Source organism: Vanessa cardui, chromosome 10 (assembly GCF_905220365.1).
Source record: "Vanessa cardui chromosome 10, ilVanCard2.1, whole genome shotgun sequence".
NCBI classification, from domain to species: Eukaryota; Metazoa; Arthropoda; class Insecta; order Lepidoptera; family Nymphalidae; genus Vanessa; species Vanessa cardui.
The window spans coordinates 4,429,787-4,501,875 of record NC_061132.1 but is presented as its reverse complement, the minus strand read 5'-3'; the positions used below and the strand labels follow the sequence as shown (position 1 = coordinate 4,501,875).

Below are 72,089 nucleotides of genomic sequence, written 5' to 3'. Positions count from 1 at the left end.
TGTCTGATGCTTGCAAGTAAGTGAAAAAATTTTCTCCGTCACTCATCAATGACACGAGAAGCGAAAAAATCAAACTCACTATTTTGAGGATGGCTATGATAATCGCTCCATATTCATTCGCGAAAATAAGTTCATAACTACAGAAGTACAACAAAACTATTGAGTATACTACACAATAAACCTTAGCAACAACAGCGAATGCTAAGCTGTTGTGAAGTTTTGAGTAACATCCTAAAATTAGACGAGTTGTCATAATGAACTTTATTATATTATAATCGATCTTATGAATTTTATTGCATTTCTGACTGGGCATGCTGGAAATTAAAAAATACTCTCGTACGAGTTCTGTTCTGATAAAAAAACATGACTGGCTCAAAAAAAAATCATCTGAGTGCTTCATAGAAATCGTTAAAATCATTAATAATTCAGACAGTTTTAATCAAACTGATTACAAAACAGTAAAAAGAGTTAGTTTGTTTAGTAAATAAAATTGTTTTAATAGCATTTTTTTTTCTTGCTGGAAAAACGCATTACGCGTTTCGTATACGTTAAGTGGGGGTGTATGTGGGACTCACCGGTGCCCAGAAAGCCAGGTGCGCTTCGGCACACCCAAATACTCGCCACGGTATCCCGTGTAGGTACTTACCGAAACATGCATGCGCGGTAAGTACCTGGGTCAGCCTAAACATGAGCCAATCCTGGATGGTTGCCGCCGTTCCTCGCTCCCGCTCAGAGGTGTACCTCTACGAGCTCTCCGCTTAGAGTTCCTAAGCTGGGTTATAACTTTCACCGCTATAACCCTTTGCGGCTTCTGCAAATGGGCCCTATATACCCAGCTCATATAACATTAATCGTAAACACATGAATGTTTCATTACTTAGAGGCCGGTAACGCATACTACGTCACGCTAGTGCACGGGCGGAGATACTCGCTCTCCATCGGGTGAGTGTCCAACGCTTTTCCACCCGTTCATTCACACGTCATTAGCCGTTACCTTATGTTATTGCTACACTTATTGACATTAGTGACATATCCTGGCACATCAAACACGTGAATGGCGTCTAAACTGCATATCAAGCAGGTCGCTGCTTAAACCTACCTGGACTTCCTCGTCTGATTCTGTACAGAACCTTTTTGTGAAAATAGAAGGTAAAGTATATGTTTTATATTAATTGTAACGAAACATTAACTGTGATACAATCGATTCGATTCTTATCACCTTTAGGAAGCGTGTCAGCTTATAATGACAAAATAACAGACATCAGTCAGCAACGGAACACACGAGTCATACGCTGAACGAGAACCTGCGTCCAAAATCTACCAAAGTCAACGCAAAGGTGACTCTTACTGAGAGCTCTATAACCGAACCATGTAACAGATTTTGTTAACATTTGGTTTGGGAGATGTTTGAATCTCGGGGACGACATAGTTTTTTTTTCCACGACCACGAAAAAGTAAAATGTGCGGTAACGATTTGAGTGATATAGGTAAAAATTTTATTAATTAGGCGCGAATAAAACTGCAGGGTCAGCTAGATTAAAATTATATGTAATAATATTAATCGAGTAATCTTATTTATTTATTTACTTATGACAACCAACAGTAGATACAATAACACATTGAATACATACAATATAACAACTTAATATATATATTTCCTTAAGCATATTAGAAATAACAATTCTTGCTTTGAAATGACATCATTTGGAGAAACGAATATTGTACAATACAATAATTTCGCGTCTACGTTTAAAGTGTATCATATGATTGGTTCACTTCTTCCAGTATCTAAATAAAATCTCCAGTTTCTGGACATTTATTCCATGGACAACGTAGAAAAAGATTGATCTTCGATTAGTTGTGGTACTGAAATCATCGTTAAATTTAGGATTAGGTATGGTTTATGAAAATAAATGTTTAGTTAAAGATTTTAAAACCGCTCTAGAAGGTGAAACAACAAATGATTCAATGTCATAATTAATGCAGATAGAACGCTATTGAATGCAGAGCATGAAAGAGAAATTACAAAACGAGGTATTGTTATCATTAAGCGACACAAAAACAATCAAGGTGTCGCTGAAACACATCGATCGTATGAAAATTATTACGATTATCCGATTGTGTTTATGCGAGCAGAAGATGGATATCATCTCGGACTGAATCAAAATATTCTCACAACAGGCTCTGTGACATCGAAGAGTTAGTTGCATGGATTTTTTTGCGTATCGTATAATGATTAGAGATAATCAATCTGACCATATTCTGAAGTGTCGTAAACTGTTTTAACATCTCATTGCTGACATGTACGCTATGGTCGAGAACGAACGATTAAACTACATTCGATACAATCAATCAAAACTGTGAGCCAAAGAGTACATTTATTTACGAGATACAATATCGAATGATAAAGTAGCTGCTGATATTGGACGAAGATCTTCGTACGGTGGAAGTCCAAGACATATACACGAATATGGTCAGGATGCTTTGACGTACGTTCGCAAGTATTGACAAGGTTGTAAATGTAATAACATCGATATTCGATAGAACCGGATAAAAGAGGATGTGTTGGATTGATGCAAACTTTTACAGACTATAGAAATTTAATTAAAAAAATCATCGTACCTATATAACATCATATAAGTTTATAGGTGTTATGACCAATCTGCAGCCTATCGTAAACATCATTGAAGCAGATGAAATAGATGACGAATATTTTTTTTTTTTTAAGAATTTGATTAGATCTCGCATGTTTTTTTCTCTTTATTTGCTTCTTTATTATTTGTACATTGTTGATGATCAGTAATTAACTACAAAATGATTTTTTTTTTCTGCGACTAATGCCCAGCGAAGAGGGCGGGTATAGCTAGTTTGCAATAAAACTGCTCAAGTGTCACACTTTGAAACGTAGGAAGCGTTGTCTGGGACTTGCACTCAGGGACTCCCTCTTTTTAGTCTTTAGTCATCAACACGAAACATTATAGTTATCGTGTGACCTTTCTTCTTCAGAGAAAATAAAATCTTGTTTTTTTTTTTTAACTTTGTTACTTTATATATCTGCATTGTAATTTGATTTCAGACAAGATTTCAGTTGGAATACAGAAGAATAAAGAACTTGTCGTCGATTGCCAAACGCCGTCCCGGCTCGGCGACGGGTGTGCAGATGCAGGACGAGGCCTGTGAAGCTCAGGGCTCGTTGGCGGTCGTGTTGCGCCTGTCGCGAGCCCTGGGGCTTGCCCCGCTACGCTTCGCTCGCAGTCGTGAAGGCTACATAGCGACAGTTTCCCGACAAGCAGCTGTATACAGTTACATCCTTGCGTTTTGCACTCGTAAGCTTTGTTATCAAACTGGACCTATCTAAGATATTATAAAGAAATAAGTGTTTCTGTGATTATACAGTGATATTGAACTTATGAGACTTATTCCACATATTAGATGCAGATAAATGTCGATCATATACGCCTTATACTTGTAGAACAATATATTATTAACTTAAGAAAAAAATAATGTGTATTTTTATTTCTTATTTTAGATATTTCGGAAGTAATATGGACGTACAAAAACATTGTACAGTTTTACGCGGTGTTTTCATCGTTTCCTGTTGGAGGCTTTTTCAAGATGTTAGCAATGGTGTTTGTAACCGGAGTGGGATCTTATGGGAGCGTCTACCGCATGAAAAATATAGCGAAACATTTAAATTTGCTCAATAAAGTATACAATGTTTTATTTTTCCGAAACGACAACAGAATATATATATATATATATATATATAACTGTGAAGTTATTTAGTTTATTACATGTTACATTACATGTTAGAAATCTCCGAAAAAGTAACGTGGCGTCAACTATACTAAAAAATATATATATTAAATTTCAAAATAAAAGCAAAGTTGTTTTGTAACAAGAAAATTTGATTTTTTGGTTTGAGATTATTTTTCGTTGCAAGTTTTATGTATTAATATAACAATAACTTAGATATATTTTTGTACTAATTGTTATATGTTTCAGATAAATTACGATTTAAATGGTAACACGGGTGTAACACGAAACAAAAGTCTATTTTTTGTAATTAATACTCCACTTACAATTTTATTGATTGCATTACCTGCGACTTATAAATACGTCACTTTTAATAAAGCAAGATGTAAGTTCGTCAATCGGTACATATGCAATTTCCCGAGAGTCGTCGCCCAGTGTCACACCTGTATTTAAACTAAAGTTCTTCTTCCTAATCCAGTCAGACAAAAGTGTGCGAGGTACGGTTAGAAGGGTAACTGCAGGCGTCTCTAACCCGGCAAGCTTAGCTTAGCGTAGCGTCATATTTGCCAAGTTCAACAACGTTTTAAGTGATGGTTGATATTTCTTACAATGTCAACGTCTTGGTTTTGCCTATTTACAATCAGGTGGCCCATTTATCAATATGACAAAGCTACTTGATAAATGCTACATGCTTTATGTCGGATATTTCGGATAAATTTGGCAATCATCATCATTCCGTATTAGTACTGGTATTCGATAACACGTCTTTGCCCCGCGATGACTGTTAGTATTGACTTTGTTGTCAGGCTTACCAACTCACGAGAGACTATTTTTAGGGGCAATGGATGTTTTCGAAATCGTAATTGTTATTGAGAATTATAAAATATGTCTACTGCATATGGAGAATGCGTTTATAAATTTCGATGTATGTTATATACTGCACACAATGCGTCTGAAGCTCAGAGAATGGGTAAATAAGACTAATTCAAGTGAGTATCAATGATGATGTCCTTCCCACCGATTTTGAACAGGTCAGCCACTCTCTGTGGATCCTTATGGTACGCATATTGTTGGTGTTGGAAACTACGGAGATCGGAAGGGGGTTCCAGACCCTAACTGAAGAGTGTGACTCTGAAGAGTGAAACTCCTATGAGGAAGCAAATCATTTCGTATGTGTTTTGAGTACGTCAACTAGGTACAGGTGCTTACCGATGCCTACCTGTTCTGTGATAAGATTGTAAAGACGGGACCAAATTCAATAGTTCTTGAGCTCACTTACCGACAGACAGGTAACCCTACGATGGTGTGACAAGCTCTGGAGTTTTGTATTGACCAATGACTAGTTGCCAATGACCCTTCTAGTACACAGAATCCAAAGCATAAAGCTGGCAAAATAAATGACTGCAGTACTCAATAGACGATCTAATTTGGGCTTGATATTAGATCAGAAGCTATTCCGTTGTGACGTACAGTTTTACCTTATTGGTTACAGGAGTATTAGCTTTTGATTCAGTGCAGTGTCCAAAGTTGAATTTGGATGTTAAAGTAACTCTTAGAAGCGCAATACTGTTGGGTCCAGATATATTTCGGAAAGTCATTCTCTTGGCGCTGAACTCGCTTGAGTCTTGGACGGATTAAATTTGACTTGGTTCCAAAAATGGATTACTAACTTTGTAATTTTGTTTCAGACAATATTCCTGGGACGGCGTGCCATTTATCGTTGAAGCGTTTCCGTGACCTAACGAGGGCTTATGTATCCATTTGCGTTGCGGTGAAGGGATTGAACGCCACCCGCGGTGGCATCATGTTTATTTTATTTTCAGCGAACTCTCTGTCATTTACGATGGCTTTGTTCAACTTCATTGACTTTTTACCTTTGACTTGTATGTACAATTACTGAAAATGGTTTTATTGAACTTAATTATTAAATGATATTAATTCTTCTTCTCTCCTTTCTAAAGCACGACGAAGTTATCACACCGCAGTCATATGTGTTCAGGTCTTATGGTGTGTTTATCATTTTTGTATGGCTGTTTTATTCGTCGAACCATGGCATCAAATAAGTTCGGAGGTGAATGGTTTTTTTAAAGTTTTATTTTCCAAGATTCCCCAGGGCTTAGTCAACAAGTGTCATGTTAAAATCATTAAAACATCTGCACATTTTCAAAATTATGATTCTGATTTTTCCGATACATTCGAGGAAAGAATGAGAAAGTAATAAATAAGTAACTAGTTATTTCAACAAAGCATCATTTATTCGCGAATTGAAGAGAACAATGAAAGTTTCTTTGTCTATTCCAACAAAATAGTTTTCTGTCAAAATGAACGGGGTCTCAGGCCTAATATACCCAGGGCCTCGTATAGGTTAACTGTCGCCCTGGTCGTGGCTTCGCTTAATGTAATATGTTGAACGATGATTCAAAAGTGCTGGTTATTTGATCAAGATGAAATCATCATATTCCAATATAATAAATAATAAACGTACATAATACACGTACGTACGTACATAAGTAATAAACGTACCTAAATGATATAATTTTTGATAAATATTTTTTTAGGTCAATGAGATACGAGTACTTTTGACTAAGTTGAATTTTAATGTGACGCCAGTTGGAAAGACGATCCCTTTAGAACTGGACCTGATGTTCAAACAGCTTCTTCTCAACCAGCCGACGATGTCTCCGCTGGACCTGGTCACCATTCAGAGATCACTTCTAGCTGCGGTTGTTATCATAGTATACCTTGTTTATTTAACTCCGTAATAACCGCAGCCTGTAATAACATTATAAATGTCAAAATAGGTTTGCTTATTTGTCTGAACCAAGTGAACTCACTTTTAGTGACGGACTATGATATTTAATTGTTTTCTATTTTAATAAATTTTTGTTACAGACGATAAGCTTTATAACTACATACTTTGTTATAATGCTACAGTATGTGCAAAACAGATGGGAGAAGTGATCAATTACTATTGAAAATAGAGCGCTCTCGTGAACTAGCAGGAAAATAATTTTGTCCATTGAAAAATCGACATGCAAATTTTGCTAACTTAACAGACCTTACGAAAGTTCCATATCCTGGAAACACTGAACGATATCAAAGGAGAGAATTTTGTTTGATCATTGAAATACACATTATCAGCTAAAACCCAGCAAGTTGCTTGAAGTACGAGACTACAGTTTGATTCTTAGACCTTTTTTAATGTAAGAGTGAGAGAACTAAGGGATACCTATTTAAGGAGCCTTTTATAATCAGCTTAGCATGGATTGCACATCAGACTTTTCATCAGAAATAGCTACTAATGATTCGTTATGCAGATAATATCGGCGTGACCCAAAGAGAAAGCCGGAAATTAATGTTTGTGAAACTACCCTCATCTTACATTTTACATTCATAAGCATAGCCATTAATGTTGTAATAATTAAATGAAATCAATATAACGAGAATATAATCTTGCTTAGATTATGAATATGAGTTATAAACATTAACACTTTTCAATTTCAAGTTTGAAATATGTGTAAATAAAACTGCAAATTTAAAAGTAAAAATATGTGTTTTGAAAAATCGCTTAAATTATCTTCATCTGCACTTCGACTGATGCGTTTTTGGACTGATAAATTAGTGAAGTCCCGTGGACTAAAACTACATCATTTAATATTGAAATAACATTGAACTATAGGGGCCCACTTTAATCAGTTCAGACTGTGGCGGGAATATGTTATAGCTAATAAAGCAAACACCCGTATATTATTTCAAATCTTTTTTTACAGATACATACGCCTCGTATATTGTTGTACACGTTTATACTCTTAAGAAAAACGGCGATTTTTACGAGTTTACCACAATTACCACCAAAGATGGACTGCCGAAGTTGATGCCATGATAATAATCATTTAACTTACACGCCATGAGAAATTGGCGGAAACAGGAAGTTTGTCTTTGGTATTACCATTTACAAAAAAAAAGAAAATTCATTTCTTGCAGTTTATTTATCACGTAATATCATAATATCCTAAATATTTAATAGATTATTTTACAATTGTTTACAATAATGGGACAATGGAACGAAGAAAAGGGGCATTTTGTCAAGTCTTCTAGAAATCATGTAATACGTCTAAATGTAATCTGAGGTTTTTTATCATGTTATAGGTGGCTAATGAGCCGGAGGCTCACCCGACGGAAAGTGACTACCAGCACTAGGGTATCCCCAGACATAAGAACATATTTTATTAACATATTTTTTTGCAAACTTAAGAACGCAAACCATCTATTTTTTCAAATTGACCTCATTGAATTCAATAATAATAAACATTATTGCGATTGGACAACGATAACCCGTACCGACACGTTGACATGAAAATTTGTACTGATTTACTGTAGGAGGAATTACGAACTTAATTTTTATTACTTAATTAAAATTCCAATACACCCAAATAGAATAATATTTATTTGTTTATATTAACGTTTTTTTTGTGGAGTCATTATAAATTTTTAAGTTGTCTACGCATATAATCAAAATTGGTTTTTTTCCCCCTCAACGGTGATTAACCCGTTAGATTCTTGCATAACTTAATTGATCTTTTGGCTACATCACGTTGTTTAAGCTTTTTTCTATACTTTGGTAGTACACCAGCTCTTCTTCATTCACTTTCAGTTTTTCCCCAGAAAACTGGAATATTAGGTCTTGTAGTCACTTGACTGATTTCTCTTTCAAGTATCCCTTTTAAGTCCATCTCATATACGTGATTTCTGCTGTTCAAATTTCGTTCATGAAAACACACGCACCACCGCAACAAAGAATTTTCACTTATTCATCTATATCCCAGTCTACAATTGGGTTCCAAACTGCCTGTGCTTGTCAAATTGGATGCGAAAAGAGAGCCCAAAAGGTCAGCTTTCTCGTTCGCGGTATGGACCAATAACTCGTTGTTCCCGAGAAGAGATGGAAGATAATGTTGACAAAAATTTCCTAAGACAGCCTTAGTGAGAGACCAGAACGTATGTGTTCACAACGAAAGGCCCAGTCTCTCGCTAATTCTGCCAATGTACTCCGTCTTCACCTTAGCAATCACCTTTTTGAAGGACCTAAAGAAACAGATCAATACTCTGCAGTACCACATCGGTGACATAGTTTTCGACAGCACTCGGATCATTCGGCGAGAAACAAATCTTCCATCCTGGGTAAGGTGCAGGAAAGGACCGCATCATATCATATCATCATCAAATAAATTAATGAATCAAATATATCACCCACACTACCTGTATAATATTCAAATTTTAAATTTAAATCCTTATAAGTCTTTTCTATTTTTGTCCGGTGACGTTTCGTTTACGTTTTACATTACATTTTTTTTTTAATACAATTTGGTTCTTCTTTAATTTTCCCATTACCTTGACAAAATTATTTATAACTAGCTATACCCACCCGCTTCGCTGGGCATTAGTAGCAGAAACTTCGTTAATACTTGCGAACGCACGTCAAAGCACCCTGAGCATATTCGTGCATATGTCTTGGACTTCCACTGTACGAAGATCTTTGTCCAATATCAGCAGTTACTTTATCATTTGATATTGTATCTCGTAAATAAATGTACTCTTTGGCTCAGAGTTTTGATTGGTTGTATCGAATGTAGTTTAATCGTTCGTTCTCGACCATAGCGTACGTGTCAGCAATGAAATGTTAAAACAGTTGACGATACTTCAGAATATGGTCAGATTGATTATCTCTAATCATTATACGATACGCAAAAAAATCCATGCAACTAACTATTCGATGTCACAGAGCCTGTCGTGAGAATATTTTGATACAGTCCGAGATGATATCCATCTTCTGCTCGCATAAACACAATCGGATAATCGTAATAATTGTCATACGATCGATGTGTTTCAGCGACACCTTGATTGTTTTTCAACCGACTTCCAAAAGGAGAAGGTTATCAATTCGTCTGTATTTTTTTTTTTTTTTTATGTTTGTTACCTCATAACTTTTCACTTGGTGGACCGATTTTGATAATTTTTTTTTTGTTTGAAAGGTAGTGCTTCCCGTGGGGTCCCATTTTTTTTTAATTTTTTTCCGATGATGGTATCCATAATATGAAAACGACATAAATCTTAAATTTGCATTATGTATATGCGCGACAAATCGGTGAATAACTGAAAATCACGTTAACCAATTTTGATAATTCTTTTTTTATTATAAAATATATACTTTAACGGTAATTTGGTGAAAGTTTGGTAAGGTTCTGAGCACAGGATCCATGACAATGTAACGGAACGGAAGGGAACGGAACAATTCTGAGGAGCACGTTAGCGATACTCAGTCGAATCTTTTATTTATAGGTTATTTGGATATTTGAGTCACCTTCCGTAATGTGGTTATGTTTATGTAATTATCATAGTCGAATATTATAATCAACTAGCTACCCACACCGGCTTCGCACGGGTGCAATACTGATACTAAATATACTACAGAATTTGTGTATTTACGACATCACATCGCAAACTTCTAAAATTATCAGTGTTTCTTTACTATATTGTTCATGTATTATATACACAAACCTTCCCCTTGAATCACACTATCTTTTAAAAACCACATCAAAATCCGTTGCGTAGATTTAAAGATATAGGGACAGAGAAAGCGACTTTGTTTTATACTATGTAGTGATGGAACTCCTATACGGCTCGCAGTTAGGGTGCGATATGGGGCAGAATTTCTTACTATCTTTAATCAAATTTCGTGTATGTGATGTGATGTCATATGATGTACGAAATATAGTTGGTCTTTTTCAAAGTTTTTTTGCTGAGTTCGATTACAGCTCTTTCGAGGGATCCTTGTAGTTTACGCCGCGTGACGTATTAAATCCGCATTCTCGAAAGTCTATTTTTGCTTTATTCGCAAGTTTCCTTTGAAATTGTCCTCGAAGTAGTTTCTGACTCATATAAACGGAACGCTTAATCTATCTATACTAAAAAAAATTAGTTAGTCAACATCAGCTTCACTTAAAATCAAAAAATAAATAAAAAATTTAACAAAAAGAAAAACCGACTTCAAACAAAACACTATTTTAAAACAAATGAATATGCACGAAAAAGTAATAAAAATAATTGCGTATTCAACATATTTTTTAGAATCTTCCTAAGTTAAATGAAATGAAAAATATTAGACTGCTTAAAAGTCGATTAACGATTATATCATGTAGTTATAATTATTGTTATATTTGGAGTCGGTGTCAGCCAATAAAACCCTACAGTATATCTATCAAAAAACAATACGAGAATACTTTAACAAATATGTTTTTTACAAATTACCTTCTACACAATAATATACTGGATCAATCAAGGGGCTCGTATCGCTTCTTTCTTTTGATTGTTGGGACAAGGGCACCGTGGCTGACACCGGCTCCAAATATACCAATAACTATAACTACATGATATAATCGTTAATCGACTTTTAAGTAGTCTAATATTTTTCATTTCATTTAACTTAGGAAGACTCTAAAAAATATGTTGAATACGCAATTATTTTTATTACTTTTTCGTGCATATTCATTTGTTTTAAAATAGTGTTTTGTTTGAAGTCGGTTTTTCTTTTTGTTAAAATTTTTATTTATGTGTTAACAATACCTTAGTGATAACAATACCTCGTTTTGTAATTTCTGTACCGACAACTACAGCTGTGAATTCAGAAGCTATGGGTGCATTAAAACGCCTGTCGTGCTCTGCATTCAATGGCGATCTATCTGCATTGATAATGACTTTTGTTCATTTGTTGTTTCACTGGTGGCGTGTTACATCAATGGAGATAGCATAATCTCTTTATTCATTTAATCTTAATGATCGACCAAACAGTTTCTGAGTTTATCGATGACATACATACAAACACATCCACATTTGTATATAGATAGCCTATCATTTGCGCAAGCACATGTTCTTCCTGTATACCAATTTTCATAAAGATCAGTGCATCTGTTCTCGAGTTGTAGCAGAACAAACAGACAGACAAAAAAGTCAAAAATGGTAAAAATTATGTCAATCAATCATAAAAAGAATACTTATGACGAAATACGACAAAAATAAGTGTACAGACAGACTCTATACATTTATATATAATAGTATAGATTTAGTATTCACGTGCGATAGCTTTATTATTAGCGTATTTCATGTATAACTTGGGTGTTTCTATACCGATTTCTATGCTTCTTTTTTATGGAATAATTAATACTGTTAACTTTTTTAATTTGGGATGAATGAGAGTGTTATAAACGCAGGAATAGACAAATATAATCAGAAAGCTTCGAAATACTAAGCTATTGGGAGTGACACGTGTTATTGTGAGTCAACCATAAAAGATAGATAAAGGCTGACTTATGTTACGGTGTTCGGAGAAAGACTTTTTAAAAAAGTATTTATTTATTTAAAATTAACAAAATTATATATTTTATTAATTAATTACATTTGACTTATCTATCTAATGCTATTACAAGACTGATTTTAAATTCTAATATTAATTATTTACGAAAACAATATGGAATGTGCGTGTAAGCAGTTTTATTGTGTTCTATATTCCATCGTCAGCGGTATGTGCGGGGTTACTGCACTATAACTCCTCCCCTTTTTAGATGGAAGCCTGGCATCTCAAGGCTTTCACTGTTCTCCGGCTGGGTATCTTCTGGATGAGCATGTTTTTTACTTCTGCATTTATATATCTTCCATAACTGAATCGCGCTTCCGATTATGTATAACAGGATTGTAGTCCAACTAGGAATCGCCATATCGAGAGACCAATCATATGACGTGTTATCTTCGGCAATATTCTCTATCTTATTAAGAAGTTGATGAATATTATCTAGAGATACATCTTGAAGTTCTACTTCATACTTAATGTTTTCAGTATGGATGTTCTTTTCCTTTGGTAATGGGATGATTTCATTCAGCAAAACTATTTGACTGTTAGTTTGCAAAGTCCTGTTCAGGAACTGTAGTTTTACACATTGAGCGGACAACTTCTTCTTTGTTTGTGATAAGTAACCAAGTGTTATCATTAACTCTCTGGATCTTGCTTTCCTTCATATTTGTTCTGGCTAGCGTGCAGTTTGCCTTCTCGTGGCGAATTAAAGAGATGATACAGTCGTCAGACGATGCTATCGGCTTAGTATCCAACTGCCTACAGAGATGTTGGTCTTCTGTAATTGTTCTACAGTCTTCTTCTATGTAGGAGTAGTCTTCACTTCCAAGTGCTAGGAGATTGGACTTAGGAATAAAAGTGAAGTTGTGGATATCAGGAATGGAATATAGATGGATCAAATCATATATATTGGGTTCAACAGAGGGAATTTCTAGAATAAAATTCATAGTATGCTCTGTGCTGTAAGCTTTAACTTCGATAGATCTTTCAATTTCGTGTATGTAACTTAAACTTATCGGTGCTACGGCATTAAAAGGAATATGATTTTTTATTTCTATAATTTCTAATATTAAATGTTGAGGGCTTAAAATAGTGGGGTGCATAATTCCCAATTGAGCAAATGTAATAGCATCTTCTAAAAACATTAATCTATCTAATAATATTTGTATACTATAGTCTATTTCTATATAAATTTCTAAAAAGTTTAATTGATTTTTAACTAAATTAGAGTTACTGGTAACATTGAGTAGAAATTTAGAAATTTTTAATTGATTATTGTTAATTTTTCTTACTTGATTACTGAACGCATTGTTACATCGGTATTATTTTGTTTATTAGTTTGTGGAATATTTGGGAAATTGCCTGAATTCCTATTAGGGTTAAAAGCAGGTTTATTTCGCCAGGGTAAAACTGAATTAACTAATTGTTGTCGTTGCACAGGGGAAAGATTGTTGCGTTGGGGAACATAAGTGTTAGGGTTAAACATCGGCATCTGTGGGTGATTAGGCAAAGCATGAGATTTAGGTGGATCAACCTTCGACTTGTTAGGAGCTGTTGATGGCATATTATTATTATGAGTACGACTACTATACTGAGCCCTAGCTTCTTCTTGTCTAACAGCTGCTATGGCTAACTCTAACGTAGAGGGGTTGGCTATTCTAACGCCAATAGAAATTTGACATTCTAATTGACTAATAAACTGATCTATAGCCATTTTCTCGTAATAAAGCTTATCCGGGTTATTGCCCACGGAATAAAGTATATTTAATATTTCTCTTAAGCGCTTGCCATAACATTCAGAATCCTCCAGATTTATTACGCCTCGTACGCATGAGCTCTTGGACTAATTGAACTTCTGTTCTAGGATCTCCTAACCTACGAATTAATGCACCTTTAATTTTATCCCAACTATCTAAAGATTCCTCGTACATTATCGCGTCGATTGCTGCACCACTTAACCTATTTTTAATCATGCATACTATAATTTGATTCGCATCACCTTTAATTTCAATTAATTGCAAAATGTTATCAACTTCTTTAATAAAAAAATTAAGATTTTTAGGGTTGCCGTCGTAACGTGGCACTAAATCAGAGATAACCTTATACATGTGGCTATCTTCCATTTTAAAAAAATAAACAAAATTAAATTAAATTAATGTAACTAAAGTATATAATATAATCGATATTAGATTACAAAGGAGTCTATTGGCGATAATAGCCTAAAGACGAACGTACAACTAAAGTATATAGTATAATCGATATTAGATTATATAAGAGTCTATCGGCGATAATAGCCTAAAGACGAACATACAATGATTTTATTATTTTTATATATAAATAACGACAGGAAATATAGAAGGAGCTTGGAAGGCTTACCACGCTGCTTGCATCTCCCGCCGGGTCTTGTAAAGCGCAGGTCTCCTTTATTCCGGATTCCCGCCAGGTCCGGTCGCCGTAAGGTTCTTCTTGGATAGCAGTAACTAACGATTGGAATCGTTCGCTTAAGTCTTATCGAGAAGATTTTATTCTCCAAAAAGACTATAGTGCCGCTATCCTACCGACTGCGCCACTTATGTTACGGTGTTCGGAGAAAGACTTTTTAAAAAAGTATTTATTTATTTAAAATTAACAAAATTATATATTTTATTAATTAATTACATTTGACTTATCTATCTAATGCTATTACAAGACCGATTTTAAATTCTAATATTAATTATTTACGAAAACAATATGGAATGTGCGTGTAAGCAGTTTGATTGTGTTCTATATTCCATCGTCAGCGGTATGTGCGGGGTTACTGCACTATAACTGCTGTCATGGGATATTTTTATATAATTTTAAGGAGAACATTTCCGTAATACAAAATTTCTATGTAGCTTTAACCATTAAGGTTGTACACGCGACGGAAGCTTAATATACGGAGTAACTTCTCCCGTTTTCCCGACATTTCCCTTCACTGCTCTGCTCCTATTGACTGTAGCGTGATGAAAAGTATACTATAACCAGCTCAGGAGTATAAAAAATAATTGTACCAAGTTTCGTTAGAATCCCTCGGGTAGTTTTTGTTTCTATAACGGTTATACGGACAGACAGACAGACAAAAATTTTACTGATTGCATTTTTGCCATCAGTATCGACCCCTTTTCAACCTCTGATACTTATTTTGGAAAAGTATTCCATGTACAGAATTGACATCCCTACAGATTTATTTTAAGTATAGATAAAGGAAATAAACCCATTTTAATGAATACTAAAGCACAATACATATGAAAGCGAAATACCACTCACAGATTAATCGCAAAATCTAAAAGACTATACCACCTACAAACTTGAAATTTGGCCGGTCGGGCACATCTAGTACCTATATCTATATCAGAACGGGGTAAATAAAATACAAAACTCATGTTCATTATTTTTTGTTTTGCTGAGTTATTTTTACTGTCTTATGAAATACGTAGGTTCAAATGAATTGAACACTCTTAAATATCTCGTCTAATACACACAACAAGGCTGTCACAAATGACAAGTCTGACATTTGCTTAAGCTGAGAACGCGTGCTCTGCTCCTCGTTTAAGTTTTTAAATTACGAAATTGCAACAACACAATCGTGTACGTGGTGTACACGCCGATGAGAGACAGCACCAGCGACAAGTTGACGGCGAAGATGCGCCAGACGGTGAAGTTCATCGGACAGATTTCGAGGAATTTGATTCCGTCCAAAATTTTATTGCGCAGCGCGTCATCTGGAAAAAGTTTGAGTAAAAGTATGAAAATGGAACATTTAGCATGTTTTAATCACACAAGCTAGGCTAGACTGCGCTTGAAGATCGATGGATTTACAAATGCAAATCAAATTCAGGATGCGTGTGTAGCTTAATATAAAAGCCTTGATCTTACTTCGACAAACTCTGTATCGTCGGATCATATTAGATTTAATGTTATCCGCTTCAGCGCTTCCCAATTCCCCAAAAACAGCCGGAACACATGGCAGAACGATATTGAGAATTACTTCAATGGTATACATAGCATTGAACTGTAAAGAAAAGTAACATTTTACACATATGTCAATTTTAATTACGATATTGATATTTAAATCTCCTAAATCATTCGCAAAATGTTCAGCTATAAAATAGTCAATTAAACCGTTCAATTAAATTGTTACATATATTATTGCATTTTAATACCAAAATGAAATTATCTTATAAATTCTTGTCCTTGAATTATAAAATAAATCATTAGCACTTACGTCAGTTTTCACAGCCCGACTTACAATGTCAACAGTACTAAGCAAAGAAATGAAACAAGTCGGTAAGGCCATCACCATCTGGAATAGCGTTAGTGACACGTCATTAGTCATTGTGAAAATGTCTGTAAACGTAATTTTACTAATATTTTACTTTAAAAAAAGAATACTAGCTCGGTTCGTGAATTGACGTACAAAAACATGAAGACGTTAAATATCGTCTACTTAGCGCTGTTTTCATATGCTTACCATCAACTTTGGCGCGTTGCCAATATTCTTGATACTTTGTAATAATCTTTTATAAATTAGTAAATATTCAATCATTTTCATGCTTAACAATTTGACTTGTGTTTCGCTTTCAGGATTTGAAGTGTTTGCAAAGTTACTCATTGCTATTCTAAGATACTTCAAGCGAACCCACAATATTTCGAACATCAGCATTCTGGTCATGTGGTTTAAATGTAATGACAACAACAGCAAGGTGTTTGTAAAAAGAATTATCTTACCAAACCAGTTGAAAGTGTGTGGCCATGTTAATATAAATCGAAATGAATTTAATAAAAAAACACCGATGAATATAGAAAAACCGAATCGCACTTTATGTTCTCCTATTTCAATGAGTCGCAAAGGATCAACCTTGTCTGATGCTTCCAAGTAAATGAAAAAATTTTCTCCGTCACTCATCACTGACACGACTAGAGAAAAAATTAAACTCACTATTTTGAGGATAGTTATGATAATCGCTCCATATTGTTTCGTTAAAATAAATTCATAACTACTGAAGTACAACATAACTATTGCGTATACTACACAATAAACCTTAGCAACAACAGCGAATGCTAAGCTGTTATGAAGTTTTGAGTAACATCCTAAAATTAGACGAGTCGTCATAATTAACTTTATTATATTGTAATCGGTCTTATTAATTTTATTGCATTTCTGACTGGGCATTCTGGAATTTAAAACACTGTCTTCTGAGTTCTGTTTCGATACTAAATGCGTCAAGCACAAAACATTAGGCCATAATCATATTAGAGCTCTTATAAATATTGTTACAATCATTAATAATTCAGGCAGTATTAATCAAACTGATGACAAAACAGTACGAAGAGTTAATTTGTGTAGTGAATACAATTGTTTTAATGGCATTTATCTTGACAGTTGCACAGTAAATGGATTTCCAAGGACTTTATCGATTGTCAACATACATGCGTTGATTATTTATTTGATGAACCAATAAAATATTTAGGTAGTATAGTTAAAGTGGCTCAATGCGAGACACCGAAACAAATAATAATTTTATGTAGATCTTTCTGGCATCGATCACGCAAAACCGACCAAAGCTTTCTGTTATGAAACCGACAAATTGCTTTAGTTTAATCCGTTAGACAAAGTAACTTAGATCAACGCATTGGCACATTTACTAAACGAACTTTTGTATAGGCTGAGGGATGAACGAAAATAATAAATTGTTGTTACTGTTAAAATATTATGCTATTATTTAAACACATATACTATACTATACATACAAATTCAAAAAAAAGCAACAATTAGACAAAGTTACATTCGCGTTTATAACATTAGTATAGATAAACAATTGTTGGTTTCTAAATAAATTAAATTTTAGAGACACGTTTTCTACTTTTGGGTTTTAATGTTTTGAAGAATGTTGACAAAAAAATGAAACCTTTTTGCGTTGCTCCTAGAATTCGTATTTGATATTCAAGCACCTTCAAATGGCAATTCGCGTTTGCTGGCTAGGCTCTCAATAGTAGGATTCTTTGGTTTTCCTATACATACGTCCTACGTAACCTACGTAATAAAACCTGCTGAGGTAATGCTGTAGATGTATGATGACCAGCAATAAACCCATTTAAAAACAAATTTAATGTCGAAGGAACCAGAGAAAGTCATTCACGCTCATCCTATGATAGAAGTTTGGGTATCGATTCAAAGAGTGTTTTCAACGCGTGTGAATATAAGGTATATGAAGAAAAATTATTAAATTTTTCGATATATAACTGTGACACTTCACACATAAGGAAAGATTCAATTAATTATCTAAGAAAGCTTAATTTAGTAAATTTTTTATTATGTTATTTAACTAATTGAGTAACAAGTTTATTTTTGTATTTTCTTATGATATTACGCGGATGGACAATGGAGTACCAAATGGTTATTCGTCACTACTGCCCATGAAACAAATCGCGGTGTGAAACATTAACCATTTCTGACATTGCCTGGCCACCACCGAAATTTCGAACTCAGATATCATATCCCTTGTGCCAGTAGTTAAACTTGCTCATTCACGATACCCGAACACATCAGTATAGCTGTAAGGCGAGCTTGCACAAATTTATCACACAGTCAACGATAGATATGTATAATAATAGTAGACTATCTCAAAGCACGCCCCATCACACTCAAGGGTAATAAAAACAGGAAAAATGAAGAATCAGAAAAACGTGTACTTTAATTTAAACAAAACATTTTGAGTGTTCTAAAAAGGACGGTATGGAATTAGACACATCGAAGTGTTTTGTCTTAGAAGCTTCACATTCCACCAGTCACGTTATTGTAAACATGACTTAAGTGTTCTTTCTGGTCTCCATACTGCAAAATTATAACCAAGTATGTTGTCAAACCGCCAAACATCTGAAAAAAAAAAACAAAAATTTAAGGCCATAACGTCGTAAGTTTTCAAAATAAGATCTAAGGTGTCTTTTCTATCTTATCTTGTTTCGGTAATAAAATATAATTATATCGGATACATAAATCAGATTAAACAGGATTTCCACAATTTTAAATTCGACATTTGTATATATTATACAAAACTCCTATTTATATTGACCGTGTTATGTAATTTATAAATGAATTTATTGTTGTATTTGAAGTTGAACATACCTTCACCATGAGCGGTCTGTCAATAGTGAACATGCTGAGCGGCGAGTAGCTAATAAATACGTTACTGAGTATTAGAATCCGAGAGAACAGCTCCAGCTCATGTTCCACCTCTCTTTCGTTTTCCTTGGACTTCCCACTGATGATCAAGTCCTGCGTTCGTTGCATCTGTCAACATGCGCACTGCTTATCAAAGGTCTTCATTCCCTTTGAGGAGAAGATTTATCTCATCATACCGACATACGTGTAGGTGATATATTTGTCATATAATGTCATCTCAGAAACACTATTATGTTTTTCTCCGCAAAGTACGAGATAAAACATAAGATAAATGGAGTTTTTCCATGCAATCAAAATATAAAAAATAAAGTTTTTGCAAATTATAATTGATCATTCGGTGTGGATAAGACACTACACCCACGGTCTACGATTGCTCTATTAAAAGATAGCAAACGTAATACATTGATTTACTTACCTCACAATGTGTCTGATGAATTTTTTCAATATAGTATGTGATAAAAGATATACAACTAATACACCAAATGCTATAAACAACAATAGTGTAAATCAAAAAAATTGTCATTGTTGAGTCTGCAAGGAAACGTTTGTCTTTATTAAATATTCTTTTAACAGTCACTTCATATTATGTTCCTACTGGGATTTTAATAAAATTTTAATAAGCAACTAGCGGCCCGGTACGTGCTTCGCTACGGATACAGTGAAATAATACAAAAACCAGTTAGAACATGGATTAATTTCTTAAAAGAATATGTGACTTAATTGCTAACTGCTTAAAAACGTAATTCAAAACATTTGGATACACCATATTTTTATTTTTCCATTTTGAGTGTAAATAAACAAAAGGCTCAGGCTACCGACTTTGGAACAGGCAATATAAAGTTGGCCATATGAAAAACATGATTCTTCCAAATTTGTATTATATATCAAGCTAACTTCTCCTTTAGATTTAGCAGTTAAGATCGAAAATTCAATACCTCATCTTGATTCATAGCACGGTCATTTGTTTTATATGTCGTGACTACACCTGGCTTTTTCTTGAATTTGAAAATTAATAGCATTGATATGAATGTTCTTTGGTGCTAAAATGGCGCGTTCTCTCAACCGATCATGATTTCTATAATTCTGAAGAATATTCGGAAAAACACATTCAATCATTTCATTTTTCGATTGCTCAATAGCACAAAAATTGTTCATTATAGCGATAAATCTATTGGTCCTGTCGATTTGTATTTTTCCATCACCAATTTCTAACAATTGTTTTGAATACCCATGAGCAGCTGGATCATTTTGTAGGTGAATACGCTTATTAATGTTTAGTGTCAATTTTTGTACATATCTCCAACGAACTGATGATTTCAAACAGAATTTTCTTTGTTTGACGGTGTTGATCGAAGAATGACAGTCAATGTATGACGAAAATAAAGAAAAGAAAGAAAGAACCACCAAAAAGCTCTTAATTACCACGTACATCTTGCATTGTTCGATTAATACTTCTAGTGATTTTTTATTCGCTATTGTACACTAATCCCAGAAAATCATTGATGTTAATCGCAGAACTTTGGCATAGCAGAATTGCTCGAAATATTGCAAATTGGAGTTTCAATCATCTGTATATTCAATGGCAATTTTAATATAAAGTGTGCTGTTTAATCACCTTTCTAAAATTTAGCATCAATTCCAAAAGATGCCAGTTCAAATGCAATTTTCTTAATTGTTGCTAAAATCAATGATATAACGAACGTTTTGCCTGTACCACCAGGTGTATCCAAGAAATATAATCCTTCTAAATTATTGGGAACGGCTTGCATGATTGTGTCATATACTTGTTTTTGCTGAATATTCAATTTGATAATATTCGATTTTAGAAATAAACGCCAATAATTAGAATTGAATTTCTACTCACGTTGCAATTCTCGATCAAACAAATCATGCATCTCACGATTTGGTGCGGTTATACCTAATTGTGCTAATATTTTATTTGCAATTGTTAGACACATATCTTCAATTATAATCAAAGCTTCGTTGTACATTTCCAACGTAATCAACAAATCAGGATTTCTTGCATACAAACTAAAATATCTTCTACCATATAATATTTATATTTGTTTCATAATTCAAGTGGTTTAATGGCATACATGTTGATAATATAATGGAAAATAGAATTCGTATTTGCTGTTGATGAGCTGAAGTAGAGGCATAATGAAATTTTGAATTCCAATGTGCATCATCCTCCAGCAAATGTTGACATCCACGATATGTTTCACACAAATTACCATTGACTGTTTCAATTCTTGAAACGATTTTGGGCCATTGACGTTAACTAATAACAAACAAATAGACACACTCAGCATTATTTGGATGTACTATATCCTCCCAATTGCGTCTCTTTGAAAATGCCTGATACTCATCGACTGCTGTTCTCGTTTACGTATCTGATTTTTTTTCGAAGACACATTCCATGTGTAATACTGAGGTATTTCAGAACATAACAACTTTATTACAAATATATCAGTTTCGTATAATTTAAAAAAGCTGTTAACGATGTTGCTGGTGGTTACGCTACTCATTCCAATATATTTGCTTCATTTAAATAAACAGGTTGGTAATTCTCAAGATGCACAGCCAAGTGAACAACCATAGGATGTCTTCGTGCATTGGAAACGACAGAATCCTCCAGAGAGCTTCATTACTACTAATATAGCATTTGATACTGAGTAATTTCATCATTTCTATTATCACCAGCAACATCGATAACAGCCATATCGCTCCCTATATTTACATACTTTCAAACATATTTGATGAATTTGTCTGAATTACATAACTCCACATTTATGAGCATTGAATATTTTCGATAATAATGGACAATACGAAACTATCCAACGATTATCAACTTCAACGTCCTGGTTACGCATCCTAATGATCTGGATCAACAGTTTGATCGAGAATTTCAGCTGATATAACGTTATTGATTTTATCCGGAGTTATTTACCAGCCAAATTAATACATGTGCATGCGGCAATCCCCTTTTTTCCATTCAATGGAATATATATGGAATTGCACTTCTTCAAATTCACATAATTTTACAAATAAATACATAAGTGCTTTAAATTTTTGCAGAAAAACTCGTGCTATAATGTCATGACGATCAGTTGTCGACTGTTCCTCAAATAAATTATTTTTAATATCATAATGAATAGATCCGGTCGTTCATATTTTCGTACATAAGACATTGCGTCTTGTGCATATGCGTTCACATGCCTTGAACTATCAATAAACATAGATGGCAATGTAGTCAATCGCCCGTTGTCATTTAAATTAGTAGCATTCGCTATCGCATCTTACAAATGAATATACTCTTCAGATCTTAATTTGGCTAGGTTGAAACGATAAAAATTAAGACGGCCAGTTTCTATTTTGGCATACATGTCAACAATGTACTGATGATATATGGTTACTTCTCTATCTCAAGATATAATTTTGTGCTTGTGGACGAACCATCAATCGATACGAATTCGGGGTATTACAAAATGACTCACCATTTATTGAAATCATTTGTAACAAAAAATGCGATAAATGAAGAACCACTCGACCGATTTTGTGCAAACTTCACATCAACCATCTACTAAATATTCCGAACAAACCATGAAGATTTGGTTTGGATAGGTGGGCCCGTTCTTGAGTTCTAAAGTGACAACGTAAATGCCACTTATTTTTATATATGTAGATTCGAGAAATAGATGTAACGATGTTTCAAATTATGCAAAATCAATTTTAAAACATTTTTTATTATCTAACATCAATAATCATAGCAAATCAATGATAATTCTGTAATAAATCTAATTCTAAGGAAAAACTAAGTTTTTGTTTTAATTATATTCCTGGCATTTTTGTCATACTTACTCACCTTTTAAACCTTCCCTGGACTTCCACGAATAATTAGAGACCAAAATTAGCCAAATCGGTCCAGCCGCTCTCGAGTTTTAGCGAGACTAACGAACAGCAATTCATTTTTATATATATAGACTATTCTCAGGAGCTGAGATGGCCCAGTGATTTGTACGTGTGCAGCTTAAGGGACGACCCAGGCAAGCATCCCTATATATGTATACGTGCTTAATTTGTGTTCATAATTCAGCTCGTGCTTGGCGATGATGGAAAACATCATGAGTAGACTTGCATCTCTTTGATTTCATTCAAATTCTGCGACATGTGTGTTCCACCAACCTGCAATGTAACGGCGTGGGAAAATATTTTCCAAACATCTCCTTAATGGAAGAAGAGTCCTTAGCCCAGCAGTGGGAAATTTAGAGGATGTTACTGTAACTTTTCTCTTTTACTGTAATTATTCTCAAATGGACTAAATGTAAAAAGTGTGATTGACATGATGCTTTAGAGTGGAATAAAACACACTAGAAGAAAAAACTCAAACGAAACAATCGGAATTAAAAAATATGACAAGGGGAAAACAACAGTATAAGTATCAGCACTGAGTGAAAGCTATACGTATTACTGAAGCCACTGTCATATTATTCAGATATTTTACAGTTAAAAATCAAGAATTATAAAAAAAAAAACACGAGACCCTATGATGATGGAAGCAAAGTAGAAATCATTACGACGAGTAATAATGGGTAACGTGACATCCAAAGTAATGCAGTGTCGGTAGGTTTACTGTTTTGAATATGTAGAGCCTATGTTTTGGTAATTACATAAATGATAGATAAAATAAGTGTAGTTATATGCTTACTTGAAATTAGCGTACTCATAATTTGATAGAGTTGTATTTCCAAATGAATTGCCATGTATAGGATTGCCAGCACCATGGTAACGCCATCAGTTCTTGTGGTCCGCACAATTACTTCACATATAAATACGTAAGATATTGCTAATTCACGAATGATATGTGGCAAACTTCCTTCTTTGCCTATTTAAATGAAAGAAAATGAAAAATTACAAGATATCCTACAGTACAGCATATAACGCCGATTTTTACATTGGTTTTATTTTTATTTTTTTATTTTATTTTGGTTTCATTTGGATTTATATATTGTCATCTTACAAATATATCTACATATACATTCTTGTTCTGAATAAAGAGCATAACTACAGAAATGTATTATATTTTTGAGTTATTGTTTAAAAATTTTGATCTATTATGCATTTAATTTTAGTAGAATTGGTATTATTTTTATTAGAGATGAAACGGATATCGGGTAACTATCCGATATTCGGCCGGATAGCATTTTTTTGAATGATTGTTTCCAATTTTAATGTATTACGTATTTAATTTTAGAAGAATGTATATATATACTACTGTTGGACAATTCTTAAATTAAGAGTCGGGTTTTGATGACGGTTGCTAGCGCCTCGCCGCCAGACGTTGGTCATAATTTAAGCTTTTTCATATTTTTTTGAATATTGTCATTTGTTTTGACTTTGAAAGAATTTGTCTCATTAAATTCCAAATAATAGTTTAAGTAATGAAAAATTTTAGTTATAGGTAATAAATTGTACTTTTAAAAAAAATTAAAACCACTTCTGATTTCTAATACTACGATAATAAGAACGCTGCAAAATCACAAGTTAAGTCATTTTACCTTCCTAAATCAACCCACAAAATTTCGCCGAGTTAAGAATTCGTTAGGGATTTTGGACTTTATTGACTTGACTAAGTTACGATGACACGAACAAACAGTCAAAAATATCCGTGAAACTTGTAACAGCCATCAGCTTTACTATATTGAGTGTTGAGTGTGTTTTAAGCAAATAGTGTTATTACCAAGTTTCCTTTGAACTACGTGATTCCTTTCATCGCCGCCGGTCCTGGCGTCGTCGAAAAGCAGAGTCTTCAAACTATCATTTATTGCGATCAGAGTAATATTCACTCGTTGCGCAAAGAAAATTATCTGCAGTTGCAGCAATATCACGATACAAAAATTCAGCATGAAGTGGAACATTCCGACCATTAATTTTACTAAAAATTGAGTTGAAATTATTTGAAAAACAAATAATTGTTAAGATTCTATTCTGACTCATACATTCAAAACCGAGAATCGAGATGTTTGAACAAAATATATTTATCTATACATGTAATAAAATTGAAGTGCTATTTTAATATTACAAACAGATTGTAATATTAAAATAGCCCTTTTTACACGGTACATATACAAAAATAACTTTTTTGCCTGTCTGTCCGTCTGTTTGAACGGCTGGACTGACAGGACCTTCACTGGCAAATAACTGACAGAGGAGTAACTTAAGCTACAAGAATATTTTTTGATAAATTCAAACGCGTATATATAAATGTGTTTATGTTTTTTATACTTAATGGTTTTCTTATTTGGCCCCAATTTAATTACTCTATGTTTTTATTTTATGATCAAGTGTTTCTATTTTTTCTGTCTAAATCATAAAATAAAGTTTAATGGACTTTGTTGATACCTGTGTTGAGGGTTACGTGTGATAGCGACAAATTACTAAAGAAATATATCAATCGTAAGAGCACATATCCGGCGACTGCAATAAAAATTTTGTAGTTCGATATTATTAATATTTTCTTCTTCAAAATATTTTGTAATTTTCCATCGATCTGAAAATAATATATTTTTACACGATTTTAAAACCTTATTTAGTTAATTTCGCCGTACTCTCGAAATCGATTTAATTTGTTTGTCCAACGCTATTAAGTTTTATACATTTGTTATTAATTATTTTGTTTAAGATGGGTATCTTTAGTTCGCATTAAGTAAAAAAAGGAATAGTACAGGTCAAGGCAAGTGCAGCCACACAACGCACATGACAGCCAACACGCCGCAGCCGTTCATTGCTGACCCCTTTTTTATTACATGCGTAATTTACATAACTCGACAGTGACTTCTTATTTGTTCGTAGAAGTGCATCATTTAAGCAGATGGTGATTCCGAGGATGACTATGAGAAGATCATTCATTCATGATACTTAAATGCCAGTCTGTCTAATCAATAGTCTTTTACTAAGAGTCGAGATGGCCCAGTGGTTAGAACGCGTGCATCTTAACCGATGATTGCGGGTTCAAACCCAGGCAAGCACCGCTGTTTCATGTGCTTAATTTGTCTTTATAATTCATCTCGTGCTCAGCGGTGAAGAAAAACATCGTGAGGAAACCTGCATGTGACAAATTTCATAGAAATTCTGCCACATGTGCATTCCACCAACCCGCATTGGAACAGCGTGGTGGAATATGTTCCAAACCTTCTCCTCAAAGGGAGAGGAGGCCTTTAGCCCAGCAGTGGGAATTTACAGGCTGTTGTTTGTTTGTTTGTTTACTAAAATACGCAGTTTTGTACAGAATCAAATACTACAAAACTACTGAGTATTCTGTGCTATAGCTTGAAGCTTGTGCGAGGCAGTATAACTATAGATACAAAGGACATAACATCTCAGCTTCCGAGTTTCTATAATACAAACATAAATTGAATAAATATATCGCTGTTTATTTTGAACGCGCATCACGCAAAGTCACTTGAAGAATTTTGATATGGAATCAGTAGAATTCTATTGAGCGTGCTTCAGAAAGTTTTTGGCTAAATATACATTTTGCATATGGCTTGACGCGTAGCTGACTCTACAGTATCATATAATTATTACCTGATTGAGCCTTTTGAAGTAATTATCCATACTAGTCATTCTCGCCGGAGCAGTAAATACTCCTATTACAGCCACTAAAGAGAGTACAGTTACCGCACATATCTTAATGAAGTTATCTGCTACAAGACCCTCAGAATGAGTCATCATACAAAATTCCGCAATACATATTAAACAGAAAAGTCCTAGAATAACAAATGAAAAAATCGTTAAAGTTAAGGATTCCATGATTCTGCACCAATTATTAACATTAATAGAAAGGTCAATACCGTTAATTATCATTAAAACTCTTCCAAATATTACCAAAGGGCGCGAGACTTGGAATTCCGGTGCATACTTGACGGGAGCGATGCCTACCGGGCGCGAGATCTTCAGCAACAACCCCATCGCGCCGCGGTCCATTTCTGCAGTACTGGACAGCTTTCGCACAACAAAATAATGTAGTTCTCTCTTTCAAACTTATAACAATATGAACGAGACGAACATCATTATCGGAAGTAAATATCGTTACCGTCCCAACTTATTGCGTCACTCATAGGCAAATAGAATTATTCCATACACTCAATATTTTATCACTAATGAAAATATCTATATATCATTGGATAAACCTGTCAACCGATTTTATTGTTGATTTTTTATAGCTATAGAAACAAATATGCTACTAGTTGTTGGCCGCGTTTTCGCTCGCTTGCTTTTATTGGCTGTTCGTCAGGTATAGGCATAAAAAACAACGTCTCGTTGTAGTTCAAACTCGCTTTACAACTAATTTTATCGAATGCGGTGTAGTAGTTTAACGTTGAAAGAGCCACAGACAGACAGATAGGGTTGCTTTAACATTAATAATAATCTTTGTTTAATTTTTTCAAAAGCATTACCATTCTCTATATCTGATTTTAGAGCGATTATATGAATATAATTATAGGCATCTGAACGAAAGCCACGCAACGCTGTATTTTATTTCAGACGCTCTATTTAAATAACTTTTTCATAAGAATAATGCTTTTATAATGCATATATATAAATATATTATAAGCCGAACTTATTGCAGGTAGTTGGCGTAGCTTCCGACTCGTATAAAAACGACCGCTCGATAGACTGCAAGTCACTTTCTCATCAGTCGTCGGTCGGTAAGAGTGTCGGGACTTTCACTACTTAGCAGTAAGATCGTTTATTTATAATTGTGGTTTTGTGTTTATTTATGTGTTTGTCATATCTGAAATTAACGGTTGTTTATGATTGCTCAAAATTTGATTACAATTTGAATTATTGTTAAAAATTAAGATTATTTTCAAATGAATTAGCTATAGGTTGTTTCGTTTTTTTTTTAAATTATTTTATTTCTGATTGCTAAAAATATATATAAACATACCGCCTAAAGCTGGTTCCACAGTGTCTTGAAAATCGCGCTGTTGTGGATTTCGGACATCAAGGCAGTGTGGGTGGAATTTAGAATTTTGACGAGGTGTCTGAAGGTGAAAATCAGCAGTCGGGATTAATCCGAACAATTCCTAGAAACATTCCCTGTGAAAAATTCGTTAGAAGTTGCAAAGTGATCCAACATCTCTACGCAATGCTAAGGGATCAAGGTGATCGAAAAGGGCTTAATCGTCGATAATTCGAGCCGCTCTGCGTTTGATTGTGCCTTATATAGTTTTAGGTGATGGCCTGACGTGAAATACTGTCTTGCCTTGCTGAGGACACCGAGATTTTTTATGCCAATTTGGCTTTGCCTTCCAATTGACCGACTAGATTTAGTCGGCCCCATTCCGAAACTTTGTTTAATGTAGTCTCGATATCAGACACAAGTTTGTACCGGTTCTCTTCGAATTTTTCCCGAGAAATATTAGCCCGGCCGGTCTATAAGTTGTTTACGGTACTTTCGTGTGCATAATAGTGAATATTGTAGTATAAGTCATTGATGTGTAGAAGAAACGGTCAGTCGGTCGGTCGAGTCGGTGACACCCTTGGGGAACACCAGAATTGACGCATTTTATGTCAGTGCATGCACCGTCGACAACGACCTTGATGCTTCGATCTGCCAAAAAGGTGGAAGGCCTTCGCTATGTCCAAGCTGGCTGCTAATGCCTTCAATGCTCCAATGCCTCCTTTTTCTCAACTGCTTCCATCTACCTGAGAGTAAGGTAAACGAGAAAATCACTGGCTAAGCGACCCTGACGGAAACCGTACTGGCGGTCTCTAATCAGCTGATTCTCCTCAGATACCGCAGGAGCTGGCAGTTAATAATGGACTCCATTACCTTGGAGAGCAAAGAGGTGATGGTTATATATTTTTTAGGGATCGAATGGATCAAAGCTGTCTTCCAGGAGTTCGGGACGACGCGACGCCCAATGTGTAGGATTGATGAAAATCAGCTTTCTCTTTCGCGGTATAGGCCAATGACTCACCGTCCTTGTGCAGAGATGGCTGATAGAAATTCCCTAAGATAACTTTATCGAGAAATCAGAACGCACGTGTTCCTGAAGGGAGGCGCGCCAGAACGGAGTATTGCGTCGCAATGGAAGTGGTAGTAGGATAGGATATCCCTTCTTAGCCCTTTCACTTCCACCCCCGTGCAAAAGACCGCCCAAAATCCTTTAGAAACTTATAACCAGTAAATTATTACTAAAAGATAACCCGTATTTTCTAAGTTTAATTATTTTTCTAAAGTGATGTTGGGTTTTTAACGTAGTCTTAAATAATCACTTAATAATCTTTACATTTTCAAAGTTTATTTTACGTTAGTTCATTATTATATTAAACAAAACATATTTAATGTTATCGATATCGAGACGCTCAAAAATAAATTAGACCACAAATCCGCGTTATTATTTAGTTTCATTTATTTACCATTTGAAAAACAAGCGAGAAACGTATTATACATCAAAATATAATTCAGACATTAGCTTAATTATTATAAGATAACAACATTTACTGAATGTAGGATAAGGAGGAGAAGTGTTCTTCAAAACTTTAGACATACTTATGTTTTCACTTGAATGAATTGCAATAACACGATCGTGTACGAGATGAAGACGCTGAGGATAGTCAGCAGCAGCGACGAGTTGACGGCGAACAGGCGCCAGACGGTGAACTTAACTGGACGAAGTTCCAGGAATTTTATTCCATCCGAAATCTTCTTCCGTAATGTAGCACCTGAAAGCGTATTTGTAATCATCATCATCAGCCCGTACCCGTCCACTGCTGGACATAGGCCTCTCCAAGTGTACGTCACTGTGGTCTTTCTCCGGCTACTCGCATCCTGCTCTTGCCTGCCGCCTTGCGTAAATCGTCACTCCATCGTGCCTGAGGACGTCCTACACTACGTTTGCCGAGACGCAGTATACACTTTTTTTTAAATTTAATTTACAACATCCACAGGCTCGCAGATGCCCGTGCCTTTTTTACACTTTATATTAAATTACATTTGGCGTTTTATATTTTATACTAAACATCAGCAGATCTTCGCAGTCTCCACTTTAGAACGCATTTGCCCCAACGGTTGTTGGTTCAGCAACAAATATGGCCAGCCCACTGCCACTTCAGCTTACTAATCTATGAAGAATTACTTCATCAGCTATGTATGAGAATACGCCTTGCACCTGGTTTCCCTAAGCGGATTAACGCGTCTGTTGAGAATGTCTGCCTTCACCAAAATCGGAGTTGTTGCCCAACTACGAGTCTCATACAGTCTATATACAGTCTATATACATCACATCAATGATATATATATTATTACAGGCGTTTCGCCATCATATCACCCGCAGAAGATTGCAAAGTACAGATTACACAATTATTAGAATACGAATGTCCATGTCCTGTGCTCTGTTATAGAGAGTTTCTCGGATTCGCTTATTTATACTTTATTCAGGCTATATTACAAAATATCTTTTTTATAACTTAGCTATTGAACTGTTTCTGTTTCTAAATTTTATTTTAAATTTTTTTTAAGTATGTTAGTTTAGTAAGTAAGTTTTTTTTTCATTGCTTTTTATTTTTAGTTAATTTTATGACAATTTTAAAGAGTGAATTTAGTACGAATTCGTTTATGTTCGAATACGAATGTCCACCAGCGTCCTTTCTGGTGATTATATTTCGATTGATTTGAAATAATTTCCTTCTTTTATACATTTTTGGAAAGCTAAGAAAACGGTTATGTTTTTAAAATAATCGGCAGGCCAAGTTTCATATAGATTTTTTTGGTTCTTGAGGCATTTTTGCGAAAAAAAAATAAAAAAAATATTGAAATAAATTCGATTTCCGTCTCGCGTTTTTAAATTTGGACCGATAATTATTATTTAAATATTGACCATTATCCAAATATAATGTCTAATCGTTTTTAAAAATCAAAAGAAAAAAATAGATTTTAATTAAAACTTTTTTGAAGTTGCATTTTTGACAAATTTTGAAAAAAACTAAAAAACGTGATAACTCAAAAATGGTTCACTTTTGGATAATACATATGGGGGTTAATATTATTGCAAATAGTCATCCCTATCACCGTCTAAAAGATAGACGTCGAGTTTCCAATAACCCTGAATATAAAATAACAAGTCCTGACTGACTGATTCATCTTCGCCGAGCGAATTACTGAAGTTAGGGTCTTGAAATTTGGTGAGTAGGATGAATTTATTGAGTAGACACCCACTAAGAAAGGAATTTTGGAAACCCCTAAGGGGGTGAAAAAGTTTTTTTAAGTTAGAACTGTGAATTTTTTATTTTGGGATACTGATCAAAAATAAGTCGATATCTATTTCAACGTTTTAGGATATTCTATCGTTAAAGGGTTGAAAGTTTGTATTGCAGTCCGTCATTTTTTTATTCAGAGACATGAAAGTTTAGTTTTGGGATACTGATTGAAAATAAGTCTAACTAAGTGAAACTTTATTTTAAAATTAATAATTAGACATGAATAAATACTAATTAAAGCGTTTCTGCATATTCTACCCCTAAGGAGTTGAAATAAGGGAAGAAAGTTAGAATGGAAGTCTGTTATTTTTGAAGGCAGAAACATAAAGAAATATTTTTGTGATACTGATTAGAAATACGAAGATACGTATTTTTTTCGGTTTTTAGATATTTAACCCTCATGGGGTGAAATAAGGGTTGAATGTGACTATAGGAGTCAGTAATTTTTATTGCGTAGAAATATGAAACTTTACTTTTGGGATACTGATTCAAACTGTAATAAACTGAGGAACTGTAATATGTAAAATCGGATACTGTTTAGATATGAGTGGATATAGTATTTAAGCATTTTTGGGTATCCCACCACTAAGGGTTGAAATAGAGGTTGAAATTTCGTGTATTGGTATGCTTGAGGTCCGAATTTTTTTAAGTTAGAGGATTGTCGTGCCAGTAATGTTACTGAAGAATTTAAAACCTCCAAAATTATGCAACAGCACCAAACTAATAGTTACGGCCCTCCATCGGAATGTCATAGGGGCTACAGTTATCACTTGATAATGGATGGTTACATGAAAAACAGTGTGATATCACTTTTAAGTTCAAAATAGTACAGTTTGCGGTTAAAGTCAAATAACAAAGCATAAGGTCAAATTTTTAAAATGGAAATGAATGAACCACCAGCGTTCTTTACAAATAGTTTTTAAATCAATGTGATATTTTAAATTAGTCTTTTAAGTTATTTATAACCATATTTTACGCGAGCAACAGCCGCGGGCAACAGCTAGTTGCTTAATAAATAAAAAATTAATATCTCATAATCTTACTGTTGCATATTCTGAGTTGTCTCGCCAAATTATGTTTTATCCTTTCTGCTTCTGCGCTGGCCCACTCTCCAAACAAAGCCGGAAGTACAGACAGAAATATATTAACAAAAAATTCCGACATAATATTTATGTTGCCCTGCAAAAAAATACTTAATGTTCTTTTAATTAATATTTACTTTTTAATGTATTATTCTGGCTATGAACTACGTCCATCAAGCCAAAATATCCTGTATTAAGCCATGTAATGTATATATATATATATACTATAACTACTGTCATACTTACATGCAATTCTGATATATTATGACTTATAAAATCGGTAAAAAGTAGCAAAACTGAAAAATAAAACGGCAAGTTGAACACCATCTGAAACACGAAAATAATTATAAACACTTAATTAATATAAATATACCTATTACATAAAGAAACTAAGAGCAGAATACCATACACATGCTTGTAAGAGCTATCGCAATATCCTTACCAAGAGCTTCGTCGCGTGGCCAATTTTCTTGTTGTTATCTAATATGTTTTTATAAGCGATCAAATGGTCAGTTATAGTCGTGGCAAGCATCACGTCGTATTCTTCATTGCCGCTGTGTGATACACGAGAAAAACTATCCATTGTTCTCCTTAATAATCTCAGACGAATCCACAATATTTCGAACATTAAGATCTCGGTGATATTACCTAAATTTACTGACGTCAACATCAGTACATAGAACACATATAATTTGCTGACAAAAGGTGTTGGAAAAGTGAGTGATACTAATGCTATCCGTAGAACACGAAATAGAATAATAAATATGAATATGGCAAAAGAAAAGAGAACTTTAAAACTTTCTTCTTCGACAAACGCTGGGTTATGAATTTTGTCTATTCCGTCCAAATATTCGAAGAAATATTCGCCGTCGGTTACAACTGATACTAAAATCGTAACAATGAAAGGTAAAAGTTTAACAGTCAGCAGCATGTTTACATGTTTTTCCTCAAATATTAAAAAAATTTGCACACAGAAATACGTTACAATGATCGCAAAAGTAAAACAATAGATCTTAGCGATAACAGTAAAGGCTAAACACTTGTGGACTTTCGAATATAATCCAAAAAGCAGACGATTGTACATGATTATATTTATCATAGTGTAATGTTTCTCCGGCAACGTGTCAGAGACTTGAATATCCATTGTGGGAAAACCTCTCGGACCAGTAGTTCCGATACGACAATGTTAATAATGTCAAAACCGGCCCGTTTCGATTTTTCGAAGATATTTATGACAATGAATATCTTCAATACAATTTATTGTTCATTTCAACAATCAATATTATACAACCAACTTACAGTTCCAACATAATCGCATCGGTTAATATATTATTTTACATTGACTTTATTTGTTGTTTTATTAAAAATTAATTCCTTAACTGATTTGATCTATAAAATTTCAAAATAGTACGAATCATAAATAACCACGTGGAATGGTGGAAAGAATGCTCGTAGTGTCAAACTTCAGTGTTGCCCTTCAATAACACAATAACTTCATTTGATTCGATTCGATTTCAGTCGATGATTTGACTAAAAACGCGCTCGGACATGCCTGCTCCGTTATATACAAGTAATATTTAATGATACACTTACTTAAATTAATAGTAGTTTCGTATAAAAAGTAACGGAATGTAATCGATGGATGAATGCTATAGATAGATAGGCAGTAAATAATTAGTAAGTGTAATATTTTAATAAATTTACAAATATCGAAATTATCTATTAATAACTTTTTACAAAAAACGTGATTGGGAACGATGGAAAAATAGATCTTGAAAATAATGTTTCTGTCATAAATAGTTTTCATATACTTTTAGAATAACTACTCGTCAAAATTTGTTTGTTATGTCAAACTGTAAATACTGGAATCTTTGTTTTTATGCTAAAGTTGGCAAACGGCCAGGAGGTTCGCCTGATGAAAAGTGACTGGTGGGTTTGCAGATTCGTTGCCGGTCTTTAAGAATGGTACGTAGGCCTACGCCGCAGAGGCGACAACAACAAACATTATTTAATTTATATATATATTTATTTATATACAAAAAAGTAATAATAATAATATACATATTAATACATCTCGGTTATAATAATAATTAATAAATAATAATAATATGTATATTATTATATTATATTATAACCGAGAATAATTACGATGTAACAGTTCTTTGTGGTAGAAATAAAGGCTATTTTTATTACTTTTGCAGGGTTTACTATTAGGAGAACGCCATCAACGCTTTACTTCTACAAAAAGATACACAATTTTAAAATTTGAGGGTACATTTTAATGTTTTTCTTAAATTGAAAAAATCACATAAGATTTTTGCACATTTTGCTCATACTCGTCAGATTTGTGCTGTTCTGGATAATCCTCGTTGTGGACTCCACTTTTCGTTCCTACCAGGGATACAAATTGGAAGGCAGCACCTACCCATTATCTAGCTGCGTTTAAACCGCGATGATTATTTATCCGCGAATGGGATTTTCGGGTGACTGTCTCTTCCAAAGTACAGTACCGGTTGCCGGCCCCTCATGGTCTCGCTTTGTAAGCTACAGTCCTTTTTAGCATCTTACCCATTCGGCAGATTTGTTTCTCACCAGATGACCCGAACTTTGTTTCTGACTCTATCACCAAAGTGGTGCTTTAAGCGAAGGTAAGTTCCAGCCTTGGTTTGCACGCTTCTGTTAAACGGCGTCTCGCCGAAAGCCGGAACGTTACCAAACCAAATACCAGCGCATTCAAAAAACGACTTTAAAAAATTTCATTGCTAAGGCGAAGACACAGTATAATGACAAAATTGGCGTGACACTGGTACTGGTCTTCCTCGAGGAACACGAATTTATGCACAGAGATGGTAAATAATGGACCCAAAAGGCGAGACTGAGGAAAGGAGGAGAGCTGTAAGTAAAACTTCTAGGCTATCTTTTAACGTCCTAGCAGACTCGAGATGGCCAAAGAAAATAGAAGCGATACCATCTCTCCAACCGTGATACAGACATCTGCTGCTGAGTTGACCACCTTATACTGTTTCTTTTTCACATTGCTCCCTGTTCTCAAAATAATGTTATCCATTATAAACTTCCATATTCTGCAGAACATTGACAAGAATCAGCTGATTAGCCACCAGACAGCCGGTACGGTTTACAATTTGCTCGCATAGCTGGTGATTTTCTATTTTACCTGACATATGTATGGAGGGACTCAGTTGAATTCACTGAGATGAAAGTAGCTGCCACTTTGGGCATAGCGAAGGCTTTCGACAAGTACCTTTTTCAATGGTTCCTTCCAAGAAAATTATCGGTCATTATTTGCCATTGAAGAAAAACATAAAAATATAATCAAGATTAAATTAAAATAGATGAAAAATAAAGGAAGATACGTTTTAAAGGATTTTCACTTGATGAAATTGAAATACCACAATCGTGTATGTAATAAAGACGCTGATAATTGTCAGCGGTAGCGACGAGTTGACGGCGAACAGGCGCCAGACGGTGAACTTCACTGGACGAAGTTCCAGGAATTTTATTCCATCCAAAATCGTATTCCGTAGTTCATAGTCTGAAAAATAGATGTATTTATAATATCATAGTCTTCAAAGAATTTATAACCTTTATCTTTTCCACATTGACGTTGGATTCAGGTAAAAGTTACCTCATGAATCGTTTTTCAAGACCTCGATGCTTTTTGTATTTATAAACTTGAAGGTTAAAATATTTTTTGCACCTTAATAAACTTACTGTTGCATATCCTAGATTGATTGGCCAATATAGTTTTTATCTTTTCCGCTTCAGCGCTGGCTAACTCTCCAAATATAGCGGGAAAACAAAACAGAAAGACATCGAATACTAATTCAGCTGTCATATTAATGGTTTGCTGTAAATAAAACATGTTTTAAATAGCCAAAAACCTAAACCAAAAAATAAAAATTTAATTAATTAATTTTAGCAGCAATTGAGGATTTTGCCTTGCCGAGTATAAATGTACTATAACAGGAGACGGCCAATACTTACGTGAAATTTTGTCATACCCTTACTAACAAAGTCTGCGAGAATTAGCAAAACTAAGAAACAAATCGGCAAGTGTAACAACATCTGAAAAGTATAAATTTTACTCAAATATATTGGCAAATATTAAAACATACAAAAAAAAAACATTTAGTACAAGATTTATATATTCGTTCATGTAGAACTCGTAGATTTCAATGTGCAAGTATATCTTATGTTTAAGTATTAAAACGGATACAAGTAACTTGTGATTATGACCTACAAATTATTATCAAGTTATATATTAATTGACTCCATAACTGTTAATATTCGACTAACTGCCGTCATATACTTACCAATAATTTCGCTGCGTGGCCGATATTTCTGTTATTATCTGATATATTTTTATAAATTATCAAATGTTCCTTCAAGATTGTGGTGACCACAGAAATGTGTTCTATATTGTCACCACATAATACGCTGGGAAAACTTTCCATTCTTTTTCTCAGAGATTTTAGACGAATCCACAATATTTCAAACATTAGGATCCGGGTCATGTGACTTAGATGTACTGACAGTAATATTAGGAAATTGACCTCAATCACTTTATAATATAAATCGTATCTCCCAATCAATAATGCGGCTACACGTGAAATGCGATATAAAAGAATGAAAATGAATAAAACACAAGAAAATTGTACGTCAAATTGTTCTTCTATAACAAATCCCAAATGATCAACTTTGTCAATCCCTCTTAAGTATTCGAAGAAATACTCGCCGTCGGTCAGAACTGATACAATGATCGAGAAATTAAAAGTTAAAATTTTTGTGATAAATGGAAAGTGTGTATCTTGTTGTTTTAAATAATAATATCGATCCTTACAGAAAAATGTTGCAATTATTGCAAAAGTGACGCAATAGATCTTAGCAGCAACAGTAAAAGCTAGACTGTTGTGGACTTTCGAATACAATCCAAAAAGCAGACGGGTGTACATGATTATATACATCATAGCATTATGTTTCTTGGGCAACGTATGAGGGACTTGAATATCCATTATGGAAAAAGCCATTCAGACTAGTAGTTCCGACGCGACAATTTTAATAATGACAAAAACAGGCGCTTTTGATTGACTTTAACATTTTCATTACAATTTATTGTTAATTTCAACTATCTACATTATTCAAAGCAGTCGTAACAGCTTAGCCCTAAAATATTATTTACAATGAGATTTTTTAACCGACTTCAAAAAAAGAGGAGGTTATCAATTCGTCGGAATCTTTTTTTTTATGTATGTTTCCCGATTTCTCGAAGACGCGTGGACCGATTTTAAAAATTCTTTTTTTGTCTGAAAGGTGGGACCTTCTAGTTGGTCCCATATTCATTAGAACAGGTTCTGATGATGTGATTCTGGAGAAATCGAGGGGAACCCTCATATTTTATAGGCACATGTACCGTGTTTTACATATTTTCTGAAGTTATATTAGCATTTGCTTCTGGCAATCATAATATTATACTACTGAGCTGATGATGGAAGGTGTACGTCCTCAATTACTAGGAGTTAGGAAATAGTTCTTTGAATGATTAATAATGGATTTATACTCCTCGTCGTAGCTTTTATGAAGAGAAGTACAGGTTCACTAAACATTTCTTTTGTTATGTTACTGTTCGGTATATCATGCTTCAGATATAAGTTTTATTGAAATAGGTTAAGCGCTATTTGAAAAAATCTACAAAAACCATTTATTAAATAAGGGCTTTTAATTTCTATTTTGTGAAAATAACACTAAAAAGAGTAAAATAAAATATTTTTTTAAAAAAATAACACCGACTTCAAAGAGATGACATCAAAAAACAAATATTAACAAATATATGTTATTAATATTTGTTTTTTTTTTCTGAAGAATACGATAACTTTTTAGGAACACCAGCTAATTCCTTCCAAAATACGATGCCGAAAGTTTGTGAGAAAGAGTGATTGAACTTTTTTTACTCTTTAACGAAAAATTACAGAACGTTTTTATAAGAAATTTGAAATAGAAATAAACTGTTTATGGATAATGGATATTTCATGAACGATTTTACTAAATTACCTCGTATGTGAAGCTCAATCATTATTTTCTAGCTCCGAAGATATTAAATGGGAATTCATGTTGTGTCGCGTAGTCATACGACGCTCTCGCACTTTTCTTTCATTTCAAAAAGAAGGAGGGACTCATTTCGACTGTGTTTTATTACACTAACCGGAATAAGATTATTGTCACGGCATCTTTTCAGAAAGTTCATGGACGTTACGAATTGGGCATGTTTAACTTTTAGGTACTCCAACCGGCGAATTTTATTTGATGTTTTCAGTCCGTACTGGTTCACATAATGTTGTCTTAAATTTTCGCGATCATTACACATTGGAATAAAACTAGTTATAACGGATTTGAATCGCGTATATTAATTATTTTTGACATCCCGACGTTTCGAGCACTTTACAGCGTTTTTGGCCACGGGTAGACGGTGTTTTTTTTGATTATTTGTAAACTCCGGACTTTCGACTAGGTGAAACGATTTAGATGATTAATTTTTTTCATCATCATCAGCTAATATGGGCTATATTTGCCCACTGCTAGACATAGGCCTCTCCAAATACAGTAGTTTCTTCGGCTACTCGTATCCAGCTCCTGCCAGCCGTCTTGCGCAAATCGTCACCCCACCGTGCTTGACGTCCCATTCTACGTTTGCCGAGACGCGGTCTCCACTCTCGAACACGTTTTCCCATTTATCATACAATTCATTTTTTTATACAAAAGCTAGTACTTCCCGTTCCCATTTGAATTTGGTTCTGATAATGGCATCCATAAGAAAACCATAAAAGTCTTAATTAAGTACGGCGCGACAAATGAACGAATAACTCAAAATATCACGCTAACCAATTTTGATGGCTCTTTTTTATTGGAATGGATATTCTTCAAGGGTAGTTTGCGGAGAGTTTGTGCAGGTTCTGACTATGGGATCCAAAACAAAGCAACGGAATATTTCAATTCTGTTGTCAATCCGAATTAATACGTCACCTACTGTAACGTGGCTCTGTTCAAGTAATTGTCATAGTCAAATACATATATATTAAACAAGGGAACTTCTTAAAGGTTCGCACTAACTATGCTACAGAGTTTTCTAAGTTTGGTGTATTTTTCTTTTTATGTTACTCTATAGCGTCTCTGATTGTGACATTATTATCTATACATATAATAAATTGGAGTGTCTGCTTGTAATATTAAAATAGCGCAAATAACACTTTTTACTTAATGCATATGTATTTATACACGGCACATATACCAAAATATCATTTTTACAATTTTTGTTTGTTTTTTTCCGGATAATCTCTGGAACGGCTTAACTGGCAGATAACTGATATAATAGGGAAAAATCGATTTCAACGAAAAAGCGAACGCGTAGAGGTATTGTAACACATTTACAAACAAAACCCTTACCGTTATATTTTACAGTTGATTGCATAATTAGTTTAAATGACGTCATAGATTTGTACGAATTTAGAAACAGTAATAATACAACTTGGAATATAAAAAAAAAGCATTTAATTTTTAATTATATCTGTGAAAAACATTATTTTCTATATTTATTTCATTAATATTTTAATATACAAACATTCATCTCATCAAATGATTAACAACCATAACAAAAAATTAAGCTGATAAAGTCGTTACGATAAGAAAGCTTTTCCGTAGTTGACGTATTTTTCACATTGTTCACTTCAGGCATATGGACCTCGATGTAAAGTATTCGATGATGAAAATTCAAGTCACTAAACATGTGCATATTTCTGCCTTTGATTCCTTGTAAACTGCATTAATACTAAGTTGTACGTAGTTACGAAACTAATGGTCTAAAATATATCAAAATTAATGTTAACACGTGTTTAGAGAATTAATATTACAAAACATTTAATGTTCAACTTAACACTTTAAAGATCTTTATTTGAATTCACCAATTAGTCTTAATGATATGTGCCTCTTGGAATTACATATTTTTTATTGGAATTCATAGATAACAAAATACTAGATTCGAAATTTTTTACACATATGGCATCTTTATTTAATTTTTTTTTTTAATATTTTGTTGTTCTTGTGACGGTAGTTGCGAATGGATAGAGTAAGGAATGAGTACATAAGAGGCAGTTTGAAAGTGATACCGATAGCCGAGAAGTTATGCGGAAGTCGGCTGTCATGGTATGGGCATGTAATGCGGAGGAATAAGGAAGATATTGTGAGGAAGGCCTTGAGTATGGATGTGGATTGATATAGAGGTAGAGGACACCCAAGAAACGATGCATGTATTGTTATTTTATATATTTTTTTATGGCATAGGTGGCAAACGTGCAGGAGGCTCACCTGATGGAAAGTGACTACCACCGCCCATGGACATCTGCAACACCAGGGGGCTTGCAGGTGCGTTGCCGGCCTTTCAAAAAGGAGTACACTCTTTTCTTGAAGGTTCCCATGTCGTATCGGTTCGGAAAAACCGCCGGCGAAAGCTGGTTCCGCAAAGTGGTTGTGCGAGGCAGAAAATGTCTGAGAAATCGCGCTGTTGTGGATTTTCGGACATCAAGATGGTGCGGGTGAAACTTAGAATTTTGGCGAGATGTCCGAAGGTGAAATTCAGCAGCCGGGATTAATCCGAACAATTCCTTGGAACATTCCCCGTGAAAAATTCGGTAGAATATACAGAGTGATCCGACATCTCTACGTAAAGCCAAAGGATCAAGGAGATCGGAAAGGGCTTGATCGTTGATAACTCGAGCCGCTCTACGTTGGATGCGATCAAATGGAAGGACCTGGTACTGGGGAGCACCCGCCCAGAGGTGAGAGCAGCACTCCACGTGAGGCCGAATTTGCGCCTTGTAAAGTTTTAGGCGATGGGCCGGCGTGAAATACTGTCTCGCCTTGCTGAGCACGCCCAGCTTTTTTGAAACCAATTTGGCTTTGCCTTCCAATTGACCGCGGAACTGAACGAGGCTCGAAATATCAACGCCAAGTATTCCGATACTACCTGTAGCGGCTATCGGAATGTTCTCAAATCGTGGAGATACGACAAATGGTGTTTTTTTAGCTGTTAACGCGCAAACTTGCGTCTTTTTGGGTTTTTTTTGGGGTTGAAATGGACTAGATTTAGCCGGCCCCAATTCGAGACTTCGTTTAATGAAGACTCGATATCAGACACAAGTTTGTTCCGGTTCTCTTCGACGTTTTCCCGAGATATTAGCGCGGCCGGTGTATAAGGTGTCAACGGTACTGTCGTCTGCATAGCAATGAATGTTCCCGATTTGCAACAAATCATTGATATGCAGAAGAAACAGAGTGGGTGATAGAACGCAGCCTTGTGGAACACCAGCATTGACGAATTTTAAGTCGGAGCATGCACCGTCGACAACGACCTTGATGCTCCGATCTGCCAAAAAGCTGGTAATCCAATTGCATAATTTCCCAGGAAGCCCATAGGAAGAAAGCTTCGAAAGAAGCGCTTTGCGCCATACGCGATCGAAGGCCTTCGCTATGTCCAAGCTGGCTGCTAATGCCTCCCCCTTGCTCTCAACTGCTTCAGTCTATCTATGAGTAAGGCAAACTAGAAGATCACCGGCCGACCGACCCCGACGGAAACCGTACTGGCGGTCGCTAATCAGCTGGTTCTCCTCTAGATACCGCAGGAGCTGGCAGTTAATAAGGGACTCCATTACCTTGGAGAGCAAGGAGGTGATGGCTATAGGCCTATAATTGGACGGATCTGAGCGGTTGCCTTTTTTAGGGATCGGGTGCACCAAAGCTGTCTTCCAGGAGTTCGGGACGACGCCTAATGTGTAGGATTGCCGGAAAAGACGCGTTAAGACCGGTGCCAACTCGAGAGCACATGTCCGTAGCACGATTGGAGGGATGCCATCAGGTCCACTCGACTTATGAATATCCAAGGAAAGAAGTGCTTTGCGAACTGCACTTTGCTGGATTTAACCTCCGGCATCGTGGTATCACAACGCGGAATTGTTGGTGGAGACTTTCCTTGGTCATCCAGAGTCGAGGTCGACGCGAAGAGAGAGCCTAAAAGATCAGTTTTCTCTTTCGCGGTGTGGGCCAATGACTCACCGTCCCTGTGCAGAGATGGAAACGAAGGCTGACAGAAATTCCCTAAGACAGCCTTAGCGAGAGACCAGAACGCACGTGTTCCTGAAGGGAGGCGCACCAGTCTTTCGCCAATTCTGCCAATGTACTCCGTCTTCGCCCTAGCAATCACGTTTTTGAGGGACCTAGAGGCAGAGTTATATTCCTTTTTGGATGCGCTGGTATTTACATCACGAGACGCAGATGCATTAGCCCATGTTTGATAGCGTTCCCACTTTCGGCGTGATGCCGTTTTGCAGAAGCGACCAAACCAAGGCTGGGACTTGCCACCGATGGGTACTGCAGAGTAAGGAATGAATAGTTCCATACACTGAAGCACCACATCGGCAACAGAGTCAGCAGCAGCGTTCGGATCATCCGGCGAGAAACAGATCCGCCCCCATGGGTAAGATGCAAAAAAAGACCGCATCCCATCCCAATCTATATTAATTTATACCTCCAATAAATGCAAAGAATCAAAAGTAATAATATTGTGATTTAGATTATATTAAAACACATTTAAAAAAAGAAAAGAAAAACAGAAATTAGTATATATTACTTACTTGAGCGCATCCTACTATCCTAGACTTGTTTTTATTTCTGTTATGTTTTTATTTTTATTTTTTATTTTTTTGATTTTAACACGATATAATAGTGGACTATTGTCAATGTCGTTCACTTGACGTACGGAAATAAGGTGATCACTGAAAATCTGAAAAAATATTTTAATATTGCCCTGTAAGTGCATTATGTTTGATGATGATGACGAGGTGTTTCTGTCTGCATGCAGCAGCTGCTCTTCCAGTGAGGGTGAGGACTCTTTCGATGTTCCTGAAACCCTTGGTTCTGTGCTGTCTAACGCCCTTCTCAATTGCTCTCAGACTTTTAATATGTGTCATTTAAATACTCAAAGTTTACCTTCTCATTATTCTGATCTCTTAGACACCTTCTCAAATGCCCCCGTAGATGCCATTTTGGTTTCTGAAAGTTGGCTCAAACCGTCACTTAGTTCAAGCCTTTATAGCCTCCCTGGTTTTGTTCTGATACAGAACGACCGAACAGGTAAAGGCGGTGGAGGCGTTGCTATCTATCTCCGTAGTCAAATTCCTTATACCATTTTATGTACCTCTCCCTCTGCTTTCCCTTTCTCTGCTGAATTCATTTTTCTAGAAGTCCAACTAAAGGGCATCAAAGCTGTTCTTGGAGTTATTTATTGCCCACCGACCTGTGATTATTTTAAATCATTAGAACCCGTCCTTGAATCGCTATCTTCGGATTATTCACATATCATTATCATGGGAGATATGAACACTGACCTCTTAAAATCTAACTCTCGCTCTCTTCGCCTCTCTAACTTTTTAAAATCAATCGCTCTGTATATTCTTCCTTCTGGTCCCACTTATCATAATTCAACAGCTCCTGATACTTGGTTAGACTTAACTTGGTTTGACTTAACGTTGGATGTTGTGAAACATGGACAGTTGTTGGCTCCCGGATTTTCTCGACACGACCTCTTATATTTGGCATATAAGCTAAGACCACCTAAAGTGAAACCTCCAACTGTGTGGATGCGCAATTTTTCCAAAATAGACCATGAGGCTATACTGAGGGACGCGAACTTACTTGACTTATCACTGGTGTACAGCTCTTCGTCACTCGACGATAAAGTTTCCCATTTTAACTCGTCCATCTTATCGCTTTTCGATAAACATGCTCCACTGAGACCAATTAAGATGAGACGACCACCTGCACCGTGGATAACGCAAGAAGTACGTATAGCCATGACATGACGTGATCTCGCCTTCAGGAGATACAAAAAGGAAAGAAGTTCTGAAAATTGGCAAATTTATAAAGCTGCTCGTAACAGGTGTAATATGATGGTGAGAACAGCAAAGCGCCACTACTGTCACAGTAATATTTCAAATGCTTCCACGGCCACTGTATGGAAGTTCCTTCAAACCATGGGTTTAAGCAAGCGGGAAGGGAAAGCTGTTGTCTCAACACTTTCTCCTAATGTTTTAAATCAACATTTTTCCTCAATTACGCCTTTATGCTCAGATATTAAATCAACTACTATCACTGAAATCAGGTCAATGACCGTTGCGACAAGTGAAACTTTGTCTTTTCTCCGATAACTGATGAGGAAATTCGTACCATTATATTTTCAATTAAATCAAATGCTACTGGTTTCGATGGTATCAACCGTTTGATGGTTACATCAATTGAAAATAAAGTACTACCGGCTATCACTCACATTATCAACTTTTCCATGTCAACCGGGATGTTTCCTATAACTTGGCGGAAGGCTTTTGTCATTCCTATACCTAAAGTCTCTAACCCTAGCCAGTTAACAGATTTTAGACCAATCTCGATCCTTCCTTTTTTGTCCAAATTCTTGAACTCACAGTTTACAAACAAGTGTCCTCCTTCGTTTATAGTAATAAAATACTTAGTTCATTTCAGTCAGGTTTTCGGCCCGGTCATAGTACTACTACCGCTCTTCTGAAGGTCACGGAAGATATTCGGGATGGTATGGAGAATAGGATGGTCACCATTTCAGTCTTAATCGACTTCTCTAACGCTTTTAACATGGTTGATCATGATATTGTCCTTGCTATACTCGAGCATCTGAAGTTTTCACCATTGGTTTTGGAGTGGTTCTCATCATATCTTCGCGGACGCCAGCAAGCAGTCAGAGTGGATCAATCTCTCTCTGATTGATTTGACCTACATACTGGCGTACCACAAGGTGGAATTTTATCTCCTCTTATTTTCTCTGTGTTTATAAATCTCCTCACAACGTACATCAACTGTTCTTATCATTTTTACGCCGACGACTTGCAGCTCTATTGTCAAGCCAAGTTGGATGACATAAATGATGCTATTGCAATGATTAATAACAATCTAGCTAGTGTAAATACATGGTCTCAAAAGTTCGGGATAAAGGTAAACCCATCTAAATGTCAGGCGATCGTCATTGGGAGCTCTCGACTTATCACCAACATTGGCGTAACATCTTTACCACCCGTTTTATTCAATGACATCAATATTCCTTACCGCAATCACGTAAAAAACCTTGGTCTTCATATTGATACCACATTTAGTTGGTCTGTGCACATCTCTGATATTAGTCGCTCAGTTACAGCCACGTTAAGGTGTTAGAATCGACTTCGAAATTTCCTTCCCATCAAGACTAAGATTTTACTTGTGCACGCCTTGGTCTTTCCCATAATTATGGGAGGAGGTGGACTCCTTCCCACTCGGACTCTGTCTCTCTTTCCCAAGGAGTTCAGGCAGGCTTTTCCGCCACGGTTCTCTTAATGATAAAAAGGGCTCTTGCCACCATCGACGTTCCTGCTCTTACTAAGCCACGTGGAATTTGTCGTGATGATGGTAAGAATGGTAATTTGTCGTGATGACTGATGGATTAACATTGGTTCCCTGGGAACGAGGACGGGTCCTTGTGTGGGACGCTACATGCTTTGACACGTTGGCCCCATTTCATATCCGAGAAACAATGTTAAGAGCCGGTGCCGCTACGAAAAAATCTAAAGCAAAAAAAAGAACTAAGTATTCGTATATTATATCAAATCACTTTTTTGTTCCATTTGCTGTCGAAATGCTGGGCCCTTGGAGTAGTTGTACAAAAAGCTTCATCAAAAGTATAACACCTCGCTTCATTGCCTCCACTGGTGACAGTAGGGCTGGTGCGTTTTTTTCCCAGAGGATCGGAATTGTGATTCAAAGGGGAAATGCTGCTAGCATTATTGCCACCATTCCACGCGGTCAAGATTTATACAGTAATTAGTCTTAGTTCATATTTGTATATATTTAAGCATTTAATGTTATTAATTCTTATGTTAATAAAGCTATGTACACTGATTTTTTCATAATGTTATTTTGAATATTCGCTGAAAATAAGCAGCAGTATCAATATCAGTTAGTTTTATATTATTCTAAATGCGTATGCCGCAATGCGATAAATAATGATTCTACTGAAGTTTCGAATCTAATGCCGTTCTTAAAAATATGACTGTTTTGCACTACAACAAAACAGGTATTATGTGTTAAATAAAACACACAGCGGTATGATGAAGAAAGCTGTTGTGTGAATCTGCCTTATCTTATAAATCTATGATAAAACTTACCAAATTATCTCTGGTTCTATACCTGTCTCTTTCTCTCACGAGTAGGATTCATCTTCTGTCTCAGGAATGTGATTGACAGCTCATAGAGTCTTCATGTCACCAGCAAGAATATTGCTTTAACGCTGTGTATTTTATTCAACACATAATACCTGTTTTGTTGTAGTGCAAAACAGTCAAATTATGTGATTTCCTAAAACACACAGCGTTATGATGAAGATGTGTTTGTATCTGCTGGTGGTAAACACAAACGCTATGATGAATTTTATTTGAAACTAGAATGAATTATAAAACTTTTCTTTGTGAAAATTTGTTTAATGAGTTGCTAATAATTTAAATATTATAAACAGTCTTACATCTTTTATTTCTATTCTTCTAACAAAACTAGTTAGTGTTATTCATAAACTGTATTGATTCATAATTTCTTTAAAACAATAGTAAATTAACATTTTGTGTTAATTAATAATTATAATCAACAATATAAAAGTAACAAACAAAAATAATCAACAATTTCTATTTTCAAACTTTTCAATTACAAATCAACAAAAAAGACAGTATATATATTTATAATATAACAATTATAAAGGTACAATAAATCAGTCTCATAATCATCTTTGACTAAATTAGAGATAAGAGTAATGTTATGAAAAAAAATAATTGTTAAAAAGTTTTAAACATTAGTAAAGTTAGTACGTAGTAAATCAACACTACTATTAACTTTATCTTTATTGTTTACTGGCCGACAGTAAAATTTTCTGAAAGTTTTGATACTCTTCCAGTTTCCTCTATTATTTCTCCTTCCTTCCTTTTCCGGACAGGGAAACAAATAGACTTGTGATGCTACTGTCCATATTTCTTCTATTTTGAGAAATAGTAATAAGGCTATTAATGTGCCTAATTGGGCAAACATGAGGATCTGGGTGCTTCCGCAGCAACCAAACCGATTGTCTATGTGTTTGACTGTCAGTTTTTGATCCGCATTTGGGCCATAGGGTAGTCTCAAGATTTTTAAAAATAAAATTTTCAGGACTGATATCTAGAAGAGTGAGGTCGTGAATTCGACGACTAGAAGCTAGCAAAAGTATTAAAGCTGTCCTTCTAGATGTATCAAATAATGAACCAGTATTAGCGGAATATATTATATTAACCAATCATATAGAATTTTGGTATCCCATATTGGCTTAATTTAATCTTTTTTCTATAGGTTTCGCAAGAGAAATGGCCTTTAATACTTGATTTACAAAAAATTATTTGAGATATCTACTCCTGATTCTGCACAGTATGTGGAAACCGCTGAATTATGTAACATTACGGTTCTTTGTGCTAGCTTATCTGTTAAATACAAGTTTGCCAAAAACCTTGCAACTTCATGGCCCTGAGGCATTTTTGGGTTGACATTATTTTTATTACACCATAGTAACCATCTTTTAATTGGTGCATTATATGTTACTAAAGTAGATGTCCGCCAACTACTTTTTAGTAACTGCTGTTCTTCTGTGGTCCAGTGTGCGATCTGATCAGACCACCCCCAATTTTCCAGGCCAGAAGAGACAGCTCCTCCACTTGTGGAGGGCAGTTGCCCGTAGTCACATCTATCAAGACCTTCCGCAGGTTCTTTATAGGAATTGGTTCTGCTATTGCTCTCGACTGTAGGTCGGGAAGCCGATAACATTTGGTCCACTCCAGTGCTATTAGGACATACACTCCCTTCGCGCTGTTCAAATGAGCCAGTACTCTCGGTATTAAGCTGGGTGGGGGTTATATCCAGCCGAGTTGGTAGTCCCACTGACGACTGAAGGCGTCGCAAAAAATTGCAGAACCATCTCTGGAATCTAATGTTGCGTACTTTGCTACCACTGCCGACTCTTTTGACGCGAATAAGTCTACGTCTGGGACGCCCCAAATGTTGAATATGGCGTCCGTAGCCTAGGGCATTAGATGCCACTCTGGTACCCTGCGGCCCCTTGATAGGCGGTCCGCAATTCCGTTTAACCTCCCCAGGAGGTAGGTGGCTGAAAGAGTGATTTGTAACCTCTCTGTGAGTTTTAAGAGTCTGGTTGTCAATTTGAGAAGTGCCAGAGATCTGGTTCCCCCCTCGTTTCTGAGGTATGCAACCAGAGTTCTGTCTGTTGTCTGACTGTATCAGAATATGTGCACATTTTAGAGTCATCCGCTGACTGTTTATGGTTGCGAATACAGCATACAACTCCTTTACGTTGGAGTGCTAACGTTTTTGATGAGGAGCTCACTTTCCTGAAATGTACATGCTGTTTAGTTCTGCTCCCCAGCCTGCATTCCCTGCACCTGAGGTCAGGTAGTGAGTGACACTCTTTTTTATTATTGGCATTGACCGATTCACATTCTCTAGCCACCATTTCAGATCCTGCTGAACAAGTAATGGGAGTATTTTTGTTTCCCCTAATCTGTTTTGCTTGAATTCTTTCAAAAACAGTTGCATTTTCCGACGACGGCTTTTGGGAACTGCATAATTTGCAAAATTGAGCAAACCTGATAAACTCTGAGCATCTTTCAGAGAACAGGTCCTTTTGTCCAAAAGCTTGGAAATGAAACTTTTTATTTTCAATACTTTCTTGGAAGGAAGTTTCACTTTGTTTTGTTTGGTGTTCCATACCAAGCCTAGGTACTCTACCTCCTGAGAGGGGTCTAGCACAGACTTTGGGTAATTTAAATGCCACCCCAAAGTCTCTAATGTTCTTAAGGTTTCCGCAACCTGGGATAAAAGTGCTGTTCGGTCTTGATTGACCAGAAAATAGTCGTCTAGATAAACTAATAAGCGGAACCCTCAAGCTCGAAGGGTTTCTGCTACCCAGTTTGACACTGATGCAAACATCTTTGGAGCTGACGACAGGCCGAATGGTAGCTGCAGAACTTCGTTCTGGTATACTAACCTGAGAAACCTGCGGTGTGTCTTTGCAATTGGTAAGTGAAAATAGGCCTGATGATTGTCTATTATCACCAGCCAGTCATTCAGTTGTAAAAAATCTGCTACATCTATTTGTGAAATTAATTGAAAATGTTTCACTGTCACAAAAGCATTTAGACCTTTGAGATCGAAGACAGGTCTCAGTCCCCCGTCCGATTTTTTTTACAAGAAACATTCGACAAAGAAAACCTGGGCTCAAGTGTGGAGGTGTCTCTAAGATTTTTTTCTGTTTTAATTGAAGAATCATGTCCGTCATGTCCTTCGTTACTTTGGTAGCATTTTTTTTTAAAATAAGGCTGTCTGGGTACTACTAAACGGAGGTTTCTTCGAAAATGGAATTCGACCCCCAGTTATTATGTAGTTCATTATGTAGTTTCTGGCTCCGAGCCGCTGCCACATATGAGCATACTCCTTCAGACAACCTCCCTTGAAGTTTTTGAATAGATAGTCAACTTTGTTTACTATTGCTACTGGTAGCAGGTGTGTTAGTGTGTCTTTTATGGTTTTTACGAAAGGGCTGATTATTTTTAAATTTATAATTTTGTTTTTTTTTGAGGCCTATTATTTTTAATATTTGTTTTGATGGAGCCTTTGTTCTGGTATTGTGATGTACTCAATCTCTTATTATCACTTAGATAAGCAGGTGTATTAAGCCACACCCTTTTACCACAGATAATTTGCATTGCTGTTTCGGAATTTTTGTAAGACGGTGAACCCGGGCCAAATATATTAGAAATTTTATCAAATAACGAGTTAGAATTAATATTATTAGGATTCATAGCTGCCCAATCTATTAAATCCTGTAACCCTAACTTTAATAACTGTCTCTGCTGTAAAATATTATTCGACAGTCCTGCTAATAACTGTTCGGTGGATGCAAGATAGTCTTTATTTTTATCAAAATGACATAATTCTTCATTAAGTTTTAAACCCATAAAATCGGGAGTAGCAATACAAGATTGTAAAGATTTTTTATATCGAATGCCTTTCCAAGCAGGTGTGTCAAATTTTTGAAGAGTACATAACTCTTGTAAAAGATCTTTGTCTGCTGGAGGAATTATTGTTCGTTCGTCAAACTCGGTTCCTAAGTTACCCAAAGATAGTTTATTTGAAGTTAGTGGATTTGTCAAGAATTGAGATGTTGATGGCTCATTATGATTTTGTTCACAATTAACTTGATCGTTATTAGCAAAATGTGGTAAATGTGATAAGTATTGAGACATGTACCCTACTTGTTGAATGAGTGTATCTATTCGCGGGTCCGAACATGTCTGAACACGTTTATACTTACTTTTCTTTCGTCTTTTGTTGGGCGGAGGTGAAGCTGTGCCTTCTTCATCCTCCGAGGATGAAGAAGAAGTTGAAGTATTATTACTTATATTGTTCGAATGCCGATCTTCATCCGACGCATCAGCAACAAAACTTGGTTCACCTCCGAAACTTACCGGATTGATTTCTTCCGGATCCATTTATAAACACTATTTAAACTATGTGTAAACAAATACGTATACGTATTTGACGCTGTGTGAAAATTTTACACAAATACTAATTGTATTTAAACACTTTTTTACAATTACTTAAACTCTGAAAAATTTTGCGATGTTTAAGCGGCAAAATTCACAAACGCTATGAGCTGTCAATCACATTCCTGGGACAGAAGATGAATCCTGCTGGTGAGAGAAAGAGACAGGTATAGAACCAGAGATAATTTGGTAAGTTTTATCATAGATTTATAAGATAAGGCAGATTCACACAACAGATTTCTCCATCATAACGCTGTGTGTTTTAGGAAATCACATAATACTATTATATCAGTTACATCAAAATAATTACTGCTTAACGCTCGAAATTAAAAGTTTTGCTAAAGTTATCAAAGTTAGGAAGAAAAATTTATAGTTCAAACTAAAATATTTGATGTACTAATCACGCTCACATTTGTGGATAATAGGTATTATATGTCTATTTAGAGGTTAGGTAGTTTATTGAAGAGAGGTTGTTGCACAAATAATAATAATAATAATGATAGAGTTGTTGCCGATAGCAGCTGCATCATACATTGTCATAATTATTTTACTTCCTGCCAACTTTAAAAAAAAATTGAATATCATCCAAAAAAATACAACATTACTTATATCTTAGTCACATAAAATAATATTATTTCTAAAACAATAATTAATAATAATCTGTGTGGAACTCAAAGTGTTAACACAGACCCAGATTTTTTAATTATATTCTTAAAATCTTGCTGAACTAAGCAATTCATAAGTCTTTAATATATCCGGTTGTTATTTTGATCGGTGTGCTGTAGCTTAAAATGAAATTTGCTTCTCAAAAAGAAATCTTAACCAACTGAACAAAAGGAAATTATAAAATAAAATTAATATATATTTTAATAATGTACGAGTATAGCACATTCGTGAAGGTAACTTTGTTATTTTTAAAAAGTCTATCATTATGTTACTAATGCGTCTTTTATCATAAAAATCACACAATTACAGTAAGTAAATTATGTATATACATATATGACTGCACAAAATCGATACGAAATAATAGCTAACCTCGTGTACACAGATTTATTATTACGTTACAATAAATTGTAACTGAACCTGCTAGGCCCGTCTAGATCTTATAAAAGGTGTACTTTAGAATATGTCATGATGAGTAGCCGCCCGCGGCTTCTCTTGTGTTTAATGATGTTGGTTGTCATATGTTAGGCAAAAAATGGCCTTTCTTGAAGTTCAAGTTTGTTTCCAAATATGATCAAATTCGGTTCAGCGGTTTGTTCGTGAAATAACGACAGACAGAGAGACAGAGTTACTTTTTAAATATTTAAAATATTAATATAGATTTATTTAGATTAATGCAAAGCAAATATACTTGCGTGTTTAGATACGACGTGTAGTTTGGTTTAGATGTGATGTGCAGTCAGTACATTTTCAAGCACTAGGAGTCCTACAGCTTGGGTTAAACTTCAGTCAGAGTCATCAGCGTGACTCGCCAGTCTTTTGGTTTCTTCCATCACTCTAAAAACTCGGGAATAATGTTCGGTAATATAATTATCATTCAAATCAAGCCTGAAATTTGAATTAACTTTCTCATTGTTTGTTTTATTTTGAGTAATCGAATGAGTAAAATAATTTAAATGAAGTCATTCACTATCGTGCTTTTCCCCAATACACAACATTACATCGCCCCGTAAATACAAAAGATAATCAAAACGTTAAACGAGCTTGTTTTTTGAACACAAATCATGATTGATCAAATAATAATGTATTTAGAATGTTTGTAATGGCTTAAGTGACAGTCATGTTCTTTTTAGCTGTGTTAATAATAAAAACGGAATGAATAGTTTAATCTGAAGAGAGCGCTCGAGAAATAAAATAAAATATGGAAAGTAGATCATACAGAGTGCCAGCCTCTTTGGTATTCGTGTTACGCTTATCACGAGCGCTGGGGCTTGCTCCGCTACACCTGGCACGAGACCGCGCAGGATACACTGCGACCGTGTCCACGTCGATTGCTATTTACAGCTGCATCTTTAGTCTGTGTATCCGTAAGTGTATTTTATGAAATAATAACTGAGCATCTATGTATACTTTTTAGTAATTCTTTTATTGACCACGAGTTATTTTAGTGTCAATTTCTGACTAGTCTTAAAAATAATTAAGAAATATGTACTATACGATGAATAATTAATTAGCCACTGGCCATTAGGTGTCAGCCACTTTGTCAGTACTTTAAGAAATACGCTTTTTTCAAATGACCTTTTATATGACAGTATGCCGTGTCAACCAAGGGACTCGTATCCCGTCGTATCTTTCTTTTGCCCGTGGCTGACACCGGCTCCAAATATAACAATAAATAATTGTAACGACATTATATAATATTTTAAGTAGTCTAATTCATTTCATTTTACTTAGGAAAACTCAAAATGACATTTTGAATACGCAATAATTTTTTTATTTTTAATGTCTATTAATTGGTTTTGAAATAGTGTTTTGTTTGGAGTCGGTATTTCTTTTTGTTATAGATGTATTAATGATGACGATGAAATTGTATGAAATAAGACTATAACTCTTGTTTTCAGATATGTGTGGCATTGCAATAATCTTGATATATCTTTTCGAATATGAAATTATTCCCGTCGGAAAAGTCTGCATTATATCAGTAATAATAATAGCAAATGGATTTTTTTCTTGCACCGGCGTCGTCCGGATGAAAGAAAACATCAAACATTCAGTTGCATTAAATAAAGTATTATTTTATTTATTTTACAATAATTGCGTTAATTCCTAGAATACTGTAAATAGGTAGGTTAGGTAAATAAGTATCCTTCCTTGCAGTTCAAGTTTGTTTCATATCAAATTTCATCAAATTATATTCATTGGTTTAGTTGTGAAGCGACAGACAGACAGACTGACAGATAGAGAGTTACTTTCACTTTTTTATAAAATTAGTATAGATACAACTTTTCATATGATGTACGACATTATGAAAATTATTGCTATATTTGGAGTCTGTGTCAGCCAAGAAAACCCTACAGTATATATATAAAAAAACAATATGAGAATACTTTAAGAAATATGTTTTTTACAAATTACCTTTTATAATATACTGGGTCAATTAAGGGGCTCGTATGGCTTCTTTTTTTTTGATTGTTGAGGCGCGTTGCCCGTGGCTGACACCGACTCCAAGTTTTAACTGGTCTTATGTTTTTTATTTCATTTAACTTAGGAATCTGAAAAAATATGTTGAATACGCAATTATTTTTATTACTATTTAGTGCATATTTATGTACATATTTTTTATTTTGTAGTCTACAAATATGAAAAATTGCAGATGTTTTGTCACCGGTTGTGGAATTGTTAATATGTTAAGTGAGCCTAGCGCAACAAGCGCCACATTATGTCACTTCCTATGTATTAAAATTAAGATAATATGTATTTTAGATAAACAACGAGATTAATGGCAACAGCGACATGGATCGCAACAAAAGGTTCTTTATTAAGATTCCTTCGGTGTCTTTAACTGTATACACTGCAATGATTATTTTTAGCAAATATGTCAATTTTAATCCAACAAGATGTGAGTTTATGTTATTCATCATTGTATTGACTGAAATTATTTATTTGAAATATTTATAAAAATTAATTTCGTGAAATTCTTTCAGTGCTATTGGAATTGTTGAAGTTTATTTTTAATATCGAACGTTATAAATTATTGCTGATGGAATTGGAGATTATGTTCATTAACTTCGATGTCCACTGTGTGCTGCAGACCATAACTACGAAATTAAAGCACTTGAACGAGGAAATACATTACGGTGAATAACAAAATCTGCCAGTAAAGTTGTTAAAGAAATAAATGAGAATTCAGGCCAAATTGGCCAGCCGGCATAGAAAAGCAATAATAATAATAATCTTTAAGCCTTAATTTAAACGACCTCCGAGATCGAGTAGTGTGTACACCGGTTGCCGTGAATACGCCACTCCGAGGGCCCGGGTTCTATTCACGATGCCTAGTCGATGTAGATTATCATTAGTTGTCTTGTGTCTGTGTGTTTGTGGTACCTTCGTTATTTCTGATTGTCCATAGCACAAGTTTTAGCTACTTACATTTGGATCAGAGTAATGTCACATGAGTCGAGATGGCCCAGTGGTTAGAACGCGCGCATCTTAACCGATGATTGCGGGTTCAAACCCAGGCAAGCACCGCTGATTCATGTGCTTAATTTGTCTTTATAATTCATATCGTGCTCGGCGGTGAAGGAAAACATCGTGAGTAAACCTGCATGTGTCAAATTTCATAGAAATTCTGAAACACGTGTATTCCACCAACCCACCACCCAAGCATTGGAACAGCATGGTGGAATATGTTCCAAACCTTCTCCTCTAAGGGAGAGGAGGCCTTTAGCCCAGCAGTGGGAATTTACAGGCTGTTGTTGTTGTTTGTAATGTCACATACATGTTGTCCAATATCTATTATATTATTGCATAAATATTGTTTCAGAACCTGTTTCAGCGTCTACAAGTCGCTCAGTGTGTCAACGTGTCAGCGATCTAACGAAAGGATATGTGTCTATTTGCGGTTTAGTCAAGCAACTGAACGCGTCACACAGCGCTGTCCTCTTTATAATATTCTCAGCGAACACTCTGCTGTTAATGTTCAACTTCATCAATTTAATTGACGTTTTTATTCTATTCAGTATGTTATTTTATTCCTACAGCATATATTGATACACCTTTAACGTTGATCATTAAAAAAATATAAATCATTTTTTGTTTAAAGAAATGATTTTATTTCTTATATAATAATAGTTGTCGCCAGCGGCTTTGTTCGCGTTAGATTGGTTGTCACGTGTCAGGCAAAAAAGTAGCCAATGTCCTTTCTTGGAGTCCAAGTTTGCTTCATACCAAATTTCAACCAATTCGGTTCAGCGGTTTGCTTGTGAACATACAGACAGACAGAGTTACTTTCACATTCACAATATTAATGTAGATTATGAAAAAATGGATAATCTGTTTTGTGCTTTTATAGACGTAACTTATGTAAGTCAAGAAACAACACCAAATGATTAAATCTTTTCATGATCTGTATTCAGATAAAAAGCCTTATAATTAAAATGGTTCGAATCCTGTTATCTGTGAAGTGAAGAACAATGGATATTCAAGTCCCTCATACGTTGCCCAAGAAACATAATGCTATGATGTATATAATCATGTACACTCGTCTGCTTTTTGGATTGTTTTCGAAAGTCCACAACAGTCTAGCTTTTAGTGTTGTTGCCAAGATCTATTGCGTCACTTTTGCAATCATTGCAACATATCTCTGTCAGGATCGATATTTTCAGTTAAAGCAAGAAAACTTGTACTTACCATTTCTCACAAAGATGTTTATTTTTAATTTCTCGATCTTAGTATCAGTTCTGACCGACGGCGAATATTTCTTCGAATACTTAAAAGGTTTTGACAAAGTTGATATTTGGGATTTGGTAAAGATGAAAACTTTGAAGCACATTATTCAAAACATGTTTTATTTACAGGCATCCATTAATATGACAACTGAATTAGGACTTAATATCTTTTTATTTTGTATTCCGACTGCATTTGGAGAGTTAGCCAGCGCAGAAGCGAAAAAGATAAAAAATATACTGGCCAATCAATCTAGGATATGCAACTGTAAATTTGTTAAGGCGCAAACGATATTTTAATCATCAAGTTTGTAAATACAAAAAGCAGCCAGGTCTTGAAAAACGGTTCAGAAAAAAATATATGACTTTCACTTGAATCCAACGTTTATGTGGAAAAGATAAAAGTTGTAAATTCTGAAGTCCATGATATTACAAATTCTATATATATATTTTAATATTTTATTTCTTATTAATATAGCTGATGACACAAGTGCGCCAAATAGAAAAAAATATATAATTTGCACCAATATGAATGATTTCTTCAATTTAAGAAAAAGCTTAAAAAAGCGTAAAGAGTTGATTGTGTTCTGCTAATCGTACACTCTGCTAAAAAAATAAATAAAAATCGAGTAAAACTTTTAATAAGATCCCGAATGACATAGTAAATAGTTCAATAGTTTTTGTGTGAAGGAGTAACGAATATCTATACAGCCATCCTCACTAGCTTTCGCATTTATAATATTAGAAGGATTTTAGTATTTCATGTTACTATCTTTAATGTATATTATATATATATTAATGTATATTATACTTGTTAAAATAACTCTGTCTGTTACCTGGGTATTTTAGCCGAGGGATTAGATAAAATTTGGAATGGAAATAGTTTGAGTCCCAATGAAGGACCAAGGCTACGTATTTTTTCATTATATCCCTCAAGGCCCTAAACAGGATGGATTCGTGTTTACTATCTTATTACCCATTAAAATATCGGTAAAATTTTATAAATTTCGCGTGGGTCAAGTCGCAGGTGAACCTGCTAACTTGCAAGCGAATTTATAATTAGTTTATATTTTATTTTGTTTTCAGATTCTAGTATTCATAGCTTGCTTGCGTAAACATTAATACAGTTTTAAAAACATGATTTTCCAAATCTGTTATTCCATCACTACCAATCGCGTTTATTTTTGTAAAAGTAATCAGTTTAACACTTATGCTATTTGTAAATGTATTCAAATGTAATATTTTAATAATTAACTAGTACCTATCTACATATAGCATTCATCCATCGAATAGATTGCTTTATTTTTTATACGAAACTACTTTAATTTTAAATATTAATTTAAGTAAGTGTAACTTTCAGTGTTATTTGTATATAAAGTTTATAATATTAATCATCGCCTGAAAGATTGAATCAAATTAAGTTATTGCGTCATTACAGACAAACACTGAAGTATAACACTACTGGCAGTCTTTCCACCATTCCACGCGGATATAATTTGTACTATTTTTAATTCTCATGGATAATCAGTTAAAGTGTTAATTTTTATAAAAATACATGGGCATATAATATAAATAATATAATGTCGTGACTGTAAGTTGGTTGTATGATATTGACAGTTGAAATGAACAATAAATTGTGTTGATAGATATTCATGACAATAAAAGGGCCGGTTTTGTCATTATTAACATTGTCGTATCAGAACTAGTGGTCCGAGAGGTTTTCCCACAATGGATATTCAAATCTCTGACACGTTGCCGGAGAAACATTACACTATGATAAATATAATCATGTACACTCGTCTGCTTTTTGGATTATATTCGAAAGTTCACAAGTGTTTAGCCTTTACTGTTATCGCTAAGATCTATTGTTTTACTTTTGCAATCATACTAAAGTATTTATGTGAGCATATGTATTTATTATTAAAGCAAAATTACCTAAATATGCCGCTTATCTTAAACCTTGTACCTTTTATTTTCACAAATTTAGTATCAGTTCTAACCGACGGCGAATATTTTTTCGATTACATGGAAGGAATAGGCAAAATACATAACTCAACGTTTGTCGAAGAAGAAAATTTTAAAGTTCTCTTTTCATTTGTCATGTTCACATTTGTTATTTTATTTCGTATCGTACGGACAACATTATTAATCACTTTTCCAAACGAGTTTGTCAACAGTCTGATTTGGGGCTTTCTACTAATGTTAACGTCGCTAAATTTGAGTCATATCACCGCCATCTTAATGTTCGAAATATTGTGGATTCGTATGAGGTTATTAAGGAGAACAACGGATAGTTTTTCTGTTGTATCACACAGCGGCAATGAAGAACACGACGCGAAGCTTGCCAACGCTCTAGTCGATCATTTGAGCGCTTATAAAAACATATTAGATAACAACAAGAATATCGGCCCAAAATTTTTGGTAAGGAAGATAGCTTTTATCCAATTTTATCGAATTAAAACCTGCAGAATGAATTCGTGTAATGCTAAAAAGTGTTACGCGTCACTATACATACTTCAGGCTCAACTGATGGAAAGTGAATGCCACCATCTATGGACGTTTTTAAAAATCAATAACTTGGTTTTGAGCTTTCTTTTAACGTGAAAAACTTGGGTCCATTTTGGGTCTAATAGTCAAACCCTTGAATCTGAGATTCAGCTTAGTAATGACTCGATTTCTGACATTTAATTAAAACACGCATCATAATAGCTTATCAACGGAAGTCCCTTCTTATTCAACGAGTGACTTCGTAAAGAATAACACAGCAGGTCACGTCATACGTCACGGATACACTTGCTCCTGCTAAAATATTCTATTTAAATTATTTAAAAGAGGAAAAAGTTGTGATAGTCTAACTAAATGTGTAAATTGCAAAAGGACACTCTGTGGTAAATGTTGTCTCGTCATCAATTACACAAATTATCGATAAATTAGTGATAAAAGTGAAAACTTATAACTGAACTCAAGATCTAGTGATACCAAAACAAAATAAGTGACTGTATATAATCACTAACATGTATTTGTGAAGTGCAATAAAACATATAAACAATAACAGACAGTAACGAACCGCTACAATGAAGCAATAAATTTATAAAATTTCAATCTTCCTTAATAGTGTTTAAGTGCCGGTAGTGTAAAAATAAAACAATATCATTGCAAAGCAACAAACAAAAGGCATTCTTATCAATTCGCATAACAGCCAATATATGAGTAACTATTTGACGAAACATTATCAGCGAACGCTGGCGTCTTGGTATGAAGCATAGAATTCACATGTAATAGATCACGGATCGCGCCTCATCAAACCCATGTTTATAAAGGTATTTTTTTTTGTTTTTCTTTTCGGTACAACTATAAAAATAAACTATGGCCGATCAAGCAAAAAATGCACTTAATAAAAATAAGTTCGAGTGTTGTAACCGCCTAACAAATTCAAATGAAATCTTAAAAATTTTAACAAAAAGAAAAACCGACTTCAAACAAAACACTATTTTAAAACAAATGAATATGCACGAAAAAGTAATAAAAATAATTGCGTATTCAACATATTTTTTAGAGTCTTCCTAAGTTTAATGAAATGAAAAATATTAGACTACTTCGAGGACAATTTCAAAGGAAACTTGCGAATAAAGCAAAAATAGACTTTCGAAAAAGCGGATTTAATACGTCACGCGGCGTAAACTACAAGGATCCCTCGAAAGAGCTGTAATCGAACTCAGCAAAAAAACTTTGAAAAAGACCAACTATATTTCGTACATCATATGACATCACATCACATACACAAAATTTGATTAAAGATAGTAAGAAATTCTGCCCCATATCGCACCCTAACTGCGAGCCGTATAGGAGTTCCATCACTACATAGTATAAAACAAAGTCGCTTTCTCTGTCCCTATATCTTTAAATCTACGCAACGGATTTTGATGCGGTTTTTTTTAAAAGATAGTGTGATTCAAGGGAAAGATTTGTGTATATAATACATGAACAATATAGTAAAGAAACACTGATAATTTTAGAAGTTTGCGATGTGATGTCGTATATAAACAAATTCTGTAGTATATTTAGTATCAGTATTGCACCCGTGCGAAGCCGGGGTGGGTAGCTAGTTGATTATAATATTCGACTATGATAATTACATAAACATAACCACACTACTTAAGGTGACTCAAATATCCAAATAACCTATAAATAAAAGATTCGACCGAGTATCGCTAACGTGCTCCTCAGAATTGTTCCGTTCCCTTCCGTTTCGTTACTTTGTCATGGATCCTGTGCTCAGAACCTTACCAAACTTTCACCAAATTACCCTTGAAGTATATATTTTATAATAAAAAAAGAATTATCAAAATTGGTTAACGTGATTTGTTGCGCATATACATAATGCAAATTTAAGACTTATGTCGTTTTCACATGGATACCATCATCGGAAAAAAAAATAAAAAAAATGGGACCCCACGGGAAGCACTACCTTTCAAACAAAAAAAAAATTATCAAAATCGGTCCACCCAGTGAAAAGTTATGAGGTAACAAACATAAAAAAAAAAAAAAAAAAAAAAAAAAAAAATACAGACGAATTGATAACCTCCTCTTTTTGGAAGTCGGTTGAAAATGCCAACTGTGTAAGAAGAGGTACCACTATACCTGCGTAACGGTTATTACTACTACACTGTATAAAAATTTATCTGAAGATTTCAAATCTACATGGCTCTGCCCATCATGTAATAGACCTCGTCCTGGAACTGATAACACCAGCACACCCGTGAGATCTTTCCCAGATAATAATCAAGAACTTCAAAATAATATCACCCTTAGACGAAAACAGGAAACACATGATTCAAATGATGGCGAATCACACTCCCTGACACTTGCTGATGTTCGCAGAGCTATTAGAGAAGAACTAGTCAATACTTTAGAAAATTTTAAAACTAATATAATGTCTCAACTGAACATTAAAACTAAAGAAGTGCTAGATCGATTGGTGCAAGTTACAGACTCGATGAACTTTATAGAACAACAATACGAAGACTTAAAGAAGGAAATATCAGCGAAGGAAAAGGTTATTCAGACATTGGAGACCGAGTGCAAGAATTTACAAACATCGGTGAATGAATTAGGAGCACGTTTGGTAAAGATAGAACAACATTCACGCTCGATGAATGTAGAAATCCACTGCGTACCTGAGCACAAGAATGAAAACCTTCTGACTCTTGTAAAGCAAATAGCAATAACCACAAACTATAAATTGAATGAGTCCGATATACACTACTGCACGAGAGTCGCAAAGCTTCAGAATAACAGTCCGAGGCCACGTTCTATTTTAATTAAGTTTAGCAGTCCAAGAATCCGGGATGAGTTCCTAGCAGCATCTATTAACTTCAACAAAAAAGCGAAAAACAACTCCGAAAAAATGAATACCAACCATATTGGAATACGAGGCGATCCGAAGCCAATCTACGTGGTTGAGCATCTCTCTCCGACGCAGAAATCTCTCCATGCAGCAGCACGGTTAAAAGCCAAAGAATTAAAGTACCGATTTGTTTGGGTCAGAGGAGGCAATATCTACATGCGGAAAACTGAAACATCCGAATACAAATTCATAAGGAACATTGAAACACTGTCCACATTGATTTAAGTGCCTTTTTGTATATGCAACACACTGTATTAAAGACATGTTTATAATAATTTATCTATTAAAATTCGATTCTATTTCAATTTATTACCAAAATGTTAGAGGTTTAAGGTTAAGTATTAATGAGGTACGTCAAGAAATACTAGCGATAAATTATGATATTATAATATTTATTGAAACATGGTTAAATAGCAGTCTTTTCACGGGGGAACTTTTTGATGACAATTACATCGTATACAGACGTGACCGCGAAAGCTCTGCCCTAAGCAAACATAAAAAGACAGGTGGAGGTGTCTTAATAGCTATATCTAAGATGTTCACGTCACAAAGGATACTTGAATGGGAAAGTGACTGTGAAGATATTTGGTTAACCGTAGATTTAAAGCCAGTAATTATTAATATCTGTGCAGTATATTTACCACCACCTATTAAACGTGAGTTGCTGGACGCATTCACAAAAAATACAAACAAAGTTTTGCAGGATTACTGTCACAGTCATGAATGCACACTTATTGTTGGGGATTTTAACCTAAGCTATGTTTATTGGAATGTTTCTAAAGAAGATTCTTTTGCTATACCCGACAACTATAACAATTGTCATATCAAGAGCTCCTTAATTGATTTTATATCATTGAATAATTTTAACCAATGTAACCTAATATATAATTCCAAAAATAAAATTCTAGATTTAGTACTATGTAGTCAAGACGTTACAGTCTCGAATAGTTACAATCCTTTAAAAAAGACAATAGATGTTTTACACCCACCACTTGATATTAATTAATATTCAATTACCTAAAAAAACAAAAAACATTAATAAAAATGTAAATAAATTTAACTTCTATAAGGCCGACTATAACAAAATTATTAATGAGCTTGACAAAATATCATGGCTTGTTGAATTTTCTACCTGTAATAATGTTAACGACATGCTGAATCGTTTTTACGCCATATTACAAAAAAATATAGTAAAATTCGTACCCCAAAAAATAAACAGTAAACGAGACTCTCCTAAATGGTTTTCTAAAGAACTTTTACAGCTATTGAAGTTAAAACACAAATACCACGTTAAATTCAAAAAATATGCGAATCCCTTGGATAAAATTGAATTCGAATATCTTAGATCCGACTGCCTAAAATTGTTATCTCAGTGCTACCACAACTATATAACTAAAATAGAGAATGAAATCGGAAAAAATCCTAGATACTTTTGGAGTCATTTAAAAAATTTTCGCCAACGCAAGAATCCTTATCCCTCAACTATGTTTCTCGGCGACGAAAAATCTAATGACCCCCAATCTATTTGCAATTATTTTGCATACAATTTCTCCTCAGTATACGAGAGAGACTCGTTAAATGGTATTGGTCATTGTCCTTATAAAATGAACCAAAATGGAATACGTACGTTTAAGCTAACACAAACTGAGATTTATAAAAAGCTAAAAAGACTTGATGTTAACAAAGCTGCGGGGCCAGACAATATTCCACCTCTTTTTCTCTTGAATTGTGCATCCACTTTATCATTTCCACTAATGTTAATTTATAACAAATCCTTATCGTCTGGGGAATTTCCTACAAGGTGGAAGGAAGCAAGAATTGTGCCAATATATAAATCAAGGAAACTCAAACATATTAAAAACTACAGACCTATTTCAATTTTGTGTACTCTGTCTAAGGTATTTGAATCTCTGGTTTATCCTATAATTTACAACTACGCTAAAGATTACCTAAGTGACAAGCAATATGGATTTATTACTAAACGATCTACAAATACAAATCTCATGATGTATGTGACAGATATTTCTGAAAACCTGGACAGGGGCCACCAGAATGACGTTATATATACGGATTTTTCAAAGGCCTTCGATAAAGTGAACCACAACCTATTGATAAAAAAATTAAAACTACTGGGAATCTCCGACGCCCTTTTGATGTGGTGCACAACTTATCTCAAAGCTATAAATTCTAGGGTTGTTGTAAACGGCTACCAATCTGACTTCGTCATGGCATACTCTAGTATTCCACAGGGATCTAATCTCGGACCTCTCTTCTTTAATATATTTATTAATGATATTACTACAGTATTAAAATATTCACGCTGCTACCTTTTCGCCGACGATCTCAAGCTAACACGTGTCATAAAAGAACAAAACGATGTTTTGCTTCTGCAACATGACTTAAATGCTTTGGATACATGGTGCAAGACAAACAAAATGTTTTTAAATATAGATAAATGCAAACACATTAAAATTACACGCAAATTAAGACCAATAAGTTCAAAATACTACATACAAGGTATAGAACTGCAGGAGGTTCAGAACATTGAAGACTTGGGTGTCACAATAGATACGAAATTAAATTTTAATAAACACGTCGATAAAATAGTCGAATCAGCCAATAAGAGTCTTGGTTTTATTATACGCTGTAGCAAAGAATTTCGAAAGACGAGTAAGGTAATCAGACTTTATGACTGCTATGTTCGCAGCAAGTTAGAATATTGCTCCATAGTTTGGTGTCCAACCAATATAACACAAAAAACAAGAATCGAAAAGATACAAAAAAGATTTGTAAGGCATTTGGCGTACAAAACCAAAAATAACTCTTTTAATACCTACAGCGAAAGGCTTAAGTACTTTAACATGCAAACGCTTGAAAACAGAAGATCCTATCTAAACATGTGTTTTTTGCACAAACTTTTCAACAATAATATCGACTGTCCAGAAATATAGAACAAATTTTGTTTCACGGTACCGAGAAGAATCCCTCGCTTTGGTTGTACTTGTTCCAAATACTCCGACACAAAACAAGAGCTGGAAAAAATTCGCCAATACCAAGAGTGAGCATACTTTACAATATTTTATCGAAAGAAATAAATGGCTTAGATCTATTTCACGACAACCTAGGGGCATTTAAAAACAAATTAAAGACACATTTATTCACTATTGCTTGACAAACCTCAAATTAAATTAAATTAAATTAAGTTAGAATAAATTAATGTTTATGCAATTGACTACGATATGCAACTATTTAAATTTGAATTATTATAAAATTAACATTGAAGTAGGTACATATTATTATTTTATATTTAATTAATAATTTTGATGTCTCTTGTAACTTAATCATATTTACTTTTTTTTTTGTATCTCAATTATTCATGCATGCTGTGATAACCTGTAATTGGAAGTGCAATTAATTCTTAGTCTAAGAACATCTTTTATGCAAATACTAATGTTGTAACTTCTGTTGGTTGTCCCTAAATAAATAAATAAATAAATAAATAAATTCTTAGTCATATTTTTCTGTCCTGTAAAACTGTCACTTGCAGGAACTCCTACACTCTTAATTTATTCATAGCACATATTTATATTATTTAAGTGTTTATAGTTATTAACGTTTTTCAGTAATGTTCAACTTGCCATTTTATTTTACAGTTTTACTAGTTTTTACCGATCTTATTAGTCGGAACGTACTGCAAACGCGAGTAAGTATAGAAATATATATATCAGTGCAAACTTGGTGACAACGTTACATAATCTCGCGAGATTGTAAACTGTTGAACGAGTTGGGACACCTCAGACACCTTGACAACAACGAGTAACATTGATCACGTTGATAAAATCTGTGATAATCATTGTATGTGCACAAGAAGTAAGGATAAACTTATAACGCCAAGTTTTCGACTTCGCAAAGTCAATAAATCCTTCTTGGCTAGGTATCCGTTTCTTTACTAATTCCACAGAAATATTTAACTTTGCCGTTTCATAAATTTAAATGATTTGTACAATAAACATTGGTAAAGACAGACAGAATATTCAGTGCAAGATTATGCAGATGATTAAAAAGCGTGGAATGAACACTTGTTGATTTTGGATAAATTACATACATTATATATGTATGTAATTTAAGTATTGTAATTAACTAAAATGACTGTATTTTTAAATGTTAAAAAACTACTGAGTTTTTTACCGTATCTTCTCGGTAGAAGCTACTTTCCGAAACGGGTAACTTCGCCTAAAATAGTTATTAAATGACAATTCACAAGCCTACTTAAATAGAGTATAATTTGATAGATTTTTATTGAATCTTCGACTGTTAAAGAGATTTAATTTTAAAATTTTATTTTGTGGTTAAGATTACTTTTTGTAGAACAGATATTTATTTACAATAGCTAAAATATATAACTACACATGCCTCATTATAACAGGACATTATGTCTTGATAGACAATTCATGTCCAGAACAATAACATTAAACTGTGATATACAAAGTTTAGTAAAAATAATATTTAGTTTTTTTTTTTTTAACAGGGCAAGATTATTATTGTGTTGGAATTTTTTATGAATATATTCCTATCTTTACTTCCGGCTTTGTTTGGAGAGTTAGCCAGCGCAGAAACAGAAAAGATAAAACATGATTTGACGAAACAACTCAGAATATGCCACAGTAAGATTCTTAGATATCAATTTCTTATTTCTTAAGCAATTTTGGGCAACAGCTCTGATTTCGGTGAAGCCAGACACTCTCAACAGACTCGCTCGCCCGCTCAGTTAAAACCGGGTGCACGGTGTATTATTCTTATACATAGCTGATTAAGTTATTTGTAGTTCTGAAGCTGTTCGAACCTCCGAAGATATTGGTCCAAGAGTTTTATTCAAATTTAAAATATATTATATTTCGCAGATAGATCTAAAAAAGAGTAATATTACAGATACGACTTTACTTTCAGGTGCTGCATTACGGAAAAAGATTTTGGATGGAATAAAATTCCTGGAACTTCGTCCGGTGAAGTTCACCGTCTGGCGCCTGTTCGCCGTCAACTCGTCGCTGCCGCTGACTATCCTCAGCGTCTTTATCTCGTACACGATCGTGTTATTGCAATTCCTTCAAGTGAAAACATAAATATGTCCAAAGTTTTGAAGAACGTTTCTCCTCCTTATCCTGCATCCAGTAAATGTTGTTATCTGATAGTAATTAAGCTATTGTCTGAATTATAATTTGATGTATAATACGTTTGTCACTTGTTTTTCGAATGTTAAACAAAAATAATCACGCAGATTTGTGGTCTGATTTATTTTTGAGCGTTTTTGTTGTGTAATACAATAATGACTGAAAAACCCAACATCGCTTTGTTAAAAATAAATAAAACTAAGAAAATACGGGTTATTATTTAGCAATAATTTACTGTGGGTAAGTTTCCAAAGGATTACCGGCGATTGGGTGGTCTCTTCAAAATCCCATCACACGAGGGTAGAAGTGAAAGGGCTGAGAATGGATATTCCCCTATCCTACTACCACTTCCATTGCGAGGCAATATTCCGTTCTTGGGATACCACGGACGCATCTTGTAATTCTTACCTCAAAATTAATTAACTTATATCTCGAATACTAAAATGAAACTGCCTGTCTGCCTCGTACTCCTTACGTGACAAATCCTTCAGAGCCTTCACGTTCTCTCCGAGACCAAATCAGTGCTTACCATCACGTATGACTGTGGTCCATTGACAAGAAATAATATGAGTCTTTCAAATAGACGCCGCGTAGAATGTGGGTAGGTCTACTACATCTATTTTTAGTAAAAATATTGTTATAAAAGCAATTACATTATTCTTATTAAAGAGATATTTAAATAAAGTGACTGAAATAAAGTACATACTTGCGTTCAGATGCCTATAATTATATTCATATCACAACTCTAAAATCAGATCAAGAGAATATTAATGCTTTTGAAAACATAAAACGAACATTATAATTAATGCTAAAACTACTCCAACTGTCTGTCTGCTGTTCTTTCACGGTCAAATGACTGCACCGCATTCGATATAAAATTAGTTAGGAAGCAAGCTTAAACTACAACGAGGGACGTTGATTTTTATGCCTATATCTGACGAACAGCCAATAAAAGACAGCAAGCGAGGTCGCGGCCGATAACTAGTAACACATTTGTTGCTTAATAGCTATAAAAAACAACAAGAAAATCGCTTAACAAGACTACATAAATAGACATATCCATTAGTAATAAAATGTTGAGTGTATGGAATAACTCTATTTGTCTATGACGTCAGTCATAATTTGGAACGCTAACGATATTTACTTCCAATAATGATGTGCGTCTCGTTCCTTTTGTTACGACTTTGAAAGAGAGAACTGCATTAGTTTGTTGCGCGAAAGCTGTCCAGTACTGCAGCAATGGACCGCGGCGCGATGGGGTTGTTGCTGAAGATCTCGCGCCCGGTAGGCATGGCTCCTGTCAAGTATGCGCCGGATTTGCAAGTCTCGCGCCCTTTGGTAATATTGGGAAGAGTCTTTATGATAATTAACGGTATTGGCCTTTCTATTAATCCTAATAATTGGCGCAGAATCATGGAATCCTTAACTTTAACGATCTTTTAATTTGTTATTCTAGGGCTTTATTGTTTAACGTGCATTGCCGAATTTTCTATGATGACTGTCTCTAAGGGTCTTATAGCAGAAAAATTAATTAAAATATGTGCGGTAACTGTACTCTCTGCACAGACTATGATAGGAGTATTCACTGCTCCGGCGAGAATGACTAGTATGAATAATGACTTCAAAAGGCTCAATCAGGTAATATTTATGTGATAGTATAGAGTGAGCCATGCGTCAAACCATATGGACGGTGAATGTTTATTGTTTAGCCAAAAACGTTATCTGCAGCACGCTCAATATGATGCTACTATTGCTATTTTAAAAAAGACGTTTTGGTTGTCATGTGCCTCGTGTTGCACTTACCTCGGCCTGTACCATTCCCATTATGACTTAATGCGAGCTCTGAGGGTATCTTAGACAAAAGAATTAATAACAAATGTATAAAAGTTAATAGCGTCAGACAAATAAATGAAATCGATTTTGAGAGTCGATCAAATTGAACTAAATAAGGTTTTTCAATCGTACAAAAATATTTTATATTATTTGCAGATCGATGAAAAATTACAAAATATTTTGAAGAAGAAAATATTAATAAAATCGAATTACAAAATTTTTATTGCAATCGCAGTATATTTTTTCTTTCGAGTAATACATTTCTTGATCCGTTTGTGGCAAACACAAGTAATCGTCGATGCAGGTATTGATCCATAAATCTTATTTAACTTTATTTGATACACATAGGCATGACATAATAATAAACGGTTTGAACACATAAAATTAAGAATAACATTGTACGAAATACAAACATAATCTTTTCAATTAAATTTAGTGTTATGGAATTATCAATACAGAATTAAAATATTTCGGGTACAAATTATATATTTTAATAAAGAAACGAAAATCTTTTTCATATTTTAAATTATTTTAAAATTATTCTAGCATTGATAATGAAAGAAATGGTGTTTTATCTGCTGAATATCTATATTGTGGTATTGCTGCAACTGCAGATAAGTTTATTTGCGCAACGAGTGAATATTACTCTGATCGCAATAAATGATAGTTTGAAGACTCTGCTCTTCGACGACGCCAGGACCGGCGGCGATGAAAGGAATCACGTAGCTCAAAGGAAACTTGGTAATAACATTATTTGCTTAAAATACACTCAACACACACACACACACACTCAACATAGTAAAGCTGTTACAAATTTCACGGATATGCTTGACTGTTGTTCGTGTCATCGTAGCTACCGAGTTAAGAAACAGATTACGAAGGATTCTTAGCAATAATATTTAAAATGTTCACCGGTATTGTTAAAGAGCATTTATGTGCTAAAGGATATTACAACACTAATGACTTCTTACTTGATTGCACACCTTGGGGTTAAGACGACCTCATCGAGGCTGTTTCAAATAACGAAAACATATTCATTATTATTGTATGAAATTATACCATGAGTAGTTATAAAAAATGTTATTTAAAAATATTGCTGAGTTTCTTTCGCTGGTTCTTCTCAAGGTAGTACCGAAGCGCTGATAGATTTTCGTCTAACCTAACCTATAACATATTCTTCTATCTAACAAAACAATATCCTAACCTTTCATCATACGGTTTTAAAGATTATAGTTAACCAAAGTGTCAATCAAATCAATTTGACGATAACTTTTCAATAAATATTTCGATATATTTTCTTTAAATCGTATCATTTTTATTTGCAAACCGATTTGAATAAAACAAACGAAATATTCTATTCCAAGGTTGCAACAATACATCAGTGAAAACCGCATCCAAATAGATTAAACAAAATCCAAGGTCAGCGGTAACAAATAACGAAAAACAGACAAAAATCATCTTTATATGATCTATTGCGTTAATAAATACCCCCTGTGATATTTGTTCTCAATAATTATATACAGATTTCGATCAGTTACGATTTTATTATATGTGTAGAAAAGGTCTAAAAAATTTTGTAAATTTTCTTAATTTTTTTAAAAATAGGCGCAGAAGAAAGTTTTCCACATATCATTCGCGAAATAGCAATATCTTATGCATTTATATGCAAAGTAGTTGTGCGGACCACAAGAGCTGAGGGCGTTAACATGGTACTGGCGATTCTATACACGGCAATTCAATTAGAATTTAAACTTTACAGCATTATTACTTCGGTAATTTCAAGTAAGCAGACAATTACACTTATTTTATCTATTTTATATGTAATTTTCCAAAACATATGCTCCACTGTTCAAAACAGCAAACCCACTGAAACTGCATTACTTCTGATATCACGTTTCACATTATTACTCGTCGTATTGATTTCTACTTTGCTTCCGTCGTCATAGTTTCTCGTGGTTTACTTGTAATTATTGATTATTACCTTTAAATTATCTGAATAATATGACAGTGGCTTAAGTAACACGTACACCTTACGTTACAATTCCATGGAATGCACTCGGTGTTAACACTCCTTGTTTGCCGGAATCCTAGGCTTCGTTTATTTATTTTTTTTCCTCTGTGTTTTTGTTTCACTATAAAGCATCTTGTCAATCATATCTTTTCCATTGGGTCTTTTTCGAAAAAATCCCAGTACCAATATATTAATGGTTATTTTTTTATTAATAAATCATACTTTTCCTTCCAGACTCAACAATGACAATATTTATGAGTTACATTATTATTGTTTATAGCATTTGGAGTATGTGTATTATAATTTTTATCATATACTATATTGAACAATTTCATCGGACACATTACGAGGTAAGTAAATGTATATTTGATATCATCCAATAGATTAATCGTAGATCGTGTGTGTGTCTTATCCAAGCCGAATTATTGAGTACAAATTTTAATAACTGCTTTTTTTAAATATTTGGCTAGCATAGATACATTTTTTTGTGATTGATCCCTGATATAAGTCTTGAGAAATTCTATTGATCTAGTTTTAAATATATAACAAAGTAGCATTTCTGGGATGATACCATATATTAGCCGTATATCGGTGTAGTACAGTTGAGTCCAAATCTTCTCCGCGAGACGAATGGAGACATTTGATAAGCATTGTCATATTGACAGATGCAAAGAACTCACAACTTGATCATCTGTGGAAAGTCCAAGGAAAACGAAAGAGAGGTGGAACATGAGCTGGAGCTGTTCTCTCGGATCCTAATACTGAACAACGCGAGCTACTCGCCGCTCAGCATGTTCACTATTGACAGACCGCTTATGGTG

The 72,089-nt window shown here is 34.6% G+C and overlaps 3 protein-coding genes across 3 annotated transcripts; 2 read left to right on the top strand and 1 right to left on the bottom strand.

The window, feature by feature from the left end:
* Positions 1–18,956: 18,956 nt before the first annotated feature.
* LOC124533088 lies at positions 18,957–44,540 on the bottom strand. The gene is made up of 6 exons (XM_047108252.1): positions 44,474–44,540; positions 29,941–30,101; positions 27,252–27,368; positions 26,952–27,080; positions 19,308–19,472; positions 18,957–19,058 (listed from the first exon to the last, which is right to left on the bottom strand). Exons 1-6 carry the CDS (start codon positions 44,538–44,540, stop codon positions 18,957–18,959), a joined length of 741 nt encoding a protein of 246 aa, XP_046964208.1.
* Positions 44,541–54,833: 10,293 nt separating this feature from the next.
* On the top strand, positions 54,834–56,175 carry LOC124533087. The gene is made up of 3 exons (XM_047108251.1): positions 54,834–55,024; positions 55,110–55,262; positions 55,949–56,175. Exons 1-3 carry the CDS (start codon positions 54,919–54,921, stop codon positions 56,173–56,175), a joined length of 486 nt encoding a protein of 161 aa, XP_046964207.1. The 5' UTR covers positions 54,834–54,918.
* A 5,607-nt stretch (positions 56,176–61,782) lies between these two features.
* On the top strand, positions 61,783–67,376 carry LOC124533086. The gene is made up of 2 exons (XM_047108250.1): positions 61,783–62,401; positions 67,204–67,376. Exons 1-2 carry the CDS (start codon positions 61,783–61,785, stop codon positions 67,374–67,376), a joined length of 792 nt encoding a protein of 263 aa, XP_046964206.1.
* The last annotated feature ends 4,713 nt before the right edge of the window (positions 67,377–72,089 follow it).

Excerpts from the sequence above, each read along its gene's own strand:
- LOC124533088 (XM_047108252.1), bottom strand. The coding sequence starts at position 44,540 with ATGGACGAGTTAAAATGGGAAACTTTATCGTCGAGTGACGAAGAGCTG. Across the intron at positions 27,369-29,940 it reads TGTTATTGCAATTCATTCAA|CTGTCCAGTACTGCAGAAAT; the intron begins GTGAAAACATAA and ends GTTGTGCGAAAG. Across the intron at positions 19,059-19,307 it reads ACAGACCGCTCATGGTGAAG|ATGTTTGGCGGTTTGACAAC; the intron begins GTATGTTCAACT and ends TTTTTTTTTCAG.
- LOC124533087 (XM_047108251.1), top strand. The coding sequence starts at position 54,919 with ATGGATCGCAACAAAAGGTTCTTTATTAAGATTCCTTCGGTGTCTTTA. Across the intron at positions 55,025-55,109 it reads CAATTTTAATCCAACAAGAT|TGCTATTGGAATTGTTGAAG; the intron begins GTGAGTTTATGT and ends AAATTCTTTCAG. Across the intron at positions 55,263-55,948 it reads GAACGAGGAAATACATTACG|AACCTGTTTCAGCGTCTACA; the intron begins GTGAATAACAAA and ends ATATTGTTTCAG.
- LOC124533086 (XM_047108250.1), top strand. The coding sequence starts at position 61,783 with ATGTCTCAACTGAACATTAAAACTAAAGAAGTGCTAGATCGATTGGTG. Across the intron at positions 62,402-67,203 it reads ATTTGTTTGGGTCAGAGGAG|GTGCTGCATTACGGAAAAAG; the intron begins GCAATATCTACA and ends CTTTACTTTCAG.